This window comes from Bombina bombina, chromosome 3 (assembly GCF_027579735.1).
Source record: "Bombina bombina isolate aBomBom1 chromosome 3, aBomBom1.pri, whole genome shotgun sequence".
Lineage (NCBI taxonomy): Eukaryota > Metazoa > Chordata > Amphibia > Anura > Bombinatoridae > Bombina > Bombina bombina.
In genome coordinates this window covers 602,088,350-602,160,438 of record NC_069501.1, presented here as the reverse complement: position 1 = coordinate 602,160,438, position 72,089 = coordinate 602,088,350, and the positions used below count along the sequence as shown (strand labels likewise).

The following is a 72,089-nucleotide window of genomic DNA, read 5'->3' as shown; positions in this document are numbered from 1 at the left end:
TAGCTGCAATGTTTGATTTCAATCTGTGCTGGCTCTGTTGATTAGTTACAACAATGCTGGGATATGCCCCTTTATTGGTGCCGGGTCACTCCAATGCCCGGATCAAGAAGTGATCGCACATTACATTGTCAAGGGCCGGATGCCTTAGTCTGCCCTGAAGTAACTCAAGGAAGTCACCCTTTATTGGTACCGGGTCCTGGTGATACTAGTCGTGCACTCACCTGGTGGATTGACAGTGCGGGTGGTGATTTATGAGTAACAACGTTCTTCTGGGATCTCCTGAGTCTCGCTGTGTAGTAAACCGAGCCGGTATGACTGTGGCAGTTTCCTCACTCGACTGCCACAGTCATACCAGCTACCAATAGGGTGACTTCCTGAGTTACTTCAGGGCACTGGGCAGACTAAGGCATCTGGCTCTTGACAAAGTAATATGCAATCGCTTTTTGATCCGGACATTGGAGTGACCCGGCCGGAACCAATAAAGGGGCATGTTCCGTGTAAGAACTGCAGCTGCAGGCAGACCCTTGGGAGCGGAGCGGCGGAGGAAATGGCAGTTAGCGCTGGGCATCATTAGCAAATATGCTACGATATTAGGGCTCAGTAGTCAGTGATTTCTTGCTTAGAGTCAGACAGAATTGTTAGCGCTGGGCACCATTAGCAAATATGCAGCTACCGGATATGTAGGGCTTAGCGATTTCTTGATGAGACAGAGTGACTACTGAACGCACTTCCATTTTAGCTCTGTGACGCATATTTGTGATTGCGCAAAAAATAGCATTATCCCTATTTGATGTCTGATGAATCTAAATTCAGATGTATACCATCCTAGGTAACGTCTGTTGTGAAATCTATATATGTTGAAAATATGATTTTATACTCATTGCTTAAATATATAATCAAATATTAAAATATTATATGATGTCTGATCTTTACCTGGTACAGCCTCTGTCCCACTTCCTCCCAGGTCACCAATTGGAGCTGCACTGGCCTCCGGGTCGGGAGTTTCATGGCCAGCAGCTGGGGGCTGGGAGGGGACAAAGGACTGGGGGGTTGCAAATCTCCGGGGGAAAAGGAGATTGAGGAGGGCGCATAAAGCCTCCTCATGAGGTTTGAGGACAAGTTTCCATGTGGGTGGGCCCGGATCCACACCACTCCGACAGGCACAAGTTCACTTCCTCATGAGGCGGACTTTATTCCGTAGCCACAACCTCATATCCCAGAGTCTCCAGAGCATTTGCTCGGGGGTCCTCTGGACGTCTGCCACCCCATTAACAGAGAGGGCAACAGACGCCCAGATGGCTTTTTTTTTTTACCGGCCCAGTCATCGACCTCCTCTCAGCCCCATAAAGCTGCAGATAAAACTCATTGACCGCGTACACCAGTGCAGCACTTTCCTCTCTGGTGAACCTGGGAGTAGACATCCTTGTCGACTAGTGCAGCACTTTCCGCCCATGTGAACCTGAGAGATGTCATGCCTGCTAGTATTTATAATAATAAATATAATATATAAATATATATCCGCCAGGAGGCATTAGAGAACTGACAAAAATGGCAACGTGTAATGGACTTTTATATGGTGAAGTAAACATGATATGCACCATGGGACATGGTATCTGTACATCTGATTGGATAAAATACTGTAATTTTGTTATCATGTCTGTGAGGCCATACTGACTCAAGTCATGTTTGTGTGATGAACTCTGATTGGCCGTTACTTAATGGTTCATGGATTCATATTTTTGGAACTTCCATACACATACCTCCTAGGGGTGCTATTACTACATTTGGCATGTAGACTTTTATTTGGAATTGCTGGAAATGTAATGCGTATGTGACGCATATATAATATACGTAATCCATAAAATATTAATCTATTTTGTTGTCATTTGAACTATATTTTATTTTTTATCACAATAGTAAATATAATCCAGACACATTATTAAATGTTTATGAAACAATTCAAAGTTTAATATTGATCAACAGATGTGTAACATTGTTCAAGTTTTTACAAAATATGTTTATAATATTTTCGAATACAGAATGTTAATATTGTATGTATTCCTTGGTTCTTAATGATTCTCATTGTGAAGTATTGACAGTGCTTCTTTTTTAAATGTATTTACAATCCCAACAATGCACATCGATTGTGTGCTAAGTGACAGTGTGAAATTATATTTGACTTTTCATAAATGCGAATCTCATGTTGAAAGATACGTTTACCACGGTATATTTCAATAATGGTGAAATGCGTTCTTCATATTTATAATGGACGTTACTTTGAGAAAATAAAGGAACATTTTTTTTATATAAAATAAACTTTTGTTCCTTATTTTCAAAGGATAAAATAGAGCATGTATTGGCCTGAAATATTCACATAAAAATAATTGTTTAATTTCATTCTCGTGGTGTATTTATTGTTAAGAAGCAGATATACAATACTGTTAAGTATCTAAAGACATCTGACTAACCATTGCAACCACGCATTGTTGCCCACCCACAAATAAGCAGATATCTCCCAGTAATGCTTTGCTGCTCATAAGCCTATGTATATCTTTTTTTAAACTTAGGATAACAAGAGAATGAACCATATGCAGACATCCCAACTCTCCCTGAAGTTCAGGGAGTCTCCCTGATTGTAATAGCGGCTCCCTGATGTCAGCAAATGGAGTGCAATCTCCCTGAAACTCCAAGTACCATGATCCAATGTGACCCAAATCCAGACAAGTGTTTCTTTAAGGAATGCCTTTAGTTGCTGGGACGTTATAGAACCCTCAAAGCATGTATCAGTAACCAAAAAGCCACCACTGATTTTAATAAAATAAAACACAAATACTACCTTATTTACTGCACGCAATTAAACTTCGTATTCTAAAATATTTAAGCATTCAACAGCGTACGATCACAGGAAAATAAGTTTGTTGTATGTGGTTGTGCAATAAAGCTACTTTTTTTTAATGTGACTTTAGTGAGATGCTACTTTAATGATAAGTCTCTATCTTATGTAGGGTTCAAGGTGTCCAATATATAACTAGGGGGGGGGGGGGGCGCCGCAGTAGCGGGTGAAGCCCCCTCCCTGAAATGAGTTTTTACAGGTTGAGATGTCTGCATATGTGATTATCGAAGTAAAATGTTATTTTCAAATAAAATATGCTCTGTCGGAATCATGGAAGATTAACTTTGGGTTGCATTTCCCTTTCACTACAAAGTAAGCTATTAACAACTAAATAGTTGACATATTTACTTTTACAATATTGCTCTTCTCATTGATGAATGCATGTAATACACACTATTCTAATAGCAAATATGCAATGCTAATGTTTTTAAAAAAAACATTTAGATGCAGTCATGTCTAAATATAATAATAAATTTAAATAGATTAGTGTATACCCCCGTGAAAAGTTATATACATTTAAAGAGACAGTCAACAAAAAATAGATATTTACTTTAATACCCTTTCCACATTTTGGCATACTCGACCCTGTTATATGAATATACCTTTGACCTGTGTGAGGACCTTGTAAGCCAATGTAAACTGGCCACTTTTCTCTGTCCTTTGATGGAGCTTTTTCATGAATCAGTGCAGACTCTTAAAGGGACAGTATACTATTATATTTGGTTCACTTAATGTGTTTACTATTCCTTATTATTTAATTAGCAGCAGAGTATATAATGTCTGAAATTCTATTTTGATGGTTTGTATATGAATACTTATTTAGTGATTTGAAGCCACAACCAAATAAAATGTTTGTAACTTGTCGATATAATCCTATCTCCTAACTATTTTTACATTTTATACATATACATGCTTCTTTATCTTGGTGTGTAAACCAATCAACAAACAACTCAATTAAACATTGTATTACCTTATCTCTTGTATGCCCCACTGGGAGTGTAATTTGTTATGATGACTGTGTTTACACAGTTTGGCCTTAAGGCCAAAAACCTTCAGAATAGTTTGAGATACCACAAGAGAAATAAACTATTTTAAATAAATAAGGGTAACGGTTATACTTGTAAACAATTTTTAACACTCCAGCAGGTGAAGTGTATAATTAACTGTCCCTTCAAATGACTCCACTAGAGTGGAAACTCATCAATATGGCATACAATAACTAGCTCTGTCTAAAAGTGACAATCAACTCAGCTATCATGTTTTATTTTAAAATCATTTAATCTACCTATGTGATCTTGTAACTAATGATACCATAATAACTAAGCTATATTTGTTTTAAGAATATATTAAACTTTACTAAAAACGTGCATGATAGATATTGGAATTGAAATAGAACATTAAGCTAGAATGTCACTTTAATCTAGCAAGTTCACCCTACACATTTATTAAAAGTGACATAACAGAAGTTATTATGTAGTCAACATATATTATACTGCCTAGACTCGTCATTAACCCTTAATTAACATTTTATGATTTGTACATCTCTAAATCACACAAAGAAAAATCATTATATGGCTGTATCTAACTCCACCCTTACTTTGTTAAAATACAAGACTTTAACACTCATCTGCTGGAGCTGATATTTCAAAGTAAATTATATATAATAGCAGGCAAGTGCTTGAAAAATAGATCATTTAACAACCAGTCATGGGACTATTATTTTCTTCCCATGTCCTAATATTAGAAGGATGTGTATATATATATATATATATATATATATATATATATATTTATTTTTTATTTTAAAATATTTTTTTAAAATAAATAAAAGAATATATAGCATGCAAATATATTTATTTTGCTTTAAAAAAATGTTTTGTGAATTCAGCAAACTTGAAAATCTGAAAGAAAAAAGAATAAAAATAATTATAATATAAAAGCAATTATGTTATTTCATAACACATTACAAAATAAAAAATCTGTAAGTATAACAATTCTAAAGTCATCTTCTGTCTATGCTCTAAACTTTAGGGTTTGTTCTGATATTAAAGGTAGGTTCAGACTGGATATCTATATATATACATAGTTTGAAATTAATCACATTAAATTGTGTAATAATTGTAAAGTAACTTACATATTAACATTTAAAATTAGACAAATACCTAATATCCTATTTTTTAAAATATATTACTAAATATTCAATTGTATGAGGGACATAGTTGAATGTAATATTTCATGTCCCTTCAAAAAGTAAAATACCTAAATGTTTTCTATGAAATTATTTCATATTAAATGTAACCCTTTATCTGTGTGATCGGTCACAATCTGAGTCCTCTCTAGCACAAAGTAGTGGGAATGTATATAAAATAAATTATATAAAAATAGGATATTGTGCAGACTAATTGTTAGACAGATTCTATATATTAATCAATAATTGCACCATTATTCCTCCTATGATTCTTAATAGCATGCATTGTGCAAACTAACCTGATGTATGATCTTTAAAAGTTGATTCTATTCCAAGTATTTTATCTGCATTATGTGTCACATTCATCACTTTCAAAATAGAGGATTGTGAAATACCATCTAAAAGAAATGAGAGGAAACATAAGTGTTTCCCATAGGATGTATCCTGCATCCCCCAGTCTTGTTCCAGACAACTGTGTACACTAACCATGTGAAGGTGTCTTTATATGTTGTAGAAGTCAGCACAGTTGAAAGACAATGCCACAGACAAGATCACTTTCAGTCTGTAGATGAAGTCAATCTCCCTAATTGAAAATAAAGTGTAAATCAAATATCTAATAAAATGGTGCATAGTTCTGCATCCCTCCCCTAACACTACCGTTTTCCTAAAATGTTTATAGCAATAGCTTACTAAGCGTATGTAGCCTCTTTTGTGTTATGTTCTAACAATCATGTGTGAAGCTGAGTCACATAAATTGTGCATACTCAACCTCTGATGTATGACTGCCAATTTGATGTGCTTCAGAGTATCCCTTTATCTGCTATCTGTCACATTAATCCATTTCAGAATATCGAAAATCTAATAATGTCTAAACTGAGTAAGACGTGTAAACTAATTGTGTGCCATATGATGGATCAGGGGCCAACCCCCCCCAGTCTGGTTCCATACAATGTGTATACTTACAATGTGAAGGTGTCTTTATATGTTGTAGAAGTCAGCACAGTTGAAAGACAATGCCACAGACATGATCACATTGGTATTCTTCACTTTCAGTCTGTAGATGAAGTCAATCTCACTAATCGAAAATAAAGTGTAAATCAAATATCTAATAAAATGGTACATAGTTCTGCATCCCTCCCCCTAACACTACCTATTTCCTAAAATGTTTATAGCAATAGCTTACTAAGCGTATGTAGCCTCTTTTGTGTTATGTTCTAACAATCAAGTGTGAAGCTGAGTCACATACATTGTGCATACTTAACCTCTGATGTATGACTTTGGCAATACTATGTGCTTCAGAGTATCCTTTTATCTGCTATCTGTGTCATTCATCCCTAGCAGATAAGGCTTAAGTACATCATACAGGCTCAAGAGTTGCTGTCTATTGAGCCTATATTTATCGAAAACCTAGAAGTTGCTCATGTTATCCAAGGTGAGCTTCACCCTGTGAACACGAGGACCCCTAATACTCAGATGTTCCCCACGCCTCTCTTGGAGACGCCGAGCCCATCTGATTCTGTTGTACATAACTTGTCGAACAGCACCTACACAATCTAACTGCTGAAAAAGTATGCATTTATTTAGCACTTCATTCTCCCCATGTGGGCTTATAATTAGAACATCATTAGTCGGATGAAGTAGGTGATTTAGATTAAAATTTAACCTTTATTGGTTTAGTTAAAAAACAGAACACACAACATAAATTGGTTTAAAACACAAAAAGATTGGGGCCCATAGAACGAGTTTATCAAGTTACTCCTTAGAGTTAACCATATTGTTCAATTTTGGAAGTGTGAGAATCTGGTCACTTCTATGTATAAATAATAAGGCGATGGAATTTATTATAATCTCCTGAGAGAGTAGATAGGAGCAGTGAGTGATCTAAATAAGTATCCCAAAACTGGGACAAATAGATATAATGTTATATAATTTTTGTATGAGTATCAATGTTGCTCAACAATTAGTTGGGTACTACCTGTTGTTTCAAGTTAATTGTCTTGAATCTATTGTATCTTTCTCTTAGTTAGAGTAGTACTGTAAATTGTAGTGATTCAACTTCAAAATAATTGTACTCAAATTGGTGAGCAAATATATATGAAAGTAAATGTGGGTAAGGTAACCGCAATTTATATTTTTTGTTGCCTAATGTCTTTTGTCAGAGGCTCATACCTTCTAATATATAATCAAACCTTTGAAAAAGCCGCTATTAGGTCGGCGAAACATGTCAGGGGAGGGTGTTGAACCTCTTTTAACCCCCATAATATTTTAAATTTAGCATCTAGTTTGGGCCACCAAAAATCAGCAACACGGTTGTTAAAATTACAATACAATAGAACGAGCTATTTTCACTCCGTGAAACAGACAGATTATGCTGTACCTAACGCTTAACCTAATTTAACTCAGTGTGAATCTGTGGTATGCATGAGAATCTGTTTTTAGAAAATAACTTAATGGCGATGTGAATTTGAATGATACATGAGTGTGTCTAGTGTAAAAAAGCTTTCGCTTTAATTTTAAAGCGACTTACAAACATATTATCTATCTACCTGACAAACCTACGATGTGAGAGTACTATCTAGAGAGCTTATATCCTTAATACACTTTAATATTGCCACAGTACTCAATGCTCAACCCATGTATGCAGACCATAACATAATATAGTGATTAACAGATACCAGCCTTTACCTGAGTATTACAGAAACAACCAGGCACCATATGTATAGGTACCTATAGATACCAAATATTAAGGGCAATACTCTTATGGAAATATTCAGGCTGTAATTCTTATAATCTTTACAAGAAGGTCTACATATAGCTTGGAATATTGATACATTTCGTTTTTGTAACAATATTAGTTACAATATATTATACATTGAAGCAGTTTGGATAATGCTCCCTAATATAGGGTGTTTTAACTATAACTAAGTATAATAAATCTAGCGCACACTATACAGACAACTAGTTTCATTACCTTCTGAGAGTGACATATTGTTAATAGAACTAACTAACAGACGGAGAATTAGTATGTGTTAACTGTTATGTATTATCAGACAATAATTCCAACACTAGTAAGATTGCAATCATAAGGCAATCCAAGCACACCTTAAATATCACACTTGACAGTAACTATCATTCTCAGGTCATGTATACTCGCATAGGTTTGATGTGAGTGATCCTTTATCCAACTAATGAATATATAGAAAGTAACTAACTTAGGATATCCAAGTCTAATATATTATCAGGGATCAGTTATAATTACCTGTAATGTGGTGTTTTACCTAACCACCTTACATTATTCCAATAAATATTCATTTTATAAGACACTGATCCCCTATCTTTGTCAATATAAACCAAGATTTTTTGGCAAATTGATTATATATTAGAAGGTATGAGCCTCTGACAAAAGACATTAGGCAACAAAAATATAAATTGCGGTTACCTTACCCACATTTACTTTCATATATATTTGCTCACCAATTTGAGTACAATTATTTTGAAGTTGAATCACTACAATTTACAGTACTACTCTAACTAAGAGAAAGATACAATAGATTCAAGACAATTAACTTGAAACAACAGGTAGTACCCAACTAATTTGTTGAGCAACATTGATACTCATACAAAACTTATATAACATTATATCTATTTGTCCCAGTTTTGGGATACTTATTTAGATCACTCACTGCCCCTATCTACTCTCTCAGGAGACTATAATAAATTCCATTGCCTTATTATTTATACATAGAAGTGACCAGATTCTCACACTTCCAAAATTGAACAATATGGTTAACTCTAAGGAGTAACTTGATAAACTCGTTCTATGGGCCCCAATCTTTTTGTGTTTTTAAACCAATTTATGTTGTGTGTTCTGTTTTTTAACTAAACCAATAAAGGTTAAATTTTAATCTAAATCACCTACTTCATCCGACTAATGATGTTCTAATTATAAGCCCACATGGGGAGAATGAAGTGCTAAATAAATGCATACTTTTTCAACCTCTATGTTGATTTTGTCCTTCTAGTTAATCCATGCATAAGCACTCAAGCTAAGGAAATAAATCCATCCTAATAATAGCATCTCCCTAACATTAGTGTAGTGCTGTTGCACTCTTTTGTCTACAATCTAACTGCTGGTTATCCATATTTGCAAAGCCAAGCAGCACAAAGCCAAACAGCAGAGCAAACGCACAAGGATTAACAAGGTATGCAAACACACAAAAGCAATTTGATACAATTTCGATCACAAGGGACGTATTGGATGGTGTTTGGGTGATGTATAGTGCAAAATGTCCAATGGTATAGTGTTCGTAATGATTGCTGATTGTATACACTTGATTGTATCTGAGCGGCGTGAATGCTTTCAAAGTGGGCGTTTTTTTCTTGTGTTTGTTGAAATTTTGTTTTTCCCCAATAAATCGTAATGTTAAAGTGTAAAATCTAACATTTACAGTGCATTTTCGTAATGTTTGTTCATATGCGTAACAAATACTTATTAAACGCGATGTTATATTAAAAACTACACTTCCACGCTAACATAATTCAAAGTGCATACTTGTGTATAATGTGTGCATAGACATGGCATAGAATCCAATTGAGCAATGTTGTTGCAAAACGATAAAGTAACATCTATAATATTATATATATAAGTGATTGTAGAGATTTCAATATTTTACATGTCCCATTGAAATCGCAATAATAATGAAGATCTTCCAAACCTCTCATCTACGCATATGTAATATTGAGTCAGAAACTGATGAAAGGGGCAGTAAAGTCCTAATGCTGTTATCTGTATGGTTGAAGCTTAGAATGATGTCATCATATTAGCTACATGCCTGTCTAGTTTCCAAATCTTCATTCTCTTGTTCTAGTTTGCAACATTCTTATTGTGTGATGATTAAAAAGATAAATGTGTGTTTTGTTGTGTGATGTGTGTTATGTACATATATGTATGTATTGTGATTCTCTCCCACCAGTGTTAATTTCGTCGACTAAAACTAGACTAAAATGACTATAAAACTAAAGAAATTCTGATGACTAAAATACGACTAAAACTAAAATGACATTTTAGTCAAAAGACTATAACTAAAACTAAATCAAAATGACATTTTAGTCAAAAGACTATGACTAAAACTAAATCAAAATTTGCTGACAAAAACATTTTATGCAAGTTGTTATAATCAATCCATATCCAATTACTGCTCTTTTGTAAAATTTACGAAACTTAATTTTATTAAATTTTAAGATAAATAAAGACACCACAACAGTTAAATCTGTTAATCTGTATTGCATGTTCAAACCTTAATACCATAAATAAAAACAGGTTAATAAACCTTTACTCCAGGAGTATATAATGAGTTTGGAAGTTCTAGTGCAGTGCAAATATCGTTGCCAAAACTTTTTCGAATCTGTGAACAATCAATTGATTCTTCCTATAGAAATAAGCGTAACACACGAATATGGGTTTAAGTTATGCTGTGCCTGTGCTAGCTGCAGAAACTTTTTGTTGTGTTGAGTTACTTGATACTTGTTTTAATTATTAACAGAGAACTGTTAAAGTTTTTATATTGGGTAATATGTTCAATACAGCCAATACAGTTTACAGGGTTTTTTTTTATATTTTAAAGTTGCACTTCTGTTTGTTTATGAAACTTGGTTTTATTTAATTTTAAGTTTAATAAAGATGTTACATATCACAACGGCTAAATCTGTGTCTGTATTGCATGTTTAAACCTTAATACCATAAATATTAACAGGTGTTATGTTTACTCCTGGAGTATGTAATCAGTTTGCAAATGATAGAGAAATGCTTAAATAATGCATTACACTTGAACTAAACCCCTTAGATTTTAGTTGACTAAAATCTACTGGAGATTTAGTCGACTAAAATCTACTGGAGATTCAGTCGACTAAAACTAGACTAAAACTAAAACAATTCAGATGACTAAAATACGACTAAAACTAAAATGGCATTTTAGTCAAAAGACTAAAACTAAGACTAAATTGAAATTTGCTGTCAAAATTAACACTGTCTCCCACATATGTTCATTTATATAAAGCAGTATAGCATTGTTGTTCCTTCCAAAAAAAGAGACAACTAGAATTTTTACTAATTATATATTATAATTATACGGAATTCCTAATGTTATATTATATTGAAATCCTGATGTTAAAGGGACACTAAAGCCATAATTTATCTTTCATAATTCAGAGAGAGAATCCATTTTTAAACAACCTTCCAATATACTTCTATGATGTAAATCTGTTCATTGTTTATATATCGTTTGTTGAATAAATAGCAATGCACATGGGTGAGGCAATCACAGAAGGCATCTATGTGCAGCCCCCAATCATCATCTGCTGAGCCTATATAGATATGCTGTTCATCAAAGCATATAAAGAGAATAAATCAAATGATATAATAGACGTAAATGAGACAACTGTTTAAAATTGTCTACTGTTTCTGAATAATGAAATCTAAAAATGTTGTTTTATGTCCATTTAAATTCTTGAAACTGATTTCGTATTTGTGATGATACATTTGATTGTGATTTATAGTTGATGTAATGTAATTTCCTAAATGATTTTGATCTTGTACTGATGTTCACACATGTAAAACACATAACTTCAGTGCCAAATAGTATATTTTGTGATCTATTTGTCAAGAATAAATGAATTAGCGCAACAACTATAACGCTGCCATTACGAGTTTAAAAAGAGAAAATTATCGCATGCGTTACGGAAAGAGGCCAGTCGCATGCACAAGCACGTATCTTCCATAGAAGTCAATGGAGGAGAGAAATTGAAAGAAAAAACTTCCAACACTCCTGTTGAGCGCAAAGTGAGTGACGTAATGTCATTCAGTGAAAAAGTACTTAATATCGTGATTATTTCATATTTTAAAAATGTATATTGTTTGTATGTATCAAATTATGTATGTATGTGATGATATTTGTAGATGTAGCTAAATGAGTGTATGTTCATGTATGTCTATGTAAGTCAATGTAAAATGGGTTTGTGTGCATTTATTTTTCTAACACCAAAGATCTCATATCTTTGATCCATTATATTTTTGTGTTAAAAAAATAAATAAATAATAATTTATTGTACAGTGTTTGTAAGAGTACTATTTATAATATTTTTGAAGTGATTTGTGAAGGTTTTTGGTTGCGATATATCAATAACTACTGGTCTTGGATATGTTTTTTTAAATTTAGACTAATTTTTTATATTACTGTTTGGTTGTTCTACACTTATTTCAAGATCAAGATATAACATAGTTAAATAATATCTCCCAGTTACAGGTTACCTTCAAAATTTTAATGTCCTTGTGTAATTATAAATTCCATCGGTTTATTAGGGTCTAACGCCTTAGTTGTGTGCTCATCTAGAAAATAATCTTAATTTTCCTCTATTATGTATCTCTCCTGGGGACAACTTACTCTCCCTGTGGTCTATGCCTTCTAGTACACGCATTGGTACTTTTGGTTTAATAGCACTGTGTATGTTATAACTTTAATAATGTTAGATATGCCTTATTAGAAATTTGTTATTGTACCACCATATGGCTAAATGTCAGTCCTCTTACAAGTACGAAGCTTCTACATTCACTACTCTCAACGTATAACAATTTGGGGGGTAGTACAACTGCCCCGTCTCCATATTTAATTCACTCCAATTCTTAGCCCATCCCCCATAACATAATACCTTAAGAAGTATACTATCTTACTACGATAGTGTTAGGTGTTTCCCCAGGGGGGGAAGTGTCAGGTCAGGCCGAAGCCTCTGGGCCGCTGTACCACCTGAAGCAGATGTAGATTATCTGATAAGGATCCCTTAGAATGACTCAGACCACGCAGCAATATGATCTAACGCCAATCATCTTTATTGAACAGTGCAAGCCTATCTTATAGACTTCAGTAACAGCATACAGGGTTAAGGGGATGACACGTTAGGACCGCGTCATCTTACACAGTTATATAGAGTAGAGCACAGTGTGATTCTGGAAATTCACTAGCTCATAACAATAATCTCATAGTCATAATAAGCCATGCATCTGCAGATACACCAAGGTTGCTGGACCATCTTATTGACATTATATTCTTCTGGGCGTACAGCCAGGGACATCTACAAGGTTAGCTAGCTTTGCAGAATAAGATGACAAGCATATATTTCTCACTACAGAATGAACCATTATAATAAAGTCTAATCATTACAAAATGGATGTTAATCATCACAAGATGGCTGCGAGGAACAAGATGGCTGCAGTCAGGTTCACATTACCCCTAACAGATAGTTTATTATTCTACCTATCCCATCAGTTTCACACCTCCTTCCCTCCCTCAAATGAGCATAACTCTTTACTTTAATTTATAATTGGCATTGATTTTACATATACTATTATGACCTAGTAGCGTTGTTTACCCGCTGATATTTCTTACATACATAAGAGACAGGCATACTGCTGTAGACCCCCTCTTTCCCTTAGTGCTAAAACTACTTAATATTTAGACAACATTTTCAGTTAGAACACTCTACCCTTTCCCTCCCTTTTTTCCCTTTTATTTTTTTTCTCTCTCCCTTCTCCCTTCCTCCACCTGTATACTTAGAGATTTATTCTAGCTCCTGGAACCATGGATCTCATATTTTCTATCCATAATGTACAGGGATTAAACTCTCCCACAAAGAGAAGTCTTGTAATAAATCATCTCAGATGAACCAAGTGTAATATAGCCTTCCTACAGGAGACTCATTGGACAAAGAGTACAGGCATTCCATACACATTCAAATACTTCCCAAATGTTTTTGAAGCCTCACTTACCTCTAAATCAAGAGGCGTTGCTATTTTAATCAGAGATAACATTGCTGTTGAGACACTTCACCACGTTGAGCAAGACCCTGAGGCGAGACATATCATAGCAATCTGTAAACTGAATAATCATATTTACACACTTGCTAACTTGTATGCACCTAACTCCAAAAAGATTCCATTCCTCAAGTGAGTTTTTGAATTAGTAGAAGAAATTAAACAGGGAGGACTAATTTTGGGCGGTGATTTCAATCTGGTTTGGGATCCTTCCATGGATAAAAAAAGTTGTAAAACCTTATAATCATGACCAGTCCACCAGCTCCCTAGCCAATGCTTTCAGATCCCTGATGTCACAGTATGGCCTTTATGATATATGGAAAGCTATGCATTCAATGGATATGGACTATACCTTTTACTCATGCCCTCATAAGATGTTCTCTAGATTAGACTATCTCTTCACAGATCCTTGGACCCTAAACACTATACAAAGATCTACTATAGCTCTAACAGCTTGGTCTGACCATGACCCACTGATAGTAGCCCTTATCTCCTCCCCCACGCACTCTCGCCCGAAATGGAAATACAAAGATTGACCCCTGAAAGGCCCTATAATCTTTAAAATCATTAAAAACAAGATAAGAGTTTATAGCCTTTAATGATACTGAACAAACACCTATACAAATAGTTTGGGCTTCTCTCAGGGCCTTTGTTATAGGTCTTTGTATTAAACAGACTGCATTCTCGTGGAAGAGGCAGGGTAGGTCCTTAGCTGAACTTACCTGCCTATACAGATCTCTCTCTGATAAGCAGAAACTAAATCCTATCAACCAGGGCGCAGTAGAATTGGAGAAAACATGAGTCGAATTATTAAATATGGAAGTTTCTAGAACCCAAAAAAACGTCAGCAAATTCAGGCAGATATATTACTACCATAGCAATAAAGCTAATGCCATGCTGGCTGCAAAACTTGGACATAGACAAGCACAACAAAAAATGAACTCCATTAAAAATGGAGATTCTATAGCTATATCCCCTAACGACATTGGCGAGGCATTCCGTAAATATTATGCCAATTTAAATGCTTTCCACTTCACATCCCAGACTACGATCCCGGACATACGCTCTTAACTCACTGCATCTACCTACACTATGCGAAGATAAGATACAGTCCCTTAGTTCCCCCTTCACTATGTAAGAACTCCAGATAGTTTCCAGGCAAACTAAACCTAACAAGGCCCCAGGGCCAGATGGGTACACCGGCCAATTTTACAAGACTTTTGCAGACATCATCAACCCCTTACTCCTGAAGACTTTTAACGAGTTCGCTAGCACAGGTAACTGCCTCAAGGAATTTTTTAAAGTGGAAATCATAACTATACTCAAATGAGGCAAAGACCCCCAGCTTTGCCAGAAATACAGACCCATCTCACTCATCAACATGGACATTACAATTTACTCCAAAATTTTAGCCAATAAATTAGCAGGAGTTATATCAAAAGTAATACATAAAGATCAAGTAGGTTTTGTCCCCGGTAGAGAGGGCCCAGACAACACTCGACGGATACTGTCCATATTGTTTGAGGCTCAAAGACAGAAGGTGCCCCTCCTGGCCCTGTAACTTGATGTTGAGAAGGTGTTTGATAGGGTCAGGTGGGACTACCTTTGGGAGGTTCTGGAAATTTTTCATCTTCCTCCCCAATTCATTGTTGCCGTACACTGTCACTGTATTCAAACCCGAAGGCTAGAATCAGAGGAGTGGGCTTTGTTTCAGATTATTTTTTATATAACAAATGGAACTAGACAGGGCTGTCCGTTGCCCCTATTATTGTTTGCTTTATCTATAGAACCCTTAGCCCAGGCAATCAGATTAAACTCAGGTGTCATGGGTATGACTTTTGGTAACTTCCAACATAAAATAGCACTATTCGCTGATGATGTCACACTTCTTCTTTCTTCACCCCTGAAATAAATGCCCATAGTTTTTCATACTATAGAGAAGTATAGCACATTCAGTTCATATAAGCTAAACATTCTAAAAACGGAAGTCTTACACCTCAATATTGTACAGGTGGACCTAGCTAAATTAAAAGGTAGATATCCTTTCCAATGGTCCTCCGATGCAATTAAACACCTAGGTGTCCACTTAAGCCCGGATATAAATACAGTTATAGCAAGAAACAACACAGAGCACCTGCCTGAGTTTGGGAAGCTTCTGAATAGCTGGGAATTTAGGGAATTCTCTTGGACAGGGAGAATTGCAGCGGTTAAGATGGCACTACTCTCTAAGTTCACCTACTTATTCAAATGCATCCCCCTAACAGTCCCTAGATCTATCCTGAATAAATTACAGTCTGATATCCACTTATGTATGGAGAGGTAAGCAACCTCGCACAGCTACCATTACTATTCAACAGCCGATCTGTAGTGGAGGGTTTTCTTACCCCAGTATCCTTCTATATTATGATGCAGCTCATCTCAGCTGACAAACTGGTCTACGCCGGTGCCAGTTTCCGTTGGCAAGAAGTCGAACAATCCTTGTTACCCAGAGGTATCTCTCTATCTGAACTTCCCTGGATCCCCTCCTACCTGAGAAGCAGACTGAAGATAGACCACCCAATTATATTAGATGCCCTCAAGCATTGGGACACAAAGAAATATACCCCGTCTATTACACCACATCCGTCTCCTAGCTATAGGATTCAAACTATCTTGATCTCTTTACCTGAGACACATCTCTCTAAATGACCTACCTATCACAGCTTTATATAACGGAAGCAAAATACAAAATTTTGCAGCAGCCAGGGAGAAATTTTCCCTTCCCCAAACACTTAACTTTGAGTACATTTGCTTGGTGAGCCTCCTAAATTCTTGGGGTCTGGCGGGCCACATCCCTAGGGAGAAGAGATGGGCATTAGGTAAACCTCTTAAAGGTTCTCTATCATTCCACTATCATAATTTAGTTACTACACCGGAACCTACCAAATACAATCAGTACATATGAGAAGGAAAGGTGAATAAGGTAGTACTAGTTTATTTTTGCCTTGAAGTGCTTAATATTGTATTCAAATCAGATCAAAAGCACCTGTGGGGGGGGGGGGGTAACATTGCACTAAGAAGATTTACAAGTAGATGAGTTACAGGGTGTGTAAAAAAAGAAGAAAGTCCTTACCCCTCAATTATATAGAGATTCAAAATAGAAACAAAAGTTAATAATACAGGAAGTTTACTAAATATATATTCATACCTTATCTTTATTGGATCACTATACAATCATACTAGTTTAAAAACACTTAAACTCTCCAGAGTGAAAATAACATTTAAATTGTGTGTTGATGTGGGGCAATTCCTCTATAGATAGGAGGACTTATATAGGGTTATATTTCATATACAATGTATTCAGCAGAGAAAAACGTATGGAATTGGTAATAAAGTAGCCGGCTATTATCATGCTCAAAATTGAGTAGCAGCGGAAGAACTTTTAAATCTTTTAGATACAAAATTAAGGGATTGTAGCTTCTATTTCTCCTATATGTTAAGTTCCCTGCTAAGACTGCTCACACATTCACAACCATATTTTAGTGTAACAGAAATTCTCTATTCCTAAGCCCCTTCTATAGTGGGGGCTGAATTAATGTTTATCTTGCTTCTATCACGGGATATGCATATCCGTTACATGACACTTTACCACATCATCATTCACGCAATTTTAAGCATAAGTTTTCTGGGAGAGTAAGCAATTAAAAAAAAACAAAGAGACACGCTCTCTACAGCCAGACCCCTGACATGTGTTTTGCTCACGCTTCATCAGAGGGGTTATGCACCGGCTGAGAAGTTTTACTGGTTCGCATGTCCCACCTCCAAAATAGAATAGGATGTCATGAGGGACTAGGTTCATCTTGATTGGTAGTATTGCACCGCCATTATTTCTCTTTATCCAATAGGAGAATGCTTCCTTGTTGTTACACACTCTGTAACTCATCTACTTGTGAGTCTTCTTAGTACGGTGTTACCCCCCCTACAGGTGCTTTTGATCAGATTTGAATTATAATATTAAGCACTTCTAGGCAAAAGTAAACTAGTACTACCTTATTCACCTTTCTTTCTCACATTATACTCAACACCTAGGTTTCTAGGTATTCTTATAAGGCAGTACAGCAATATAGCGCATCGCCTTGGAAATGGCATACAAGCAGCTAAGTCACAATATAAAGCTTTAATCAAGTTTTCACAGTTCTAACATACGCAGTTGGAAAGAAAACACATTTTTAAAATGTTTGCGTTTTTCAATATGGCTGCCACACCATATGACTAATACTTTCAACACGAACAGATGTAACTCTAGTTCACAACATATGGTTATACAGCAAATTTCACAGCTTTAACATAAGCAGTTGCAAAGAAAACACATGTTCAAAATGTTTGCGTTTTTCAAGATGGCTGCCACACCATATGACCAATACTTTCAACATGAACAGATGTAACTCTATGTCGCAATATTTGATTATGCAGCAAATGTCACAGTTGCAAAGAAAACACATTTTTTAAATTTTCACGTAAACCAATATGGCTGCCACAGCTTGTGACCAATTCCTTCAACATGAACAACTGTGACTTTAGTTCACAATATAAGGCTATACAGCAAGTTTCACAGTTCCAACATAAGCGGTTGCAGAGAAAATAGATTTTCGAAATTTTCTTGTAAAACAAGATGGCTGCCAGATCATATGATACAGCCTCCATATTAAAGGGATATGAAACCCAAATGTTTTCTTTCATGATTCAGATAGAGCATGGACTTTTAAGTAACTTTCTAATTTACTCCTATTAACAATTTTTCTTCATTCTCTTGGTATGCTTTGTTGAATGAGCAGCAATGCACTTCTGGTTGCTGACTGAACACATGCGTGAGCCAATGATAATCAATATATATATGCATCTACCAATCAGCAACTAGAACCTAGGTTCTTTGCTGCTTCTGAGCTTTTATAGCTAAACCTTTCAGCAAAGCATAACAAGAGAAGGAAGCAAATTAAATAATAGAAGTAAATTGGAAAATTGTTTAAAATTGTATTCTCTATCAGAATCATGAAAGAGAAATTTTGGGTTTTATGTCCCTTTAAGCACAATAGTCCTCACCATAGATGTCAATAAATATGGCAAAAATAAAGAATTTTTGTAAAACAGTTTTTGTTTTATTATTAATTAAAAAATATTCTCCTAGATTACGAGTTTTCAGCGCTATAGGGAAAGTAAAAAATGCAACAAAAGTTGCGTTATTTAACCCCTATAGCGCTGCCATTACAAGTTTTGAAAAACACTGCTTGTGTGTGTGCGATATGGAGATTTTAAGCTCCATACCACCCACAAACAAGTGCTGTGTTTGACTGCTCGTGCACGCTTTCCCCATAGACATCAATAGGGAGAGCCGGCAAAAACAAAGTCTAACACCTGCGATCGCGGAAACAAAAGCTCCGTATCGCAGCTCCATTGATGTCTATGGGGAAAATAAATTACTGTTTAAACCTAACACCCTAACATAAAAACAAACCAATGTGTAAAAACACACAAGAGGGCGCTAGTATGTCTGGTGACACCGTGAGAAAACAAAAAAATATAATATACCTAGGTGTGGATGAATACTACAAACTGAATACAATCAAAAATTATTATATATAAATTGCTAATAATAATGATGATAATGGAAAGTAACACCTCATTAAATTTGTATAGTGAAATAGTCCAAATTTTTTCATAAATAGTCTAATAGATCACCAGAAGTCCACAACAAATTCCAACAAGTGGATTCGGTTTCCAAATGGCTGTGGAAATGATCCTCTCCTCCGATGTGGAATCAGTGATCTGTATAAATTACAAATAGAAAAGGACGACCATTGTGTGTATCGACAGTTCAAAAGACCCCACACATGCAGCCCACTCTAATCCAGGGTACTCACACTTTGGCTGAGCACACCAGTGTGCTTGTGGATACGATCTGGTTATCTGAGCCAACCAGCTTGCTCTTTCACAGGCAGCGTTCTCCTCGCAGCAGCTGTACACCAGCTGTACACCAGCAGACTTTTTGTAACTTCACGGCAGTATGGTAATGAGCACCTTGCTTGGTAAGGAATAGCGGACAATGATTTAAAAACACAAAACTTCTTTAATCATTGGTATTATGAAATTCCTTCAAATACAAGCAGGTGGAAAGTGTACACAGATTCAAAATTGCTACGCGTTTCTCAGCACTATCGGCTGTTTTTTTTGTAGAAAGCTTATTTTATTTTTTGTTATATACATTTGTTACATTTGGCTAGAGAGCTGCAGAATGGTGAATATCAAATTATAAACAAAGTTAAATCAAATAATTGTGTTGTTATTAAAATTTTGGTTATGTAAAAGTATAGACTGGATTCTAGCAGCTTTTCACAAATTATTTGTGCCACATCTGATTTACTTAAAGGGACAGTCTACCATATAATTGTTATTGTTTTGAGGATGGATAGTCCCTTTATTACCCATTCCCCAGTGTTGCATGGCCAACACAGTTGTATTGGTATGCTTTTTGCCTCTGTAGTTGCCTTGTGTCTAGGGGCATTCTTCCAGCTCCCTGGTCACATGACTGTGACTGTTTATGGTCTATTGTCTTAAATTTAGCATTGTTTTGTGCTGGATCTTGGATGACCCCCTGTGCCTGAACACAGTGTTATCTATATGGCCCACGTGTATTTTGTCTCTCTGTGTTGGAAAGAGATTTAAAAAGCCTGTGATAAGAGGCAGCCCTCAAAGGCTTAGAAATTAGCATATGAGCCTACCTATGTTTAGTTTAAACTAAGAATACCAAGAAAAAATTTGATGATAAAAGTAAATTGGAAAGTTGATTAAAATTAAAAGTCCTATCTGAATAATGAAAGTTTAATTTATACTAAAATGTCCCTTTAACAGTGGATTTGCATGGTGCATGTGAGCAGGAGCTATATAGAACAGTGGCTGTATCATTATTATCTAATTATTCCCAAAATTGGATACTTAGGTGTTTGTGTGTTCTTTTGTAAATTTATGGTTAGGGATTTTATGTGTAAATATGCAACTGGAGTTTATTGAGCATCTGCGGTGATTGCATTATTAGTGTGATCTCATAGAATTGTACATGGTAGAATTTGCAGAACCACGGTATAGATGGTTGTTTTAGGATTTTAATTATTTTGTAGTGTTTTGCGAGTGCTGCGTTTCAGGGAATGGCAGAATTGGTTTTGAATTTCAGGTTAATTTTGGTTGTTAAAAGTTTGTGTCAGCTGTTCATGTTTTGTTTTGTAAAATGGACGATTGGTTTAAGTGTTTTCTAAGAGAATGTTGTGTTTTTATTTTTCGTGAATGCGTGTGGTAAGGTGCTGTATGAATGGAATATTGCATGTGGAGGTGTATTTGATTTTGCTTGCTATTGAGAATTGTATTCTGCATGCATGAGTGGAGTGCATAATTTGTCTTTTTGTTATGTTGTGTTTGCATGCCACATGGGATGTTTCACGCAAACAAGGGGGAAGTATTGATGAGTATTGATGAGTATCTTTATGTGATAGGGGTGATTGTTTTTAGGTACTGTCTTCAGAGATTAAAAGACACTAACTGAATTATTTTTGAGTTTTCATATTTAGGTGAAATCTGTACAGGCAAAATTCCATAAGTGCACTCTTCAAAAGATTAAAGATTGAAAGCAAGTAAACCTTTAAAGAAAGAAAAGAAGAAAATGAAAGACCTTTTGTCAAGCTTGTTTTAACCACCATACTGCAGTAAAAAGAGTTACTGAACTATCTTTGGATCCATTCTTTGCTTTGCATGCTGGTACCAGCCCCAGAACTGGACTCTGGGTAATCCATGACTGTCTCCTCTGATGTGTGTCTTCAGGACATAAAGACTATCCTTCTCTGGACTGTGCCTTATCGCTCGATATGGAGGTCCTGTTATGATGTTACAGGGTCAACCAATTAAATTAGGGGAGTATTGTTTTAACTCGATTACTTATATTGCTTGTTTTGTATTCTCTTGTATTTTATTGATCATATTGGGTATACAACATCATATGCTTCATTGGTATTAGTGCACATTGTAGTTTATGTGCTTAACATAGTAATTTTTAGATAAATGTAACTGTGAACTGTGCAGTATTGTACCCTATTGAATGGCCCACTGAGTATAAAAATATGTTTCAGGAAAATGCTGCAATATATCATAATATCTTAGACCCTTCACCCTTTAGAACATAAGGAGGACACGTCTAAGCTAGAAGTTTATAGTAAATATACAGAGAAATGTTTGTTTCAGGGAATAGCCTAATTATAGTTTATGAAAGCAAATGTATTTTTCCCTTTTATTAATTAGTATGGTATCTGCAAAGTGAATTTGGTCATTCCTGATGTTTGTCAAAGAGAGTAATTCTTACCATAAAGATGTGTTTACCTTTAAAAGAACTTGTAGTTTTAAATGATGTTCTGTTTGTATGCTTTCCTCATACAGGAGTGTGAGAGAATTTAGGTTGGAGAATTATAAACATTATAGATAGCAGCCATCCAGAATAAATCAACACGAGGTTCTTTTATTTTTAGAAGTTCAAAGTGACAGTGTAAAGAAATTCATTTATTTTTATTGACTGTTTTCTTTTTTTTCATTTTTGCTACAGGGCAGGCCTTAGAGTCTAACAGGTTTTCACTTGCGTAGTATTCATGAAGTGTCATTTAAAAGTGTATAGAGAAGTTGTAAATTATTCTCTGAGAAATGTCAATGTATTTAGTTTGTATTATATATCAACAATGTTTTGTTTGATTTTAAATGACATAGGAGGAAAGTGACGTTTTATTTGGACATAATTGTGATTGTATTGCGGTGTGTACTCATCCTGTACTGTTTCTGTTTGCTTCCTAGACTCCCTGTGACTCGAGTGTTTGCTTGCCATGGGTATCCACTGGTTGCCTTGTCTACCCCATGAACAAACCATCAGATTTCCAGTATCTCCCTGCGGAAGAACCGTGGATAAGTACCCCTACTGCAAATGAACTGTTGGAGAACTGTATTATAGCAAAGTGTCAAGGTGCAGCGCTCTCAAATGGACAAAGACTGTTCTTAAAGTGATCAGAGGCCACCTAGAGACAGTTGTGCTGTTGCTATGTCATGCTTTAAAAGGAACTGTTGGACATATTGGGGGGTGCTAGCAATGCAGGTGGAGAGATAGAAGATGCAGAGTTGTTTGGGGGTAGATGGGGGGCTGGTTGGGTCTCTGTGCCGGTGGACCGGTAGTTTTGGGAAGGCTGGAAGATAGATGGAAGGTATTGGAGGGACTGTACCGATATGCAGTGATAATTAGCCTATAAAAGTATATCACGACATGCAAATATTTTTCTCTTTAGTATTCTCACAGAGTTCTGTTACCATAATATAAGACTTTACTACTTTTCTATGCCAGTCTATTTTTATGTTATTCTGTTAGAATAAAAGGATGGTATGTTAGGGGTAATATGAACCTGACGGCAGCCATCTTGTTCCCTGCATCCATTTTGTAATGTATCTTTTCTGTATCCCTTTAATATTCAATTGTAGCTAGACGCATAGTGACCTTTATACACACATTTTACATGTACTTTTAAACCCTTGAGCTATGTGTGAGAAAACACTGCTGATGTAAGGAATTTTAGTTAGGTCAAAGGTGGCTATACATCAGATTGGAATATTTTGAGATCCTACATTACTCCTTTTTCCTGTCAGTCATAAATTTACTTAATATCTTCAAGGATATCTGACAAATGTGATGTACAACTTACAGGATGCCAGATGTTTTCCTTATCTTAGAAATGAGCTAATGACTACAGATTTCAATGTATTCTGAAATGTATATAAACTCGCTATCCTGACCAATAAAGTTAGAGTTGTTCTGCAGACATATCCTTGTGTGTATTTTGTGGAACAACCCTCCAAGTACTTGTAACAACTTTGCAGTGCAGATACCAGAGTCCTGAAGCAGAGGAGAACAAGAGGGTCGTGGTCCTAGAGGAGTCCTCTAACAGTTGACTAGTTAGTAAATAGTTATTAACTATTTACTAACTACCTAGTTAAAATAAATACAAACTTACCTGTGAAATAAAACCTAAGCTACCTTACACTAAAACCTAACATTACAAAAAATAAAAAAACACTAAAATAACAAAAAATAAAAAAACCTACCATTACAAAAAATAAAAAAAAACTACCATTACAAAAAAAACAACGAAATTATCCAAAAAAATAAAGATTATTCCTATTGTAATACCCTTTAAAAAAAAAAAAAACAAGAAAAACACCCTAAAATAAAAAAGACTAATCTAGAATAAACTACCAAGGGCCCTTAAAAGGGCCTTTTGTAGGGCATTTCCCTGAGATAAACAGCTCTTTTGCTCCCAAAAAAAATACAAACCCCCCCTAACACTATACAAACCCCCACCCCCCAAACTACCAAGGGCCTTTAAAGGGCCTTTTGTAGGGCATTGCCCTAAGTTAAACAGCTCCTTTGCAAAAAAAAAAACACCCCCTAAAAATATACATTACACAAAATAACAAATTATCAAAAATAAAAAAAGTTTTCCTATTCTAATACCCATAAAAAAATACCCCAAAATAAAAAAAAACTAACACTATACAAACCCCCACCCCCCAAACTATGAAGGGTTAAACAGCTCTTTTGCTATAAAAAAAAAACACCCCCTAAAAATATACATTACACAAAATAACAAACAAATTATCAAAAATAAAAAAATATTCCTATTCTTATACCCATAAAAAAAACTAATCTAGAATAAAATACCAATGGCCCTTAAAAGGGCCTTTTGTATGGCATTGCCCTAAATATATCAGCTCTTTTATTGAAAAAAAAATTACAAACCCCCACTAACATTACAAACCCCCACCCCCCCAAACCCACAATATAAAAAAAAAACTATCTAAAAAACCTAAGCTACCCATTGCCCTGAAAAGGGCATTTGTATGGGCATTGCCCTTAAAAGGGCATTTAGCTCTTTTACTGCCCAGACCCTAAACTAAAAAATAAAACCCACCCAATAAACCCTTAAAAAGCCTAACACTAACCCACTGATGATCCACTTACAGTTTTTGAAGTCCCGCTTGAACGATCTTCATCCTGGCGAAGTCTTCATCCAGACGGCCTCTTCAATCTTCATCCTGGCGGCGGCGTCCTGATCCAAGCGGCGAGAAGTCTTCATCCAGGCGGCCTCTTCAATCTTCATCCAGGCGGCATCTTCTATCTTGATCTCTGAGGTGCAGAGCAGGTCCATCCTGAAGACATACGTTGCAGAGCATCCTCTTCATACGGTCGCCGTCGTATACTAAATCTTCAACGCAAAGGACGCGATTCAAAATGGCGCCCCTTGCATTCCTATTGGCTGAAAAATTTGAATCAGCCAATAGAATGAAAGCTGCTAAAATCCTATTGGCTGTTCAAATCAGCCAATAGGATTTAATCAGCTCTCATTCTATTGGATGATTCATCAGTCAATAAAATGAGAGCTGCTTAAATCCTATTGGTTGATTTGAACAGCCAATAGGATTTAAGCAGCTCTCATTCTATTGGCTGATGAATCATCCAATAGAATGAGAGCTGATTAAATCCTTTTGGCTGATTTGAACAGCAAATAGGATTTTAGCAGCTCTCATTCTATTGGCTGATTCAAATTTTTCAGCCAATAGGAATGCAAGGGAAGCCATCTTGAATCTCGTCCCTTGCATTGAAGATCCAGTGTACGGCGGCGATCGTATAAAGAGGATGCTCCGTGCAGGATGTCTTCAGGATGGACCCGCTCCGCGCCTCCGGGATCAAGATAGAAGATGCCGCCTGGATGAAGATTGAAGAGGCCACCTAGATGAAGACTTCTCGCCGCTTGGATCAGGACGTTGCCGCCGGGATGAAGATTGAAGAGGCCGTCTGGATAAAGACTTCGACGGGATGAAGATCGTTCAAGCGGGACTTCAAAAACTGTAAGTGGATCATCAGGGGGTTAGTGTTAGGCTTTTTTAAGGATTTATTGGGTGGGTTTTATTTTTTAGTTTAGGGTCTGGGCAGTAAAAGAGCTAAATGCCCTTTTAAGGGCAATGCCCATACAAATGCCCTTTTCAGGGCAATGGGTAACTTATTTTATTTTTATTTTGGGGGGTGCTTTTTACTGTTGGGGGGTCTTTGTGTTTTTTTTACAGGTAGAAGAGCTGATATCTTTGGGGCAATGCCCCACAAATGGCCCTTTTAAGGGCTATTGGTAGTTTATTGTAGGCTAGGGTTTTTTTATTTTGGGTGGGCTTTTTATTTTGATATGGCTATTAGATTAGGTGTAATTCTTTATTATTTTTGATAATTTGGTTTTTATTTTTTGTAATTTAGTATTTGTTATTTTTTGTAACTTAGTATTTTTTTTGTAATTAGATAGTTTGTAATTTTTAGAGTAGTGTTAGGATTTTTTTAATGTGTAGTTTAGTTTAATTTAATTGGTAGTTAGTTTAATATTAGTTTTATATTAGTTTAATTGTTAGTTTAAACTTATTTTTTTAATTTGACAGGTAAATTTTAATTTAAGCTAGGGAAATTGTAATGTTAATATAAAGTTAGGGTGGCGTTAGGTTTAGGGGTTACTAGTTTAAATTAGCTTATTGCGATGTGGGGGGCTTTCGGTTTAGGGGTTAATAGTTTTATTTAGTATTTTTCGCTGTGGGGGCTTTCGGTTTAGGGGTTATTAGGTTTATAATAGTGGCTTGTGGTTTAGGGCTTAATAACTTTAGTATAGCAGGGGCGATGTGGGCGGACAGCAGATTGGGGTTAATAATATTTAAATAGTGTTTGCGATGCGGGAGGGCGGCGGTCTAGAGGTTAATAACTTTAGTATAGTGGTGACGATGTCGGGGAGCGGCAAAATAGGGATTAATAAATTTTTTTAGTGGCGGCAATATAGGGAGCGGCAGATTAGGGGTTAATAAATGTATTATAGTGTTTGTAATGCAGGAGGGCCTCGGTTTAGGGGTTAATAGGTAGTTTATGGGTGTTAGTGTACTTTTTTTTTTAAATAATTTTTATTGAGGTAATAAGACATACAGAAACAAACTTTTGCAAACATCATGGCAACACGCCTATTTGACTTACATTAGCATTTATGCATCTAATATAAAAGGCATGTCTTAGAGACAGTAAACAATATTAGATCTAAAACCACAAGGAAATATGTCTAGCCATGGGTAATACCTCTTTTTACATACGTGCATTTTCGGATAGACATTTGGCATACAAAATAACATGCGACAATCATTGAGCCTAGTTTCGGTAGTGATGTCTAAACAGGGATGAGTAGGCCTATAATTGTCCATAATATATACAACAGAATATATAACTCAACAATGTGACACAGGAAAAAAATTCAAATATACTAGTTGTCACCTGGACTATGCTTCCTCCTCAAACTTTGATAGGCCTGAGGGGTTGTGTTACATATATATTGCGATATTGTCCAGGTGAGTAGGTAATATTTCTGATTATTGAGAAAAGTTATATGCCCCGAGGCGACAGGGCAGAGGGGGAAAAGAAAAAAAAAAGGGGGGGGGGGGGGAGTTGGAGGTCAGGGGAATTTTTCAGTAGAGGCAAAAGACTTTTCATATTAGGGCTGTCAGCACCTTCTTGTAATTGTCATTATACCCTAATTATTTTTTTTGCTCTCGCCCAATTTTCTCAAATTACCCAAACCTGTCCATGCAGGCCCTGTTTACACATGCATCTCAAAGAGAACTCTTCCATTGAGCGAATATATTCAATGATATCTCTGACCATACTGAATGAAACCTGTGAGGTTCACAACCAACACCTTGCTATTGCTAGTTTTGTGGCCAGGAGTATGACAACACATATTATTCTCTCTGATTGGGTCAATCTCACCAGTCCTAAATGAAAAAGGGCAGTGTCTGGTGTTAAATTATGAAGTAAGCCTAGTTGGTCAAGTATTGTCGCCACTCGTTCCCACACCCCCTGTACTTTATTGCAACTCCACCAAATATGAAGGTGAGATCCCCTCTGGCAACACCCCCTCCAGCATCTGTCTGATTTATGGGGAAACATTTTATGCAATTGGTCTGGGACTCTATGCCAGCGCAGCACTAATTTTATAAATAGCTTGTATAATGTAACACAGTGTATTGCCGCTCTTGTGCATTGTATGGCTTTTCGCCACTCCAAATCTGTATGCTCCCGTCTCATTTCTCTTTCCCATTTCAGAACACGGAACGTCTTCACAAATCTATCTGAGTCCAATAGGAGTTGGTAGTGAATTGTCATGGCTTTCCGGAGTGGTTTACCTGTAAGTCACCTTTTTTCCCAATGGGTCATCTCTCTAGGGTTACATTTTTGAAATTTGCAGGCTAACATCATGGAGATGAATCTGAAGTATTCAAAATGGTACTTCTTGGGAACATCTATGCTTGGTAGATCCGACGCTTGTATTGCTAGACCACGTGGTGAATAAAGGTCTCGAGTATGCTTTATGCCCCAGGCAGACCACATCTGCGGGTGTCACTACGGTAGGCAAAGCAACCGCACTCTTATTGAATGTGCAGGTGACGGATGTGGTGCAACTTGTGTCAATTAACAGAGTTCCCTCCATATTTTAATGCAGGCTCGGATAATAGGGTTATCTACTCCCATGAGTACATCTGTGTGCTGAGGAACCCATATAAGGTCCTCAAGGAACAGTCCCGAAGGGAGCACAGCCTGTTCCAGTTGTCCCCACCTGGTATCATCAGGCGGAGCCCCCCATGCTGTCACATGAGAGAGCATAGCCGCTTTGTAATATTTACAAACGTTGGGAGCTGCTAAGCCTCCATTCATGATAGGCTTTTGCAATTGCTGCATCGCAATCCTCGGGGGCTTACCCTGCCAGATAAATCTATTTATCACTGATTGAAAGCCATTTAGAATATAGTTTGGAATTATTAGAGGGATACACCGAAAGAGGTATGTGACCTTAGATAATAATGTCATTTTAAGTTAGTATACTTTTTAACACTTTAGTTATGAGTTTTATGTTACAGCTTTGTAGTGTAAAACTAATAACTACTGACTTTAGATGGCGATACAGATCTTGTCGCTTTTTAGCCTCACCGCAAAACTCGTAATACAGGCGCTATGGGAATCCCACTAAAAAACGTCATTTTGTGGGGGACTGACATTGCGGTACAGGCTAAAAGGCTTGCGGTACACCTATACTGACAAGACTTGTAATGGATTCATTAGGGAAAAAGATGCATTATGGGCCACAACGCTGCTATTTGACTCATAATGCAAAACTCGTAATCTAGGTGATTGTTAAGCATTTTTCAACAATTCAAAATGGCTGCCAAACCACATGACCTATCAACTTCCCTTGAACAAATCTGAATGTTAGTCATAAGATAACTTTATAAACAAAATTTAAAGTCTGTCCCATAAGCGGTTTCGGAGAAGATTTTTGTAGTTTTTGAAAACAGTGCATACGAAACAAAATGGCTGCCAAGCTATGCAATGTATGGCTTTCAAATTGCACATACTAATGCTCATTATAGACCTCTACAATTTGCAGAAGTTTCATGAAAATTTGCAAATGTTTTATTTCATGAAGGCGACTGCGCAGTGCAAATTTTGACTGCAATATTGCCTTTAGGGGTCATTAATATGTGTAAGCATGTGTCTACTACACTGTAATATAGTTAAATAGTGTAAACATAATGCATAAAGTGCAAATGTACGCAATTAAACAACGATAAAAAGGCGAATGGTTCATAACGGCCATGTTGATTATGGAAAATTCGCAGTTTGAACAATCTTGGTAGATGACCTTGCAATGAGCACATGTGGTTTCAGAGAAGAAGATGTTTGAATATTTTCTCAGATTTTAAAATGGCAGCTAGATCATGTGACTAAATCACTTCTCTTGAATAAACTTTATTCTAGGTCAGTACAGCAGTACACATAGCAAGTTTTACAACTCTAACATAAGCGGTTCTGGAGAAGAAGATTTTCAAGCGTTTGTCAAAATTTGTTGCAAAAAGCAATATGGCTGCTAGATCACGTGACCTATGAGATTTATGTTGCATAGGATTATGCACAGCAGAACTATTGACCTGATGGGGAGGTGCTACGAGTGGGCTGACTGTAGCTGTGCTCTGTGAGGGAGAGAGCAACTGATAGCTCCAGTGCTCCAAGCAATTCCTTGGTGTTCCCTGGAATAACTACTCTAGACAATAGAGAGGTTTGGAAAGCGAAATCATTCTACCACATTCCCGGTTGTCAATTCGCACATACCAAGGCCCATGGTCCGTGCTCGAAGCTGAGACCACGTGACTGGTTGCCGGCTCCTGATCTCGGAGGGATACAGCGGCGTTCAAGTCAATGGCGTGGATTGCCAGACCAGATCTGCTATTGGCTATCCCCAGTGCCTACGCTTTGTTGGTTGGGCAATTTTCGATCGTGTGCTGGGGCAGTAAGGGACTCCGCTGGATGGCACTACTATCGCACTGAAACCAATAGGCAGTGACCAGAAATCAGAAGCAGGTTCTATCCTCTGAAAGCAATTGCTATAATCTGTGTCAAATTTCAATAGCGACCGTTGGGTGCTGTTGTAAATGTCTACCAGTTTTCTATGCTTGGCAGAAGCATTCTCTCAATGATGTGTCTGAGATAAGTCATGGCACCAACGTCTCTGTCTGATACAAGGCACTGTGGGCTTCATGTTTTCTGATCCTCTACATTCACTTAGAAGGAAAGATTGTACTAATTAAGGTGCACAAGTGCTTTCCTTGCATGTACTGTTAACCTGCATTTGGATATAAATAAAACAGGGCTGATTCTATGTCGAATTTCGGATTCCACAGGTTAGTGTATACAAGAAAATTACACTTTTGCCCTTTCAGTGTGTTGGTTATGTGAAACAATCTTGCCCAATAAATGCACGCCATATAGTGCTAAATTTACAGAGAAAGTCTGACTTTCTATCATAACTTGGGACTTGGACTGAGTGCTTTTTCCAGCTTGGGATAACTGGTATATGGTGGTTCCCTAAGAGTCCTTTCTCTTTTCCTTCTTGCAATATAATATCTGTAGGCAGATTGATAAAGGGATAAAGGGGAAAGAAATAAGAGGTTTATCTGAAAGTAATATTTTTGTCTTCTTACCTTTAACATTCTAGACATGCTGGTATTTGTACAGGGTCTTTATATGAATATTGAATAAGCAGGGGCCTCCTGTTGTATTTTGTATCAAATATTATACTGAACGAGTGTACCTTGGTTGATACTTCCTTGCTAAAGTAATAACAAAAGGGGGTATATTTATAAGGAAAACTATTTACATACAACAGAAGTTTTTTCTTTTTCTTTTTTTTTTTTGTGCAGTGCATTACTATTAGCAATATAAACAACTATTTATCCGGTAATTATGGTCTTTTTTGACGCCTAAAATTTTACACTTACTAATAAAAAAAAGGATTATGCACAGCATAGATCTCTAACATTGTGCCAAGTTTCATGAGTTTTTGAGTTGTGCTGTGGTTATTATAAGCATTTGAAAAAAACAGCAGAAAAATAATAATAAAAATAATAATAATTACAATAATAATAATCTTAACAAAAACAATAGGGGTCCAGCACTATTTACTTGGCCACCTAACAAGTAAAAATAATTATGAACATTCAGGAAGACATATCCTTAAGACAACAAAAAAGGTTACAAGAGTTGGATCAACTATTCAATCCAACTAAAATTACTGGTAAAATTAAATAATCTGTTATGCAAATTGCATCAAACTGTTTAAACATACAAATAAGTGGTGGAACTGGCACTGCTTTGAGAAATATGCTGAAAAAAGTATTATACAGTAACAGAGGGGTCTAAGAATAAAAATGTTGCCTGCGTTTACATTATACAATGACAAATTAGTAAAACAATAGGAAAACATTTTAAGGGAATGCTCTTTGAAACGTATTCAGATTTTGATCAAACATGATACATTGGAACTTAACAAACTAGATGTATAAATAAAAGAATATAATGAACAACTCAAACAATTTGACTTCAATACAAAATACAAATTGTATCAACAAGAATTAGGCAAATTGGAACAAGAACTAATCCAAACCAAGAGACAACATTTTCAAGGGGATTTACATGATGGTTGTGAATGTGTGAGTGGTCTCAGCAGGGAACTTTATAATTCCATATAGGGGAAATAGAAGCATATACTGTAGCTACAATCGCTTAATTTTGTATCTAATAGATACAGATCAATTTTGAGCACGATAATAGCCGGCTACTTTATTACCAATTCCATACGTTTTTTTCTGCTGTATACATTGTATCTGAAATATAACCCTATATCAGTCCTCCTATCTATAGAGGAATTGTCCCACATCAACACTCTGGAGAGTTTAAGTTTTTTTAAACTAGTATGATTGTATAGTGATCCAATAAAGATAAAGTATGAATGTATATTTAGCAAACTTCATGTACTATGAACTTTTGTTTCTATTTTGAATCTCTATATAATTGAGGGGTAAGCACTTTCCTCTGTTGTTACACACCCTGTAATTCATCTACTTGACAATCAGTACATAGCCTGGGAGAGAGAACTGCATACAACATGTGAGGCCTCGGGGTGGTACAGGGAGCTGGTGGTAGCCAAGAAAATTCTGCATTGTGCAACTTTGTGGGAACTCTATTACAAAATATCAGTACGCTGGCACTTAGTACCCACCGCACCACATACATTTTATAAATCGTCGCCTTTGTGTTGGAGAGAGTGTGGTAACTTAGGCGCAACTATTCATATTTGGTGGGAATGCCCTAAAATAAAAGGTCTATGGAGGACAGTATTTGATACACTACAAAACTTACACATCCCTGTACCCATGGACCCTGCCTTAGGTCTACTACATCATGGCACTTCTAATCTCTGGGATTCTGACAGATTCCTCATGATATATCTTCTGATGACCACAAAACTTGCAATTGCTAGAGACTGGAAACAGTTACCCCCCCCCCTTCATTCCCTAAAATTGTTTCCATTATGGAGTATATCAAATCTATGGAGCTGTACGCCTTCAGAATGACAAATAAACTTGACCTACACCATAGTATATGGTATGCCTGGGATTCCCTAATTTGCCCCTGAGACTCTCCGGGATTTAATACGAAAAATTCTCATGTCCTAATTCTTATGCGACATTCCCAGTTCCCTTTTTTTTCTCTCTTCTTCTCCTTTCCCTTATCCGCTTTTCTCTTTCACCTCCCTCCCTCCTTCCCCTATTCGCAGTATGCCTGCGAACTAAAACCATACCATCTATTAGTATTGTACAACTAAATAACCTGAGACATTAAAATTACATATAGATCTATTAAGGTCCCCCAAGCAGTTACCATAATCTAAGTACCTTTCCTGTATCAGTTGGCTACTAAGATGCCAAACCATTAACCACTCACATTTGCTAGTATTTAGCTATAAAAGTGAGGTTCTCAGTCACCTGTTAACATCATGATGTATAAACCTTCTGTATTTTTCATGCAAGTTTTCTGTGTCATGAGTAGGACACGCAACTGATGATTATACATGTATTTGAAATGTTATTTTTCATTTTTCTGTTGTTTCTCATACTGAACCTCAATAAAAGAATATTTTTTTAAAAAAAAGGATAAAATATCTAAACTAAATCAACACGAATATACAGAACATAAATAAAAACAATGCATGAAAAAAACAAAATATTATAGAAATATACAGCAACTGAATATTTCAAACTTAACTGATGCTGATCAGCAAAAGAAAGAGGAATCTTACCTGTGTATTGGTCAGTTTTTATTCATCTCCTTTGTTCTGATTGGTCAGTTATTTCTATGTTGTTATAAGAAACCACACTGACTTCATTGTTTTTTTCTTTTACTCGTTTTCTTCAAATACTTAGCTTTTAATCTTCACAGCCGCTCCAGCGATTGCCCCAGCCGTTGGAAGCCTCTTCATACATCAGAAATGACGAATCTGGCTTCCCCCCCCCCCCCCCGGGGGAATCTTGGCCTGAGGCAACTCCGTGATTGGAGGAAGCCAGATTCGTCATTTTGGACCTGTGAAGAGGGCTTGCGACGGGCGGAGGAAGCTCTGCAGCGGCTGTCAGGAATTAAAGGTAAGTATTTGAAGAAAATTAGTGAAATGTAAATTTTGATGAATTAAAGTGCCCTTGTTTTTAATAGGATTATTAAAAACCGGGCACCAATTCATCTAAATTGACATTCACTTTAAGGACCAGGGCTATTTTTACATTTCTGCAGTGTTTGTGTTTAGCTGTAATTTTCCCCTTACTTATTTACTGTACCCACACATATTATATACTGTTTTTTCTCGCCATTAAATGAACTTTCTAAATATACCATTATTTTTATCATATCTTATAGTTTACTATAAAATATGATGAAGAAATGGAAAAAAACACACTTTTTCTAACTTTGACCCCCGAAATCTGTTACACATCTACAATCACCAAAAAAACACCCATGCTAAATAGTTTCTAAATTTTGTCCTGAGTTGAGAAATACCCAATGGTTACATGTTGTTTGCTTTTTTTACAAGTTATAGGGCAATAAGCACAAGTAGCACTTTGCTATTTCCAAACCATTTTTTTTCTTCAAAATTAGCGATAGTTACATTGTAACACTGATATCTGTCAGGAATCCCTGAATAATGCTTCACATGTATATATTTTATTTTAATATACAACCCAAAGTATTGATCTAGGCCCATTTTGGTATATTTCATGTTACTATTTCACCTCCAAATGCGATCAAATAAAAAAAATTGTTAACTTTTTCACAAACTTTAGGTTTCTCACTGAAATTATTTACAAACAGCTTGTGCAATTATGGCACAAATGGTTGTAAATTCTTCTCTGGGATCCCCTTTGTTCAGAAATAGCAGACATATATGGCTTTGGCATTGCTTTTTGGTAATTAGAAGGCCGCTGTGCACCACACTTGTAACAGCAGTTAAGGGGTTAATTAGTTAATTTTAGCTTTAGTGTAGAGATCAGCCTCCCACCTGACACATCCCACCCCCTGATCCCTCCCTGACCCCTCTCAAGCAGCTCTCTTCCCTCCTCCACATCACAAATGTCACCGCCATCTTATGTACTGGCAGAAAGTCTGCCAGTAGGGTTGCCACCTTTCTTGGAAGAAAATACCGGCCATGCTAATTAACATAAATTTGCATAAATAATTAAACAGCATAACTCAAAAACTAAAGTAGATAGGACTGATTTTAAATGCTCATTTGTTTATAACTAGTATTTATCACACTCAGAAAAAGTTTCACTTTGACAGGGGCGTTCTTTCAATATTTATTCTTTATTTTCTACATTGTCATGAACCTTAAAAATACCGGTCGTGTTGGCAAAATACCGGCTGGGTGGAAACCCTATCTGCCAGTACTAAAATAAAAGGCATTTTTTTTAATTTTGTTTTATATTTATTCTGCAGTGTTGGATCCCCCCTTAGCCCCCAACCTCCCTGACCCCCACCCAAACAGCTCTCTAACCCTCCCCCCTCTTTCTATTTGCCGCCATCTTGGGTACTGGCAGCTGTCTCCGGAACTGCCTCCAGCAAAGGGCCGCCCACCCGCCTCCCTCTATGGCTCCCACCCACCAACAATCGGAACCATCGCTGGGCGATGCAGAGAGGGCCACAGAGCGGCTCTCGCTGTATCGGTGGCTAAAAAAGGGTATTGCAGGATGCCTCAATATAGAGGTATCACTGCAATACTCTGAAAGTGACTGGAAGTGATCACGATCGCTTCCAGCGCTTGAAACCCCTGAGGACGTGCCAGGCACATCCTTGGTCATTAAGAATAGTTTTTTGTAAGACGTGCCTGGCACGTCCTTGGTCATTAAGGGGTTAAGCAAAATAATATGAGTCTCTGGTCTTGTAATAAAATCGCCCTTTCACTTCCACCCCTCCCCCTGAGAATGCTGGTTGGCTAGAAAACATCACAGACATCCACTTACAGGCTGAGATAAACTGTTAATCTATTCTGTTGCTCCTTCCTGATTTGCAATGATTGGATAATGCCTGCTTGCTTCATAAAACAGCATAGACCAACTGAAAAACGAAAATGTTAAAAGAAAATAAATTGTTTTTATTTTCTTTTTTTGTTTTCTTACCCCCGTCTGTTTAGTTTTCAGTAAAGCAACAGAAATAACGAAAATGCAATTTGAATTATTTTATTCTTCTGAAAACAAATGCAAGTCTAGTGGCTATTATATGCAGTTATATGAAAATTGGTGTATACTGTCCCTTTAAAAACACTGATGCCATAGACAGCTATAGACACATGCATACTGCTTCAAAAAAGAATACCAAGAGAACAAAGAAAACTTTATAATAGGTATAAATCGGAAAGCTGTTTACTGTACTGCATTGTCTATCTAAATCATGAAAGTTTAATTTTGACTTTTGTCTACATTATATATATTTATATATTATAATAATAATAATTATCTATTCCTTCTCTTTTTTTCTCTCTTTTTCGCCCACCTGACATTTTTTCATAATAATATATGCAAATTAGTGTGCACAATTAAACATTTTCCAAAGTTGGCAGGTCTGTCAGGTAGTCAAAATGGTAAAGCACATGCAGTGTATATATATATATATATATATATATATATATATATATATATATATATATATATATATATATATATAAATATATAATCTTTATTCAATTTCAAAGAAAGAAATACAAGGTATCAATCATAACAAAACAAATACAGCAATAGCAAGCAAAGAAAACAAAATGTTACATGTATGGCTTGAGTGAGCATAACCAGACAAGTCATAGACCAATAATCTTTTGTAGGCAACAAAGGCTGGTAAAATCCAGAACCAATTCCATTAAAAAGCATTATAATCTTATGAGAATTAATATTGCAGAGCATATAGATTATAATAACCCCCCCAGGCGGATGAAAAAAAAATAGTGGTGTTGGGTGAATTTTGGCTTCCATGTGTCCACTCTGGGCGTGTTATTGTGAGATTTAGGGACTACTCTGCATGTAACAGCCAATCAGCGCTTGTAAAATATCCTGCCGAGCGGACATATAGGAAATTGGGTGGTGTTCACTACAATAACCAGCATGCATTGAGCGTACGAAAAATTAGCGAATAGTAGCGCGGAATATTGTGACCTGAATTGGTATAAAAGGGGATGCCGCGGAATTGTACATTCTCTTTCCTGCTGCAATCATGGCTTCTGCTCTGTATTTGGTGAATGCAATCGTTTGCCATCTGGGAAGCGGCTGTGTATTTGTTCCCCCTGGCTAATCGGGCTCGTCTCTTGTATTCATTACTTACTTGAATGGTAACTATTTCTTTACATTAACCAGTTTTACAGTTGTGTATTATTGTACCAATGCTGGTTATGTCGATGCAGGCCCTGATCGAAGCCGGGTTAGTGGTGTGAGTAACTAATGCGGTCAAGCAGAGGCCGAGAGCAAGGCTTTTCTCTGACGGTCGCGGCTCTGGTTGTTTTTGTGCCAGAGATCAGCAACATATAAGAGAAATACAGTCTTACTAGTCCGGCTGCCATATTAGTGCGGTGTAAATATTTAACCTACATCATTATTCTGTATGTACACAATTTAGCAGTATGTTTTCGTATTACTCATGGTATATATATTTTTTTTTTCGTTTTAAAGGTCTGTAATTTGAAATGACCGCATACGGTAAGTGTTCTTGAGATATACATTGTCTTGTCAGTTTGTGAATAATCACACAGACGACCTATTGACTGCCCAAGCTCTGCATCGCATTTTATAGTATTTGTAAGACAAATGTAATTAAAGGGACAGTCTAGTCAAAACTTAAACTCATGGTTCAGATAGGGAATGCAATTAACAACTCTCTAGTTCACTTATCAAATTTGCTTTATTCTCTTGACATTCTTTGTTAAAAGCTAAACATAGGTAGTCTCATATGCTAATTTCTAAAACCTTGAAGGCTGCCCCTTATTTCAATGCATTTGGCAGTTTTTCACAGCTAGAGGGCGTAATGTCATGTGTGCCATACAAATAACACTGACCATGCCTGTGGATTTACAAGTGAGGGCACTGATTGGCTAAATGCAAGTCTGTCAAAAGAACTGAAATAAGGGAGCAGTCTGCAAAGGCTTAGATACAAAGTAATCAGGTAAAAAGTGTTTATATAACTGTTGGTTATGCAAAACATGAATGGGTAATCCAGGTATTATTTTATCTTAACAATAACTATTATTGAGTAGACTGTCCCTGTTAGCTGTGTTATGAATGTAAAAGCAGCAGTTTTTATGGTCTGGGGTGGCTCTCATCCAACAACTCATGGTAGCCATGTATTAGCTGCTGTGAGCAATAATGAGCCAAGACAAAGATTTCATTGACGGTCGCTGCTCAGCTTAATTGGTAACTGACTAGCAACATTTCAGGAAATTACAAGAAGGTTGTTAGGTTTTTTGTTTTTTTTAAGCTACAATTTAATTATGTTTTTGCTTCATGGTCATTGAATGTGCAGCAGTACACTACTGTGAGCTAGCTGAACACATGAGGAATGTGGCCACCAATTAGCAGCTAGCTCCTGGCCCTCCCTGTGGGGGGAATTTACTAAGCAAACAAGTAAATTGGTGTTGGTTACATGCAGATTGAATAATTAACTTTAGCTTTCATATTCCTTTGAGTTTTTTTTATTTATGGGTAACTGCTAGAAGTTGTTGTCGTCCAATAGCATGAAATAAACTTGCAGGCGCTAGAAGCATTGTATTTTGTTCATTCAGTTTCTAACTAAAGTTTCCAGTATGGCAGTATTTTGAGGCATTTGGTAAAAACTTATGTTTGTTTATAGGTTCTTGTGGCTGAGAAGATGTAAATGCCTATGGAGACAGTCCAGGTATGTATACTAAAGAACACCCCCTCCACCCATGCTGTGTTGGATCATCATTCAGTACTTGTTGCTGAGCCAATTGGCAGTGGTAGTTGAATGACTTAAAGGGCTATTGATGTAAAAATTACATGATCTAATAAAATAAAGAATATCAGCAGTGCTTTGCAAATATAGATTGGATATCTGCTTTCTGATGTTTTGGATACCTCAATGCTCTTGTTCCGTTTTGGAGCTGGATTTATTAAAGTGAATGTCAGCTTTCAAGAATGAGTGCCCGGTTTTTAAAAATACTATTAAAAACATGGGCACATTCATGAAAGTTTACATTTCACCCGTTTTTTGTTAATTTATTCTTCGAAAAGAGATTTTCCCCCTCCTGCTGCTCGTCACTTCATACGTCAGCAATGACGAATCCGGCTTCCTCCAATCATGTAATTGCCTCAGGCAATGATTCCCCTGTGGGCGGAGCCATGATTGGAGGATGCTGTATTCGTCATTTCTGACGAAAGACTAGCAGAAGGAGGGGGAATCTCTCTTCCCTGGCTCCAAGAAGAAAAGGTAAGTATTAAAGGGACACTGAACTCAATGTTTTTCTCCTTCGTCATTCAGAGCATGCAGCTTTCTAATTTACTCCTATTCATTTTTTTTCTTCGTTCACTTGCTATCTTTATTTGAAGAAGGCATTAAGCTTCTTTTTGGTTCAGACCTCTGGAGAGCACTTTTTTTATTGGTGGATTAATTTATCCACCAATCGGCAAGAATAACCCAGGTTATTCACCAAAAATGGGCCGGCATCTAAACTTACATTCTTGCACTTCAAATAAAGATACCAAGAGAATGAAGAAAATTTGATGGGAGTAAATTAGAAAGTTGCTTAAAATTGCATGCTCTGTCTGAATATCAAAAGAGAATTTTGGGTTTAGTGTCCCTTTAACAAAACTGGTTAAATGTAATCTTATGAATGAAAGTGCCCCTGTTAACAGTAAAGTTAAAAACCGGCCACTCATTCTTGAAAGTTGACATTCACTTTAAACAAACGCTAGGATCTGTGAAAATCCAGGTCATATTGTTGCAGTTAACTACAATAAAACTGGCTCTGAAAATGGCCAGACATGAGTGACTGCTGCATTCAGAGGTATCAAACATAAAAATACATAGTTAATAACTGTTAGTGAAATACATGACAGCATAGTATTCTCTCTGGAGGCAGTGAGGGAAGCAAGTTAATGTCAACCTAAATACATGAGTATTATATTGCCCCTGTAGGCTTTTAATGTTTAAAATGAAACCAATGTTTACAGTAGTTCGACATGGTAGATCTGTTCGGCTTTGTTAATCAACAAGTCTGCATGTCATCTGAGGGCTGCAGCTTGCTCCATAGCTACAGCGTCTCCAACAGCATGCTAAAAAAACCTGAGGGGCTTTGACAGCTTGGGTCACTGATTTCCCATGCAGTCACTCTACCCTCCTACAACACTAGTCCTCGGGTTAATGTCAACTCTTTTTGTAGTTGCTGTCAAGAACATGTGGCCGCACCTACATGCTCAGATGACCTCCAGAATAACATTTAAATGCTTTATATTAGTGGTTGGGTAAACTATCCCCTTTTAAAAAAAATTATGTATGTATATGTGTGGAGAGAGAGATGCGGAATGTTAGTGATATATTAGATGGCGTTTCATTCATCAGTGAATATGCACTAACTTTGAAATTCATAGCTATATTACAAACACTCCGCTGACTAATTCAAGTCAATTTTATCTGAGCCAAAGGTTTTAAATTGTTCAATCAGTGCTCCCCATGTTTTGTTGTAGCTAGAGCACTGAATGGACAACAATTCAAACATTTAGCTCAAAGATAAAATTGACTTTTGAAGTGGGTGGCAGAGCACAGGGAACTTAAATTTCATATCTATTATAGTTATATTACAACTGAACTAAATCATATTCTGGATCTGATTTTAAAAAGGGTTGTTTACCATCACTTAAAGTGTCCCTTTTTTTTTTTTTTTTTTTACCCCCATTAAATTGGAAGTTGGTGTAAAATTCCAAACCACCCAGGGTTAATTTCTCAGATCTAAAGTTTATATAATTGGTTAATCCCATGTCAATGTTCAAACTGCTTAATTTGTTATAGCATGGTCCTGAGCAGAAACTGCCACTGAGCCAATACAATCATGTATGTTAGTGTGCCATTTTGACAGCTATGGCCCTTTATTGTATTACAAGACATGATAACCTTACTTCGGGGTATCTATGAGTAATTTTTGTTGCGTTACTATTCACTCTAATATGACAATCTAAACTAGGTAGTAACAGATTTGTGTCTTGGATGCACTACCTTGCATCTCTCATCACTTATCTCATCTTATTAAAACTAGTTTCTCTGAAAGCCTTTGCCAGGCAACAAGTTAAGATTTGTAGTGCACAACTTTCTAAGTGTGAATTTGCCATATTCAAAAAAAAAATTTCTTTTTATATTTGCAGGGGGCAAACTAGGCTGACTTCAGCTCTTCATGGTAAGATCTGTTACAAAAAGTTAATATATTGGAGGATGTAAATGATGACACTAAAACAATATAGCTGGAATTACCGGCAGAACTCTTATGTTGAGAATTGTTTTTCTGAATATCCTCCCAAAGGAACACTTAAATTTTATAAAGCTGCATGTAATGTTTCTTTTTTTATTCATAGGGTTAACCATCTTTAATTGACATAGAAATTATGATCGCCACCCAATCTAACAAATATTCTACATGTAGCTGATTTGCCTTAAAGGCAAAGTCGTTAGAGGCAGGAAACCCAAAAATTTTTTCACTTGGCATAGTTTTAACCCCTTAAAGGGACACTAAACACCTGTGTTCTAATAATCCCTAAAACCTAGTTTTTTTTTTTTTTTCTAAATAAAATAATCACTGCTGACTATTATATATGCTCCTCTTACCCCAAACAGTTGAAAGATATTTTAAAATACAGCACTGATCCACTGCTGGATTCTCCTATGTAAGCTGCCATATTGTAACACACACTACAGGCAGGGGCACAGAAGTCGCATGCTCATGATGCAGTCAAGGACACACAGCTATATTAAATAGTGTACTTAGAGGATCACATCTGTGTGAGCTGCTGTGACTTAAATTTATTAGAGTATAAAGGTATTAGATTTAGCCATGTATGTATAATACACATAATATGCATCTTAACTTTAATAAAATGATCATTATGTACTGTTTGTGTTTCTAAACCCCCCCCCCCCCCCCAGTTAAAACTTCAAACTGCCCACAAGTTTTAGGCTTTAAGAAAAGCCATTTTCGCCAGGTACTATCAGTGTAATTTGTGTTGTAACCTCCATGGGGGGAGGGGGAGGCCATGATGCTGCATATACTTTCGGTGCAGAAGATTTCTGCTTTTCAAGAGTTCTCGGTTTATATAAATCACTAAGGGCTGACAGTTGTACAAGTTTAGGGATCGTTTAGCAATGATAGTCTTTCAATGCAGACTATCATTGCTAAACGATCCCTAAGCTTGTACAACTGTCAGCCCTTAGTGATTTATATAAACCAAGAACTCTTGAAAAGCAGAAATCTTCTGCACAGAGTATATGCAGCATGCATGCCTGCTATGTTATGACTGCATGCAAGTGTTTTCAATATACCAAAATAAGCCTAGAATACATTGGATTGTCTACTAAATATAATTTAAATAAAGGGGTTCTATTTCTGTTTAAATTGTTTAGCAAACTCTAAATTCTCATGTTTTCTTATACCCTGTCATGAAGCTGTTAATACAGCATGTGATTATTCCTGACTGACAATGTCTAATAAAATTTCCTAGGTGGCATTTATGATCATCTGAAGAAGCTGGGAACATGTAATACAGCATGTGAAAGTAGTTTTTGGTGAGTAGATATCATGAGACAGGCTTTATAAGGAAATGCATTCAGTAGTATATAGCAATATATAGGACTTTGTAAGTTTTTGAAATATATATTTCAAAATTTACAAAGGGACACTGAATCATGAAAGAAAAAAAAATTGGGTTCAGAGTAAATTAGAAAGTTGCATGTTCTAATTCATTTTTTTTGTTTTCTTGCCATCTTTATTTGAAAAAGAAGGCATCTAAGCTTTTTTTGTTCACTCTGGACAGCACTTTTTTATTGGTGGATGAATGTATCCACAATCGGCAAGAACAACCCAGGTTTACCAAAAATAGGCCGGCATCTAAACTTACATTCTTGCATTTCAAATAAAGATACCAAGAGAATGAAGAAATTGATAATGGGAGTAAACTAGAAAGTTGCTTAAAATGTCATGCTCTATCTGAATCACAAAAGTGAAACTTGTGTTCAGTGTCCCTATAAAATACCCCTTCCAGAATGTACGTTGTATTAAAACAAGCACTGACACAAATTTGACTTTTGTGCAGTATAATTCTGCTAGGTGATCTGCAATGTTACTTTGATATTGTCTCTTAGAGAGGAGTTTAATGTCATAATACCTTAGCACATACACCATTATTCCATTAGAGTAAAAACTATTGACCCTGGACTTTGTAACTTTCAACTACGTAGTAGAAATACCATGCTGCTGGACCTAAGTAGAAAGCACTAGGTGATTCAGTCAGTAGCGCTAGTTACCCAACTCCATTGTGAGACTAGCGATTGGATAAAATAAGTCCCAAGCAGTATCTGCTAACTTTTTTTTTTTGTGGCCTAAACAATAGGCTAGGGCTGATGCAATAAAAATTGCTTGCATGTTAAGCTTACACAAATTCTTACATTTATAAAGATTAAATATATTGGACTTATTTTCCTGAGCAAACTTTGTCTTAATTTGGTTTTAACTTAATTACCCGACTTGTCTAACTGGACAATGATGAACCTTTTTTATCTGGAGACTGTTGAATGAATCTTGCGGATATGGGACTGAGTCCAGACTTAAGAGTTGTAATAGATGCTGGTTCAAACTCCTTTCAGGTTCCCATCAAGAGATTCCTAACCTTATGTAAAAAAAACACTAGTTAAATGCCCCCTCATTTAAAGAACATTAATACACTTTTAATTAAAGAGCATTTTCATACGGTTTGCCAGAGTGTTTAGTATAGTCTGAAGTGACATTTTAGCTGGACGTTGCTATTAAACTGACATTGCTGTCAGAACTGAGCCAATACTTTACTAGACGTGATAACCTTACTTCAGGTTACCTATGAGCATTTTTGTTGCTGTAATAGCTCGATATATGCTGACAATCTAAACTGGGTATTAAAACGAGATTGGTGTTTTTAGATGCACTATCTTGCATCTCACATCACTTATCTCCACTTGAAACTAGGGTCAGGCAACAAGTTAAGATTTAGCGCACAACTTGCTAAGTGAATCTGCAATATTCTAACTTTTTTTTTTTATATATGCAGGTGGCAGATAAGGCTGACTTCAGCTCTTCATGGTAAGATCTGTTACAAAAAGTTAATATATTGGAGGATGTAAATGATGACACTAAAACAATATAGCTGGAATTACCGGCAGAACTCTTATGTTGAGAATTGTTTTTCTGAATATCCTCCCAAAGGAACACTTAAATTTTATAAGGCTGCATGTAATATTTCGTTTAAACTGGGTATTAACAGATTGGTCTTAGATGCACTACCTTGCATCTCACATCACTTATTAAAACTAGTTTCTATGAAAGCCTTTGCCAGGCAACAAGTCAAGATTTGTAGTTCACGACTTTCTAAGTGTGTGAATTTGCCATATTCTAACTTATTTTTTTTTATATGCAGGTGGCAGACTAGGCTGACTTCAGCTCTTCGTGGTAAGATCTGTTACAAAAAGTTAATATATTGGAGGATGTAAATGATGACACTAAAACAATATAGCTGGAATTACCGGCAGAACTCTTATGTTGAGAATTTGTTTTTCTGAATATCCTACCAAAGGAACACTTAAATTTATAAAGCTGCATGTAAAGTTTAAATTATTTCAATGTTAAAAAATCCACCAATTTACCTTTGTCCAACTTTGTACCTAATACTTTGACAGCTAAGACTGCAGCCAGAGGCAAAAGGTATTTGCCTTCATATGGTAAAGGAAGATTAGTTCTTCCTTAGAATATAAAGGTAGATAGCCGATGCAGTGACACTGAGGGTGGTTGCCTACACTAAAAAATTCATAAACATTGCTCAACTACACACTGCCTGCTAGTACCTAATATGGTGACCAGTAAAGAGGGAGAGAATCGCTGCGTGGGCATGTTTCGTAAGGCTTTGACACACTGCAAGCAGAGCAACGTGCAGCATGTAGATGCGGCTGTACGCGCTGAGTGTCCTGCCTTTTGATCTCTGAGCACTCTGCTGCATCAGGTCACGTAGCTGAGCGCTCAGATCTGAAATAATTGATTTTCAGAAGCGATGAGAAGCAGCTGCCTCGTTTGCAGTGTCACAGGCTTTAACTTTACAAGCTAACCCCTTCACTGCCCAGAATATTGTTGTGCGCAAATGCAATTTAGTGGCCTAATTATCAAAAAGAAATGGTAACAGCCATGCCTGCCTGTTATGACTGCATGTGAAACAACTTCTGAAAGTTAGTGCATTTTTATTACATGTTAGCATGAAATATACTAAAATTGCCCTAGAATACCTTGGGTTGTCAAATATATATTGAGAGAGGGCTGCAACTATTTTCATAATCTATTAATAGTTTTTATATTTTTTTATCAACTAAAAAATAATCAATTATTCCCTATATTTTAAAAAGAATCCGCATACTGAGTTACAAATATAAACTTCAGACTAAATCTTTACATTAACACAGCGGTTTGTCCAAATTAAATATCTTGAATATCTATATGCAATGGTAAATAACCAGCTAAAAGGTTAGAGGAAAATATTTAGTCTGCTCTAAAAAGAATCAGTTACATAATCACAATTGATTAATAACCAACACATCAAAAGCGCTAATGACTATCAATAACAGGACAAAGCCTTCCACATTTTTACAGTACAGGTGGCCCTCTGTTTACGCTGGATCAATTTGCGCCGTTTCAGAATAAACTTTTTTTCTAGTCATGTGACTGCTATTGGAAAGCAAAGTGCACTAATTTAAATAGCCAGTAGGTGGAGGTGTCTGCTTGTTTTGCAGCTAAGTTATGCAACTTATGCAGAAATTAGCAATCAAGCAGCCACTTCCCTATTTTCCTGTCGAGCAGCTTGAGATGAGGGTGCCTAACTGATTATTAATCACTGCAGATTGAAATGCATAGAATAGGTGCAGACCCAATATTTAACATGCTAACAATGCAGAGAACTGATTGCAGAAAAATGCAAGTAAAAACATTTTTCTTCATTAAACTTAGTTTGATGCAGTCTGTGTGATTTAATTAGGTGCTGTTACCAAATGTGTGTTAAACTTGGTTTGATACAGTCTATATGGTTTATAATGCTGTTTAGCATTTAAAGTCTTCATTTCAAAGCTTTAAAAATAATGTATTAGGTATTATATCAATTTTGAGAGGGGCCTGGAACCTAACTCCCTCACTTCCCAGTGACTTAAATTACAAACTGGTTTCAACTTACAACCATTCCTCCTGGAACCAACCCGGGCATAAACTGAGGGCTACCTGTAAATATAATCGGCAATTGCAAGCAATCTGATAATGGTGCACATCAATTTAAATAACTCCCATCACTCTAGGGGCTTGGTGTAAATAACAAGCTCAGCACTATATCATGCAAAGCATAGTTCCAAATCACCTGATTTAATATAAATAACCTAAATGATTACTGGGTTGCACATAAGCAACCAGGGGTAGTTGTAAACTTTCACTGTCCAGCAAAGTGAAACCTACATCTGTAGATGTGTTTTATGGTTGTCCTTAGCCTAAAGAACAATACCATGTGCAGGAGCTCAGTGGAGTGAAGCAGCTGGTGTTGTGTGCAGACAAACTAATCAGTTATGAGATTCATTGACTATCTTCATAATCGGTTGTTGCAGCTCTATAGTTAAAGGGATTCTATTTCTGTTTACATGGTGGCTTAGCAAAAACTCAATTCTCCTTTACATTAGGAAAGTTTCGTCTAATTCACTGTCCTAAAGCTTAATACAGCATGTGATTATTCCTGACACAAAGTCTTTTGTAGGTGGCATTTATGATCTGAAGAAGCTGGATTCTGGAAACGTGACTCTGCATGTGAAAGTATCTTTTTGGTGAGTAGATATCCAGAGACAGGCTTTAAGGAAATTTTGTAGTAATTCATGCTTAGACTTAATTTCCAAAGGTTAAAATATCCCTTCCAGAATGTGCTTTACTTCTATAAAATCAAGCACTTAACAAATTTGAATTTTGTGCAGTCTCATTCTACAAGGTGATCTGCATTATTACTTTGAAGGCCCTTTTGTTTAAAGGGCCTTTATAGTAAAAACTATTGACCCTGGACTACCGTGTAACTTGTCAACTGCACAGTAGAAATAGCACTTTGCTCTTGCAAAGCACTGCTGATCCAGTCAGCATTGTAGTTGCAAAACTCAGTAGTTCTAGCGCTACTGATTGGCTAAAGCAGCATTTTCTGCTTGGGACCAGCTGTGCTGAGTCCCAAGCGGTATATCTGCTTAAAAAATCTTTGGGTTAAACACAGTAGCCTAGTGCTGATACAATAAAAGTTTTGCATACAATAAAGACTAATTGGTTTAATCTTAATTGTGTAATGTGTCTTATATTACATTTATGTGTAAGCTTATTTGTGGCTTTATTTTCCTGTGCAAATGTTTTGACTGTCTTAACTTGCTTGTAACTTACCTATCTTTTCTGATTTGACAATGATGAGCCTTTTTATCTGGAGACTGTTGAATGAATCTTGCGGATATGGGACTGAGTCTTGACTTTAGACTTAACAATTTTTAATATTAGATGCTGGTTCAAACTCGCCTATCTCTCTATTTCAGGTTCCCATCAAGATTCTTAACCTAATCAAGGTAAAAACTAGTTAAATGCTTTCTCCCCCCTCATTTAAAGAACATACCATTTTCTTAGAACATTTTAATACTTGTTTGCCAGAAAGCATTTAGTATGGTCTGAAGTGACATTTTAGCTGGATGTTAATGATGAAATTTAAACTGACATTGCTGGAATTACCGTCAGAACTCTGTTGTTGAAAAGGGGTTTTCTGAACACATTCTGCTAAAGCAATTTTATATGCAAGACCATATTCAAGTGACTTCTAAACTTACTAGACATTTGCCTCAGTATTTCAGTTTTCTAGTTCTGTTTGCAAATGTACTTGACATAGTGAGGTCTTTTTGCCATTAAAAGGATAGTATATCAAATTTCTTTATTTAGAACATGCAGTTTTCCAGTTCACTTCTATTTGCTTCTCTTTCCTCTTGGTACCCTTTGAGCTTATCTAGGTATCTTCAACAATCTGCTACTGGAAATTAGCTGTCGATTGGTTGCTGCGCATATTCTTCTCATTGGCTCAGTAATGCATTGCTGCTCAAAGGATACCAAGAAAATGATTCAAATTAGCTAAAACATAATTTATTATTTTTTTTAAAACTAGTATCCTTAAACTTATAATCTCTTTGCAGGTTAATATTGAGCTTGATGTCTTTAAGGTAAGTGTTGCCAAACTATAACCTTACTAACTTAGAAGATATGATGATACTTGGAATAGGAAGTGCCATCAGATGCGATAACTGGCGATAATGTTCCAAACTGATTTTCAGTTGGTTTCTTGGCAAGATTATGAAATGGCATTATTTTTGTCTTACATCTCTTTCTTTTCGTTAAGGGCGAAGGAACATCAGGTGGCATTCATGGTCAGAATAAAATGGTGAGTATACTCTATTGGGACTTTTCCCTTCTGTAATGTGATGAGACTCTGGAATAGGAAGTGCCGTCTGATGCGATAACTGGCGATAATGTTCCACTCTGATTACAGTCACTTATAATAAAAAAAATATATATACCTACTGCACTACAGCTTACACTGAATGGCTGGCATAATGAATAGAATGATAGATGTAATTCCTGGGTTTTTTCTTCTCTTGCAGCACTTTATTTCAAAAACCTGGAAGATGTCAAATCTGCATTATCTACAACAGTTTTTACTTGTGGCAAACTTTTTTTATTTAAAGGATATTTGAAAATAGAAAATAGACACATTTTTAATAAATCTTTATTAAAAAGGCTGCTTTGTCTAGTCTCAGTGTTTTTGTTTTTACACTTATATGGTGGGTTAGACTATTGTAGTCCCAGATCTGTGTCATGAAATGTTAATTATGAGTAGACACATCAAGCACATATCTAAGATGGAACACATCGCACTAAATGGTTGGAGCAAGTTAACTGCTTAAAGGGACAGTATACTATAAAATTGGAGTTTCTCAATTTGTGCAACTGTTTTGTACCAGCTGCTGAGTATATCAAATGTGAGATTTGTGTTATCTATTTTTTTTTTTTTTTGTAGCCACAATCAACTGGCTGATTTTGTGTTTGAGCCCACAACCTAATAAAATGAGTAGAGCTTAAGTTTGTTTTTTGGATAGTTTTGCTTTTTTTTTTAAAATAACAGTGCTCTGATTTTCAGACTCTTAACCAAGTCCCAAAGTTCTAGGAGAATACAGACTTATACCTACTCCAGCTTGCTTCTATGTAAAGGGTCTTTTCATATGCAGTAACATTTTAAACAGAGCTAACCTGGAAGCTTGTAAGATTTTTTTTTTTTTTATATATAACTTTTATACTGGAGTTTTATCAGTATCTGTGAATATTCTTTATTGTAAGTGTCTATTACATGAAGTTATATGAAATTGGTGTATAATGTCCCTTTAAAGCTTATCAGACTATAATCCATTGTAACACTTGTTAACTTGAGTTTATCAAAGTTTCATTTAAAAAAAGAACAGGTTGAGCTTGTAGGTATCAGATCTCATTACTTAAAGGGACAGTTCACCCAAAAATTTTCTCCCCTTTAAATTCCCAATGTTCATTTTAACCTGCTAGAGTATTAAATTGGTTACAAGTAGCTCCTTTACTCCTATTTCAGCATTTGAAATAGCTAATTTAGTCTGTGGTATCACTACCTATACTGAACAAATTAATACTGGAGAATAGGCTATTGAATAGCCTAAGTATAAACGGCCAGCAGAAGAGATTACACTCAGTTGGATGCAGGATAGTTAAAGGGACATTAAACCCAATTTTCTTTCATGATTCAGATAGAGAATACCATTTTAAACAACTTTCTAATTTACTTCTATTATGTAATTGCTTCATTCTCGATATTCTTTCCTGAAAAGCATATCTAGATAGGCTCAGTAGCTTCTGATTGGTGCTACACAAATTGAACAATGGCACTACTCAGGCTTTTTCTATACCATAAATATAATAGTTAATAGTAAATCCCAATGTACAAAAAGGAAATGGTGCTCATGCATAAATAACAAGACACAACCACATAGGAAAATGGTTATAAGAAAACAACCATATTCCAAAAGTATGCATGAAGAGCACTCTATGCCCTGACTAAATAGTGGGGTTAGCACTAACAGGGTTAATAAAATATAACTTATTAAATTTAAAAAACCAAAATTGTTTGGTTAAGTGATTTACAAAATAAAAACTGCACCGGTGGACTTATGAAATGTACTGGATAAATTAGATCACATAATAACATTCGGCCTCAATATCGCCATATTACTAGTGATAGAAATGTGAATTCTCATAGGTTACCTAATTCTTGTAACTAAATCACACGGGGTTAATAAAGGGAAATATTTCCCCAACAAAGTGATATCTCAACAAATCTTTCATTTTGGCACTCTATAAAAGGTGACACAAATTTTCAGGGTTCTGGTCTATGGTATTCGGTCCACAGGGTTAAATAGTAGATAACTGAAGTATATCTATCAGGTATATTCAGCTACCAGGGTATCAGTCTCATAAATGCGGGTAAAGAGTTCAGATGCTGATAAATAAAGGGCTAGTAGCCCTAATATGTGATATTGCTATCTAGCTGATAGTTAGTCCATCTAGCTCGATAAGAAAGTATTCTAGGACATCAAAGTCGATGTGACTAAAATAAATGTTCCTCTGGTCTCACTTCACTATGGTCGAAGTATTGTAAACGGCACTAAATACGTGAAAGTGATTTACAAATCAGGGATTATGTAATAATACTGTACCACATAGTGACCTATCAACATACCCATGTTATAGCTATTATTGAGCTTGAACCTATATTTAGACGTGATACGTCTTTAAATACTCAGCAGTAGTATGTTTCAAGCCGGAATGTACGTTAACGCCAATCGGCATCAACCTGTGAAGTATAGTCACTTATTTGTATTGTAGCTAGCTTATATGAATAGCTGGGTAAAGTTAGGTCTAGTACCACCCAGAATGTAAGTCAATAGACTTCTACTATAAAACAGGATAGTGTATTCGTTCAGATATATCTAATAGTAACAATGTAACGTATTAGGGACTGGCTCACGTCAGAGTCACTAATCCTGTATGCAGAGTGTCCTAAATCAGGCTTATTTGCAAAATAATCGTGTATTTTCAACATATCTTTCAATAAATTTGTAAGCTGAGGGGCTAAGAGTGCCGTGAAAGTTAAATGCGAATAAGTTGTTCTACGTCCTCTCAGGATGAAGGGTTAATTAGCCCACATATAGGTCACTGAAATCTTGTTGTAAATACTTTATTTGCATATGTCAATTTCAACAACAAACCTCTCTACTGACTATACGGTCTGTGTGGCTTGAGTATAAAGCTCTATAGAAGCACTCCTCCGCGGTCGGAGGTATAGTAGCTTCCGCTGTGAGTTAAATTAATTATACCGATGTGAGCTAAATAGTATCAAAGGTGAGTGATATCAGTTAGCGTCTTCGATTCTGCTGTAGTATTTAAATCTGGATAATGGTGAAGTGACATTTATTCAGCTTGAGTCTAGGTACCGACAAGTGTATCTTATAATTTTAAGTGAACAGGTCCATGCTTAAATCATTTACTACTGCCTTTCGATATTCACATCTAAACTGCAGTCACACATACACTGTATGTACCGCTGTATTGAGTCTGGCACAACCCAGACTGTGGTTACATTAACCTTAGGCAATAAGTTAAATAGCGCTTCAACTTCTAGTATTCAGAGATAATACTGTAGCATATTAGTGATTCTATCATAAGTACAATACTGTGTACATTATTTCCGATTCAACACTATGCTGTTAAGCTGAAGTCATTGTTCTTTTACACGCTGTTAACATGTTGGCTGTAGCCCTATATTATAGCAGGTTAGACATGTGGAACCACTGTGGTATTACCCAATTCAGTCACCGATTGAATAATAAGAGCATGTATATCAGCTATGCTAGGTCTGGCACAACCCTGACCATAAACAAATTATCGCCCCAATATATTCCAATTCTGATAATTAAAAATTGCTGAGAATACATAGAAACTTAATAACCTGATTTGCATTACATTTAAGTCATATGTGGTCCACAAGTAGAATGTGGGAGTGTATTTTGCAGACTTCATACTTATACATTTTATCCAGTATGATTTGCATTGTGACCCACAACTCTTTATGGAATGCAAAATATAACCTACTTAGCTCGATGCCCCGGCCGCTGGCCACCAAGCTAGTTTATACTATGACAAGCTGTGGGTATATTCAGTGCTATCCTGGAGTGCGGTTTTATTACTTAATATGTTCCCCCAGGGACCCCCCACGTATCCCCGACAGAAACAGACCAACAGACAAGGTGTTAGGACATCAATCTGAAATCAACCACACAGTGACACAAATAGTAATCCAATGCACTGAAATCTCATTACGATCTTGTGGAACCATGTGGTGCGTCGAAGTTGCTAAATAAAACATGCGGTAAACACAAACCTTTAGATAATAAACAGATGGCTTAAATACAAATAACATTATGATTAAATTGGGTATTGTCATTTTACCAACTGGAGTTCTGTTATAATTTGCCTCAAGATTTTATTCACCCATTTGGGATTGTTCCAGCAAGGTTATGTGAGGCTCTAAACAGGACACCAGGAGAGTGGCTCCGCAAAAGCAGAGAAGTACTATATGCGGTCTCCGGATCATATAGTAAATGGATAATGTCCATCCTTGTTTGAGCTGTCTCCGGGGGTAACCGGTGTGGATCAATGGTGCCCAATATGGCTGCCAACATGGACAGTGATTTCGGCTCAGCCGCGGTCTCCTGGGGGTCCCCCCGGAACCTCCTCCATCCACCGCGAGAAGATTAAGCGCCTTCTTCCACTGGAGCCAAGCAGACCTACCGGGTGGGTTCAGAGTCTCATATCTAGTTGGGCTCTTCTGTTCCGGAGCTGCTGCGTGTGAGCCGTATGCCATCTTAGCTGCCGACATGGTCTGCTGTGACTCGCGGGGTAAGATATTTACTGAGGACTCCTCTTGTTTGTTATTCATGTCGAGAGAAACTGCTTCAGCATTATCAGCAGTTGCAGGGGGAAAGTGCTTCAGTAGATTATCATACAGAGCCTTATCAATTAAATGCTGGAACAGTAGTTCTAACTTGCGCCATCGTGCTTGAAAGCTGTCGTGTGCTTCTGCCTCTCCTGAGGTGGCCATCTTGTCCAAGCAGTAGCAAGTGCCGTATGCCTTTTTAACTTAGAATTCTAAAGAAGGGGTTGCACAAGTCCAAAAATGAATAGCTTCTTGTAACTCAATGCGTTACTGCAAAAATAAAGTCAGTAGGGCAGATACCTGCTGCCTGCACTGTTTACCCGGAGGAGCTGGTGGAGGTCGTTACCTAGTAATAGGCCGCCGCCTTAGGTCTTGATCGCCCAAACTACAGCTCCAATATCATGCAAACAACCAACAAGTGATATAGTATAATCACCGCAGCTTCAGTGACTCTTATATAGTAAAATATATTAATGTTTTAGTTGTTAAATGCTCTTACATCGGCGGTTTGTAAAGAGTTCCTTTAGAGCTAATAGTAGATGTGTCCTGTTAGGTACGCTGCTCGGACACGCCCCCTTCCCCTTCTTTTATAAAGCTTCCCCTCCTTTTTTTTTTTTTCTTTTTTTTTTTTTTTTTTTATACATCTTGTTTTATACCTCCTTCCCTCTACTCCTACGTCTTGTCCCCCCCTAAGATGACATACACCTGTATTTCCCAAAATGTGAGAGGGCTTAACTCTCCCACAAAACATAGTATATCTCTATGATTCCTTCACAAGAATAAGGCCCAAATAGTTTTTTTTTTACAAGAAACCCATTGGCTAAACGAGACAAATATCCCTCTCTACTCTAAATTGTTCCCAGTGGTTGAAACTGCATGCTTCTCACAGAAATCGAGAGGAGTTGCTATTCTTATACACAAGTATATCTCCTATGAAAACATACACGTATAAACTGATACCCAAGGCAGATATATCATTCTCATTTGCAAAATTGACAGCATTATTAGCTTCATACTATGGGTCCATCCGCCAGGGCCAGCTCCTCATAGCTGGGGACTTCAATATTGTCTGGGATCCTTTTTTTAGATAAAGAAAATCTGAAACCAAACAAACCGACAATTAAACTTGCACAGAAATTTCGAAATTGAATGTCCCTTTTTTTTGATATTTGGCACACACACAACTCTTCTTCACATGAATACACATATTTCTCAACTGTCCATCGCTCCTATTTGTGAATAGACTTCTTTTTCTGTGACCCAAGACTCTTAGATAGTATCTCTAGATCCTGGATCCCTCAATGCCCTTGGTCAGATCATGATCCGGTCCACATCACTCTAAAATCTCCAATGGAATTACAAAACCCTCCGTCCTGGCGCCTCTCACCTACCTTATTCTCCTCTTCGGAGATCACCACATAAATCACTAAAGACCTTACGGCATTCCTCAGGATTAATGATAACGGCCAAGTTGACGACTTTACTCTATGGGCCTCATTGAAGGCATACATAAGGGAATCATTGATAAAAATAGCCACAGACATAAAAAATGTAAGGGAGAGACCCTAGCACAGTTGCAAATACAACTCTGTAAAATCACTGCAGACCATAAAATTACCCTTACTCCTCAACTTTCCAAACAACTAACAGACCTTAAGCATCGAATAGTTCAATTAGAAACTGAGAGAACATCTGACAGACTTATTTGCTTAAAAAAAATATATAACATTATAAGGAAAATAAAGCCGATAGGCTTTTAGCCAACAAATTAAGACAGAGGACAGCCGCAGCGTGTATACAATCATTGAAAGTCAAAGGGCAAACTATTACAAAACCAAAAGAAATAGGTATGGCTTTTGTGGACTACTATTCCTCTCTCTATAATTTGACACAAGATGGCACCCATCTCCCCCTCGACTTCTGATACCATCCATGACTTTCTCTCCACTTTAAACCTCCCTACCATCTCACAAGAACAGATTTTTTTACAGAAAACTTTTTACAGAACCCAATCACTAAATCGGATATTAAAACTGCTATCAAATCTCTTAAAGCTTTCAAATCCCCTGGGCCAGACAGTTTTTCAGATATCTTTTATAAAAAAAAATACAGAGACAGTTAATACCCCCTTCTCCTACGGTTCTTCACAAAGGCGAGTTCTCAAGGATCTTTCCCCAAAGAATTCTTACAAGCAATTATTATTACAATCCCTAAGACAGGAAAGGATGGCACCGAATGTGCAAGTTACAGACCAATATCATTGCTAAATCTGGATGTTAAATTATATGCCAAAATAATAGCTTCACGCCTCAATTCTATATTACCATCCTTAATTGACACTGACTAGGTAGGTCCAGATAATACCAGAAGACTCTTAAACATATATTTTGAAACCCAGAGACTAAATTTGCCCTGAGTTACCCTGTCGTTGGACGCAGAAAAAGCCTTTGACAGGGTAAACTGGAGGTATATGTTCAAAGTTCTCCAAAAATTTGATTTCCCAACCCCATTTATCACGACTATGGCAGCTTTGTACTCCAACCCCTCAGCAATGGTTAGAGGACTGGAATTTTGCTCTGAATCCTTTCTCATAACCAATGGAACTAGGCAGGGATGTCCCCTGTCGCCTCTCATATTTGCGCTTATAATGGAACCGTTAGCCACAGCCATTTGTTCTTGTCCACAGATACTAGGAGTAGACCTATATAACACAATTCAGAAAACTGCCCTATTCGCAGATGATTTAACGGTATTCACTTCTGACCCTGTCACATCTCTAATGCCTCTGTTTTCACTACTTGAGAAATGTGCACAAGTCAGCTACTATAAACTTAGCCTAGCCAAAACTGAAGCCTATGCTATCAACATACCGGATGAGACTCTTTCTGTACTTAAAAATACATATAAATCCCATTGGTCTACTTCGTACATCATTCACTAATTGTCAGTTAAAGAAACTGAACAGAAAAGGTGATACTATATAAGCACTCGCATAAGACCCTAGAATTTGGTTGAGACTGGGATAATTAACATCATAGAAAATTAAAACATAAAACTTTATTAGAACATTATTAAAACAATGGGTAAAATCAAACGAATATGCTAGCAGAAATAGATTTTGGTTATGTATACTGATTATGTTAGGGAAGTCGCAGAGTGACTAATAATAACGTCAGGTAGTAAGTATGGGAAGCTAGGCTTAAATGTGTGAGCAGAACCCCAATACTCAGTGGTTAGATGTCAAATATGTAATGAATAAATATTGTTCAGGATTCATATCCAATAGTGTAGTAATAAATCCAAAGAAATAACTAAATTGTAATGCCTCACAAATTAGTTACTGAATAAGGCTGCTAACACTTATTCTCAGTAGTGTGACTGAATATTAAAGAAGCTGGTTTATATTGGTGTGACTTACACAAATGCCAACAATCTTTAATAAATATTGCATAATCACTATATAATCAGCCAGCTTTGAATTAAATCTTAATAAGTTAATGTGAGGTTTCTATGGAAATTAATCCAAATGATCTATTAGTAGATTAGGCGATACAAAAGTACTATAAACTTTCCATTGGTAATATACATTATATTCCACTTAGGTATTAGTTAGGTTGTACCACCATACATCAACCTATTGTAGAGAAATATAATAGTATTCGTCCATATAATATATAGCGTTGCGGAATCTGTTGGCGCTCTACAAATAACCGATAATAATAATATAATACTTATTGTTACCGCTAAACTCAGATCAATATTTCTGTGATTGGGAAGTCACTAGTACCCACTTGCCCTATCAGTGTAACTTTAGTAAATAAATCCTCTTAGTATATATCAAAATAATTACTGATAAGCAGGCTGTAAATAGTATATATTATTCACTGTGAATCCTCATAGAGTAATTGTATCCTTACGCTGATATCAGTTAATACCGGTTTGTAAATAGACATTAAATAATATAAGTATTTGCTCAGTGTTAAGAAACACTGTTGCCAACAATGGCCATATTTAATTACAACTGAATAGTCAGCATGTTTATTATAAATCTAAGCAGATTACTCTAATATTATTGAGGCTGTGAGTATAGGTGATGGTTGACAACAGTATAAATAAAAAGGTTCTGTATGCCGCCCTGCTAGTAACACTTTCCCCGTATCATTGTCAGTATCTATGCGGCTAATGTGCCATCTAGTAACATTATCTGAAGCGGTAAGTATTATAAACTAAATGCAGGGTTTAATGCCAAGCTGCTTGCTTTTCATGCTGTGTAATGACCGTTAGTTAAACTGCGGTTTAATTAGTACCCATAAATTGCTGCTGCAAGATTTAAAATAGCAAACTAGAGAACTCCCATCAGCTCACTCCCCTCCCTTGATATGTTTCGCCGCCTTTCTCAAAAGACGAGGCACTGCGGTGGCTTTTATGACATTGGGTCCGCCTCTAAATTAGCATATGGCCAATCGAATCCTTGGGATATCTGTCCCATCCTGAGACTAACAAATTCCTTTATGTTGACATATATTGTGGCTGAATATATAAAGAGGTAATACATCTCTATTTGCAGGTTTACAACTAAACAGATTGGATTATATATATAATAATACATATGATTATTTAGTTGATTTAGGATAACTGAATGTTGAGTTATTTGTAAGTTAATGAATGATTACTGTGATCAGAACACCCTTAAAATTGAGAGAATCTTACAGATCCATGAATAAAAGTATATCATGAATCTAATGTGCAAAATACATTTAAGTGCAAAATGGTGCATATATACTAAATTATAAGCATTTTTTTTAAACATTATGCTTATTATAATAAAATGTTAATGTTAATTAATCAAGTGAAGCTATACACAAATATGTGCATATATTTAGTGCAAAAATATATGATGCAATTGCATAATTTTTAAGGTGTCATAAGGAATGTGCAATTTCATATTTAATATATACAGTGTATGAGTGATGAATCTTATAATGATTGCGTTCATTATGAATTAAAAATAAAATAAATTAAATAATTCAGTGAATATGATTCATATGTGATGTGATACATGAAAATCATAATATAATTTCATAAATAAATAATTTATTTGGTGAAAGTAAAGTGTTTAAACAATCCAACTGAATAAAAGTGAGCTTAAAAGTGATGTGTAGTCCTATTTATATTGGTGTTTTGTAATACTGACCATCATTGGTTGTATAATAACCATTCAATGAATTATAAATATGTGAAAAAAATATTGTTCTCATTTAATCCATTGGGTTGAATTGAATTTAAAAGGTTTATCCAGCGACTTTCTTCTTTCAAAATTAACTGATTAATGTCTCCTCTTATTCCTAGTCTCACTGTATGAATACCAAAACAGCGAAATTCAGAGATGTTGGCTTGATGTTTTTTATGAAAATGAGATGCAACAGTGGTAATGATTTTCTTTTCTTTTAGGTCTTTGCTAGCGTTTCTGATGTTGTTCTAACATGCAGATTCTTAGTTTCCGTAAGGGTCATGCCGACATAGATCACCTTACAGTTACATGGGATCCCATAGATTACTGCCTCCGTATTACAATTAATATGAGATTTAATTGTGTGTATCTTGCCAAATCTATCAGAGACGGATTTGAGTGGTAGAAGATGTTTACATATTGAGCAATTTCTACATTTGAAATTGCGAGTGCAAGAGGATTCAATTTTTTTTTTCTTTCATCAAAATGACTTGGTTTTTAGATATTCTGTACCCAACTTGTATTTTATCTCCTAGTAAAAAACCTAAAGGATATGATATAAGTCCAAGACATGTTGAGAAAAGAATGAAAAAATTGAATCCTCTTGCACTCTGCAATTTCAAATGTAGAAATTGCTCAATATGTAAACATCTTCAACCATTCAAATCCGTCTCTGATAGATTTGGCAAGATACACACAATTAAATCTCATATTAATTGTAATACGGAGACAGTAATCTATGGAATCACACATCACTGTAAGGTGATCTATGTCGGCATGACCTCACAGAAACTAAGAATCTGCATGTTAGAACATCTAAGTAATATCAGAAACGCTAGCAAAGACCTAAACGCAAAGAAAATCATTACCACTGTTGCATCTCATTTTCATAAAAAACATCAAGCCAACACCTCTGAATTTCGCTGTTTTGGTATTCATACAGTGAGACTAGGAATAAGAGGAGGAGACATTAATCAGTTACTTTTGAAAGAAGAAAGTCGCTGGATAAACCTTTTAAATTCAATTCAACCCAATGGATTAAATGAGAACAATATTTTTTTCACATATTTATAATTAATTGAATGGTTATTATACAACCAATGATGGTCAGTATTACAAAACACTAATATAAATTGGACTACACATCACTTTTAAGCTCACTTTTATTCAGTCGGATTGTTTACACACTTTACTTTCACCAAATAAATTATTATTATTTATGAAATTATGTTATGATTTTCATGTATCACATCACATATGAATCATATTCACTGAATTATTTAGTTTTATTTGAGTTTGAATTCATAATGAATGCAATCATTATAAGATTCATCACTCATACACTGTATATATTAAATATGAAATTGCACATTCCTTATGACACCTTATAAATTATGCAATTGCATCATATATTTTTGCCCTAAATATATGCACATATTAGTGTATAGCTTCACTTGATTAATTAACATTAACATTTTATTATAATAAGCATAATGTTAAAAAAAAATGCTTATAATTTAGTATATATGCACCATTTTGCACTTAAATGTATTTTGCACATTAGATTCATGATATACTTTTATTCATGGATCTGTAAGATTCTCTCAATTTTAGGGTGTTCTGACCACAGTAATCATTCAATAACTCAACATTCAGTTATCCTAAATCAACTAAATAATCATGTATTATTATATATATAATCCAATCCGTTTAGTTGTGAACCTGCAAATAGATGTATTACCTCTTTATATATCCAGCCACAATATATGTCAACATAAAGGAATTTGTTAGTCTCCGGATGGGACCGATATCCCAAGGATTCGATTGGCCATATGCAAATTTAGAGGTGGACCATCACCTATACTCACAGCCTCAATAATCTTAGAGTAATCTGCTTAGATTTATAATAAACATGCTGACTATTCAGTTGTAATTAAATATGGCCATTGTTGGCAACAGTGTTTCTTAACACTGAGCAAATACTTATATTATTTAATGCTTATTTACAAACCGGTATTAACTGATATCAGCATAAGGATACAATTACTCTATGAGGATTCACAGTGAATAATATCTACTATTTACAGCCTGTTTATCAGTAATTATTTCGATATATATAAGAGTATTTATTTACTAAAGTTACACTGATAGGGCAGTGGGTACTAGTGACTTCCCGATCACATAAATATTGATCTGAGTTTAGTGGTAACAACAACTATTATATGGACGAATACTATAATATTTCTCTACAATAGGTTGATGTATGGTGGTACAACCTAATACCTAAGTGGAATATAATGTATATTACCAATGGAAAGTTTATAGTACTTTTGTATCGCCTAATCTACTAATAGATCATTTGGATTAATTTCCATAGAAACCTAACATTAACTTATTAAGACTTAATTCAAAGCTGGCTGATTATATAGAGATTATGCAATACAGTATTTATTAAAGATTGTTGGCATTTGTGTAAGTCACACCAATATAAACCAGCTTCTTTAATATTCAGTCACACTACTGAGAATAAGTGTTAGCAGCCTTATTCAGTAACTAATTTGTGAGGCATTACAATTTAGTTATTTCTTTGGATTTATTACTACACTATTGGATATGAATCCTGAACAATATTTATTCATTACATATTTGACATCTAACCACTGATTATTGGGGTTCTGCTTAAACATTTAAGCCTAGCTTCCCATACTTACTAGCTGACTTTATTATTAGTCACTCTGCGACTTCCCTAACATAACCGGAATCTATTGCTGCTAGCATTTTAGTTTTGTTTTATCCATTGTTTTAATAATGTTCTAATAAAGTTTTATGTTTTAATTTTCTATGATGTTAATTATCCCAGTCTCAAGCAAATTCTAGGGTTTTATCTGAGTGCTTATATAGTATCACCTTTTCTGTCCAGTTTCTTTAACTGACAATTAGTGAATGTTGCTTCATTAAAACTTAGAACCTACACCACAGTACTTATTATATTACTAGGCCAGATATAATCTTATCTGAATGGTAATAGACCTCTATATTATAATCTAGTGGTGCCATCAATTTATAATATTTTTTCACTTCGTACATCAAACATCTAGGTGTTTATCTGTCCCATAATATTTCAACTATGATCTCTATGAACTTTTCCCCCCTTCTGTCCACCATAGCAACTTCTATAGAAACATGGAATGTCCCCTAGTTATCATGGCTAGGAAGAATAGCAGCTTTTTAAATTAATCTTCTCCCCAAACTAACCTACTTATTTAGATCTCTTCCCCGCCCAATCCCAAGATCATTGATTAACACATTTCAGCAACAATCCAATAGATTTATATGGCAATATAAGATCCAGAGAATTGCTATGAAAACCCTGCAACAACCCATTTTGTCAGTAGGAGCAGCAGCTCCTAACATACACCTAAATTAAGAGTTTTGTGTTCAGGTTTTAACTCTGAAAAAATGGCCATTTCAGTGTAAAAACCAGAACGCAGCCATTATGAGTCTTGTTGGTATAGCTGTAAAGCAAGAATTTTAGCCTGTAACGCAACGTCAATCCCGCACTCAAAAAAATTACATTTTTGCATGGGATTTCCATAGCGCCGGTATTACAGGTTGTGCGGTGAGGCTAAAATTCTTGCGTTACAGCCTATACCGACACGATCCGTTCTGCCATCTGAGAGCAGTAGTTATAAGTTTTGCACAACAAAACTGTTACACAAAACTCATAACTAAAGTGTTACAATATGCACTAAACACCCATAAACTACCTATTAACCCCTATTCCGCCGCTTTCCCACATCGCAAACACTAAATAAAACGTATTAACCCCTAATCTGCCGCTCACAAAATCGATGCCACTAATAAAATTTATTAACCCCTATTCCGCCACTCCCCGACATCGCCGCCACTATAATAAGTTATTAACCCCTATTCCCCCACTTCCCGGCATCGCTGCCACTAAATAAAGTTATTAACCCCTAAACCTCTGGCCGCCCACATCACCACCTCTAAATAAACCTATTAACCCCTAAACCGCCAGCCCCCCACATTGCAAAAAATTAAATTAAAGTATTAACCCATAAACCTAACAACCCTGTAACTTAAAATGACAATTACAAGATCCCTATCTTAAAATAAAAAAAACCTGTGAAATAAAAAAAAAACTAAGTTTAAACTATAAATTAACCTAACATAACTATTAGACTAAAATTAATATAGCTACAAATTAAATAAACTAAATTACACATTAAAAAACCTAACACTACTAAAAAAAAATGTAATCTAAAATTACAAAAAAGAAAAAATACTAAATTACAAAAAAATAACAAACACTAAATTACGAAAAATAACAAACAAAATTATCCAAAATAAAAACAATTATACCTAATCTAATAGCCCTATAAAAATAAAAAAGCCCCCCAAAAATAAAAAACCCTAGCCTACAATAAACTACCAATAGCCCTTAAAAGGGCCTTTTGTAGAGCATTGTCCTAAAGAAATCAGTATTGGGGCTCGGAGAACAACCTCAGCTCTCCGAACTGGGCAGAGGCTACGTAACTCTGCCAAACAAACAGAGACAGGAAAAGGGAAAAATAACATGGAGCTATACAGAAGGGAAGCTATGCCTCCCCTTATACACAATAAACTGGGTCTCCACAGTTATGTTCACTAGGGACTTTTGAGCAGTTTTGGAGGTTCACAGGTCATTATATACATTCAAGTATTCCCCACTCATTTGGGTGAGCTAATATACAAATATAAATGCCTGTAATCTACTAGGATATGAATTGCAGCACATAGAGATGAATCATTTAACATAGATCGAGCAGATGATTAATGAATGAGTTGCCATATATGAATCCTACAAGGCAATAAGCAGACATACAATGAGATATGTTAGGACTTATCAACAAGGGGACAATAATAGCTGGTCAAATATCACAAGTTTACAACATAAAAAAGTTTACATCTTTAGTGCAGATAAAGAGAAAAAGAAAAAAATTATACCATCAGACTATAGAGTCGTCATATATAAAATGAAAGATTAGAAATTCACATAATAGGGAAAAAGAGCAAAATACAGCATGGTTACTGGCTATCAATGCAATATATCTATCTAAAAATAAGTCTGAAGAAAAACAAGGGTACACAAAGGATTAATCTATTTCGTAGTACATGGGAGGAGCCAAGACCACTTAATAATGTATCCCACAGGTCTCCACGAGTGTCACATACCTAGCCCACTCCAGTTTTTACAATGTCTGTGGTGTATTTAATATGTAGTCCTTTGTCTGTAAGTGGGGCTTTTTTGCAGCTTTGTGTACTAGGGCAATCAATGAGGAGCAACCAGTGTACCATATTCCGCTGCCTTTAAAGTAAAGGTGTATGCAGTCTTTGGGATCCTCTCATTTTCGTGAGTCCCTGAGGTTTCCCTTGATCTAAGCAGTTTGCGATCCTGTGCTGGTCTGACTGCTTAACGAACCCTGTCGCAGCTGAAGCTCCGGATAACTTACATGGTAGGGAGATCGCCAGAGTACGGAGTTGTCCGCTTTGCACTTCAGTATTCTCAAACTGCTGCTCCACTGCGTCTGCGTTCTGAGGCATGGCGTTCTCTGTAAAATGGGAGATAGCTTCTCCAGAACTGCAGCTCTCAGCGTGTGCTTCTTCCAAGAAGCAGTGGCCTCTAACAATAGACTCTATGCGTCTCTCCAGTCTGCCATAATGATCACTCAGTAGTTTCTCCAAAATACCCCATGACATGCCAGATATATGAGCCATGATTGTTGGTTGGGGTTAGTCGGAGATCTGCAGTAGCGTATTATAGGAGCATATGATGAAATCTTTCCTTTAAACTCTGTATGTGGCCACTTAACCCAGATAGCCGGGGGGGGGGGGAAGTGCCACGCTCATACGGGTAGGCCGCAGCCTCCCAGATTTAAATGTTAAAATATTTAGTAGGACTAAGATTAGATTTCTTCAGTTCTTCTTGAGCTCATGTAGCTTTTAGCAAGAGTCTATAATATAAATTATGTCATCAGACAGTAATATTAGATTATTCATTGAGGATTCCTGACGAGCTGTGAAAAATGCGTCCTATCATGAATCCTGCTTGGACCCCCCCCGATATTAACTATTTTATAGATGATTAACTGGGCTTAGCTTGTTTAGGTAGCCTAGCTATCTTTTCCTTATTCATTCCATTAATATACAGTATTGTGAGTACTTACATTACACTTTTCCTTACTCTGCCAGTAACTATAAAATAATGTATTATAATATGTTAAGTTCCTTTTGTTGATTGTTATTTCTGATATAAGGCATTATTAACTATTCTTTTAATTTCCTGTTAGTAGTGACTGTATTTGTAATCCTAATATATCTTGTACATTAATTAATTAAATTCCATCTTTTACTCATTGATCCTTGTGTTGTTTTTTTTATTCTTTATTGTTTTTACTTGTTTTTGTTTGTATCACGAGTAAGGGGTTAATTAATTTCCCTATAAAAGGGTATCCCATCTTACATACTGCAGCCTTTGATTAAGCGCAACTAGAGGATGCGAAACGCGCCCGGCCGTCTCTTTTCACACTCCGGTGTCTGTTTGTCTTGCTATGGATGTATTTTATTTTTACCCTCTGAGTAGTGCCTGCACTTCTTTTTTCGATTATTTTGGCATTGGCGGTTTGATCAGCCGTGGCTACCGCACTCTGCTCAGACAGTGTTGATTGGATGACCTTTGGTTTCGATGCAGCTGTACAACGTGGGGCTTGTTGTTTAAATCAGCTCTTTTCCTTGAAAAAAAATACAAAGACCCCCGAACCATAAAACCCACCATCCAACCTAGCCCCCAAAATAAAAAAACCTAACTCTAACAAAAACCTAAGCTACCCATTGCCCTGAAAAGGGCATTTGTATGGGTATTGCCCTTAAAAGGGCATTTAGCTCTTTTGCATTGCCCTGAAAAGGGCATAGGATGTCTTGAAAGATGGATCCGCTCCGTGCCTCCAGGATGAAGATAGAAGATGCCGCCTGGATGAAGATAGAAGAAGCCATTTGGATGGATGAAGACCTGGCTGCCTGGATGAAGATTTCTCGCTGCCTGGATGTCCAGACTTCAAAAACTGTAAGTGGATCGTCGGGGTTAGTGCTAGGTTTTTTTTAAACTTTTTTGGGGTGTTTTTTTTTTAGATTAGGGTTTGGGCTTTCTTAAAAGAGCTAAATGCCCTTTTCAGGGCAATGCAAAAGAGCTAAATGCCATTTTAAGGGCAATGCCCATACAAATGTCTTTTTCAGGTCAATGGGTAGCTTAGGTTTTTGTTAGAGTTAGGTTTTTTATTTTGGGGGGTTGGTTGAGTGGTGGGTTTTACTGTTGGGGGGTCTTTGTATTTTTTTTTTTTACAGGGAAAAGAGCTGATTTATTTAGGGCAATGCCCTACAAAAGGCCCTTTTAAGGATATTGGTAGTTTATTGTAGGCTATGTTTTTTTTTTATTTTATTTTGGGGGGGGGGGGGCTTTTTTATTTTTAAAGGGCTAATAGATTAGGTGTAATTGTTTTTATTTTGGATAATTTCGTTTGTTATTTTTCGTAATTTAGTGTTTGTTATTTTTTGTAATCTAGTATTTTATGCATTGTTTTAGTAGTGTTAGGTTTTTATAATGTGTAATTTAGTTTATTTAATTTGTAGTTATTTAAATTTTAGTCTAATAGTTATGTTAGGTTAATTTATAGTTTAAACTAAGTTTTTTTTTTAATTTCACAGGTAAGTTTTTATTTATTTTAAGATAGAGATATTGTAATTTTAATATAAAGTTAGGGGGTTTTTAGGGGTTAATAGTTTAATTTAGTTTTAACGATGTGGGGGGATGGCGGTTTAGGGGTTAATAGGTTTATTTAGTGGCGGTGATGTGGGAGGCCAGAGGTTTAGGGGTTAATAACTTTATTTAGTGGCGGCAATGTCAGGGAGTGGCGGAATAGAGGTTAATATCTTTATTATAGTGTCAACGATGTTGAGATGCTAGGGAATAGGGGTTAACTTTATTATAGTGGCGCCGATTTTGGGAGCGGCAGATTAGGGGTTAATAGGTTTATTTAGGTGTCAGCGATGTCGGGGGCAGCAGATTAGGGGTGTTTAGACTTTGGGTTTATGTCAGGATGTTAGGTTTAAACGTAACTTTTTCTTTCCCCCCATAGACATCGATGGGGTTGCGTTACGGCGATCGGCATTCTGCGCTTCAGGTGTTTGTTTTTTTTCTAACACGCTCCCCCAATTGATGTCTATGGGGAAAGCGTGCACGAGCACGTCAAAGCAGCCCTTGTATTTTGTGCAGTATGGAGCTCAAAAACTTGTAATGGCAGCGCTATGGAGGGTGAAATAACGCAACTTTCGTTGCGTTCGTTTTGCACCCTCTATAGCGCAAAACTTGTAATCTAGGTTATATTTAGCTATCATGAAGCTGCGAGATTATCCCAGATAACGCAATGGTGTTCAACCTCACAAAGTAAATGACAGAGTAAATGGATAGAATTAGAACAAGTATCCCTAACACCCGGATTTTCTCGTAGAGATTTGATTTGGATCCCTAAGCACACTAGGCCGAAATCCTTATTCTCTAACTACATCATAGCTTCCAATCTAAAATATTGGGACAAAATACATAATTTACCCACTATAGCCCCCCACCCATCCCCCTCCCATACAATCAAAGGTCTACTAATGACACTACCTGATACGCATCCTGCACTTTGGTCTGAAATAGAAATTGCCAAAATAACAGATCTATGCGAGGGAGACAATATCACCTCATATCAAAACTTCCTCCACAAACACGATCCACCTATACCCTTACACTTCTAATTTTAGAGACTGCATAGCTTTCTGAGGTCCTGGGGATTTGACAAGGGCCCCTTGAAGACTAAAACTAAGTGAGAAGGGGGATGCTTCCGGCCGGCGGCCATGATGGCTGCATATTTCAGGGGCTGAAGAGCTGGATTGATATATCCATTGCATATCATCTGACTACGGCATCATCTACAGTCGAAAGTGTTATATATCTAAACCATAGATCCTACTGATCAGTTTGACCTAAAAAGTGGAGCTAATTTCTTCCCTGTTATACTGGAACGGTGAGGTACGGAGTGCCGGCCCAGAACAAGGCCCGACCGTCACCTAACCCCCCCGGTGATCCGGGTACAACAGCTTTCTAAGCTGTCCTTCTATAAACACTGCGCTATGGCACTCAATACTTGCCTATCAGAAGCTGCAATTCACTCCTTACTGGAAGAACATTTTCAGAAACTGGCCTCTCTAATATCCAGTGGGCTCAGTACTCGACCCCAGTCTGCCCCGCAAGAAGATGAGGACCGACTTTCTTTAGCACCTACGGATGTCTTGCTAAGAGCTGAGATATCCCTACTGCCCTCTCACACCGTAACTAACTTACCTGCCCCTCCGGCTAAAGTTGCGATCAGAACATTGTCACTGAGGTCGTGGCCTAAAGGGGGCCGTATACCTCGGAGGACCGGGCGTGGGAGAAGATGGCGGCGAAAATCAAACCAGGTCTCCCTAACACTCCTCTCACCGAACAGCCGATATAAAGGGCTTGATCAGCTAGGTGGAGATATGTCTCGGCGGGCTTTCCTTGCTTCCAGAGACCCGTACACTGTGAGTACGATCAGATTAGCTGCAGTAAAGGGCCTGAGCGCTGGAAGTGCTTCATTGAGCTTCATTGGGCCACGAAACCCCACTGTCTATCAGGCCATATGGAATCCAACCCCACTGGCTGGTTGTGTGCACTTTCTGGGACGCACTGGTATAGGCTAACTCTGTGGAGAAATTTCCCATCACCGTTAACCGGTGGGGTTTACATCTGAACATGAGCGGTGCTGGGGATGTACTGTCACTTTGGATAATGCTGGTGGATTAAATGCTCAGACTGCCAGAGGTTCTTGATTATGTCCCCCTCCGCCATATTATCCGGCTACGTAACTTTATTAGATATAAAGGGATTATACACCTATCACAGGTATCAGGATAATGTACATTTAACAGGAGTTCCTGTCTGGAGTCTTTTGTAATGATGAAGTCCCTTCTGATTATCTAAGAGACTCCTAGGAATAATGACCTTTGTTTATTTGTTAATGTAACTCTCCAACGCTGTTTTTCCCAGCTTCTAACATAAGAGATGTTGCCCTTCTTAAAGCTTTAATGTTTGGTTTAATCTGGCTGCTTAGATAGAATGGGTATAATCAAAGTCCAAACCAGAGATTAGTCATTACACTGAACAGTATTGTCGCATGTTTGGATTTCTCACATGAATATCGATGTACATTTTAACATTCAGCTCATACCACAAAGCTAAGCTGTTTCCATCTAGTTTAATATATTCCCATATGGAGTATTGGGTAGGGGTAACATTGAATATAATTTTCATGTCATTACCAGCTATTTATTTTATATGACAGCCAAAAAATTTCCTGCCAGCATACTTCAATTTACTATGTAGGCTTAGTTGGTGATATGCCTCTTTTTACATCTTTAGAAATAACCACATGAGGTATAAAGCTGCACAGTGCTTATTATTACTATCATATGTTTAATCTACTAATGACTCATTAGCCTAGCATATTTAGTTGCTATTTTTATTTTTATTGCATGCATCTGTTTGCAGATGATAGATTTATAGAGGTATGCCTTACTTACCCTACCTGTGTAAAATGGGCCAGTATAATCATAATATATATAGTTATTTTTAACATAATTTCTTACTTATAAGACAGTGTTGCTGTGAATATAGGACATGTGATAAGGTGGGTCCTTAATGAAGAGCCATATGTGTTAGTAATCGAGTATATCTCCTAAGGTACTAGAAAGGCCATCAGGGTCCACCTATTCTCCCAATGTAACCCACATTAGTAAAGTGGGATATTATGATGAAATTCCATCTAGTAATACCAATTTGGTTCTGCAGCAATTAATGTAATTTAGTTGTGCCTAGCCTCTTATATTGCTTATACATCAGGGTCCAAGAATGGCCTGACATAATTCATTTTATAGATAAGCATGTGTCATAGCATTAAGGCCCAAGAGTGGCCTTTTGAATATCACTAGTTTCCCCCTCCTAAGGTAAAAGAGATCACAAAGGTCCAAGAGTGGTCTTCTTTTGTTTGGGGAATTTCTAATTAATAAAAATGAGGTTGATTATGTCACAGGCCATTTAGTATGTAAACTGTTAGTATGTAAACTGTACCTTGTATTTTAGAATAGGTGATGCTGTTTGGTCTTGTGTATTATTTGTCCGCATGTCTCACCTGCAATTGCCTGTAAAAATTTGCTTCTGTTCTGCTTCTTTGAAACCTCAATAAAAAAAAATTTAAAACAAAAAAAAAACTTAAGTGAGAAACAAGATGGGATTCTGGATTATTTCTAAAAAAAATTACTTTCGCTCTCATATCAAGACATCCTAAATACTCTACTTTTTTTATAAGTCTGCCCCAATTAGACACTGGGAATCTTCTATCGAAACTATACATTACCTACCCTCCTGGAGGATGACTATTTGACTGATGAAAAAAGCTATCCATTGTATCACCTTATATAAACTATATCTCAAAGTTTTGCTACAATGGCACCTAACACCTATCCGACTCCAACTCACCCAAGTGTTGGAGAGGTTGCGACGCTTTAGGAACCCCTCTGCATATATGGTGGACTTGCCCATAGAGCACCTCTATGTGGCAACAGGCATTTCATTACTGCGCTACAAACAAAATTCCAATAACAATCTCCCCAAGTATAGGTCTGTTCCACATACAGTCTTTGATAGTGACCCAGAAATTGTATCTATCTATTTTTGGCTGTGAAGTTGGCTCTAGCCCGGATGTGGTTAAAACAAACCTCACCATTATGGGAACAAATTGTAAACATCCTACAATACATTAAACCGATTGAATCGTACATTTTCCACATACATGGCACTGAAGACCTCCAATTTTTGGTTTGGGAACATAGCCCCATCTAAAGTTGTATATGCCACCACAAAACACCTCCCCTCACCCTTCCCTACCCCCTACCCCACCCCTCTCCTTAATTTTTTTTTTGTCTTCTCTTTCTTCTTATCTTTCCCCTTCCTCTTCTTCACTTAGCGAGAGAATAGTCTAATTAGAGAATTATTTTATTTACCCCCCCCCCCCCCTAGTCAAACAATGAATAATTGCTTTTACTATTGAGGTTACTTTATATATTTTTCTATGTAACTTGTTTCGCAAAACAAATGACTGTTCAATCTTCCATTTATTACATTGTTACTATTGTCTTTGTTTATATACACTGTTAGAAATTTAAATGAGGCTCTCTTTTGGATATTCACCGACACCTTTCGGTGTGAAGGACTTAAAACAGACATGGACTGCTAACCTCAACAAATGGACCTTCCTTTACTGGAAATGTTTGTCATATACAAAGTTTGGTTTAGCTAACATTATCATGATTGTACCTTCTTGTTTTTCTATTGCCTCAATAAAAATATTACTTTAAAAATATATATATTTCATGGCAGTGAGAGTCCATGAGTCCCTGCCCAATTATTTTCTATTGTTATTGTTTTTTTCTGGCGGCAGTTTGAGTTTGTACCTCTTTTCCATGTTCCTTTTTATTGCTCTTATGTTCTCTTCCTACCTTCTTTTTTCTAGCTTGGCTTTACGTCAGACTAGTTTCCAGTAACGTGAGAGGGGTTTTGGCATATTTGCCTCCTCCTTGTAGCAATGAGTATAATTCCCAGGAGTAATGGTTTGTGGACTCCCACCACCGTTAAAGAAATTAATGTACCAGGTAAGCATAAATTATATTATTTAAAAATAAAAATAACATTTTCTTCTAAGTGAAGAACATGCACTTACAGCTTTAGTACAGTTGGTCTAGCTCAATGTCGGGTTAGCACTCAAATGATAAAAGGCTTTCTTTATCGCATCTAACAAATTAGAGTATGTCATTTTTGTACTACTATGTCCCTTTAAAGAACTAGGGGCGAGATTACATAAGCGACGTCGCCCGCAAAAGCCAGCGCCGCCGTTTTTTACGCGATTTTGGTATTACATATATGGCGTAGCATGTAAGTTACGCGCGTATATTTCACCCGTCGGCCGCATCTTTTACTCTGAAAGGAAGAAGAAAAAGGGAAGCATAATGTTGCACACTAGAGGGGAGAGAGTCCACGGGGTAATGAGGTGTGTGGAATGTAATGTTTAAAACGTAGCTTTTATTATGTTTCACTGTGTTAAAAAAAGGGGTGGATTAGACCACCACTAAAATTAGATACTTTAAAAAGGTGTAAAACCCAATTGATTACACCAGCTCCACTCACAACAACTAAAAGTGGTACAGTGATCAATTTGTACCGGTTTAGGTACAACACTAGCTGTGGATAATTAGGCTGCTCTCATTACCCAGTGGACTCTCTCCCCTCTAGTGTGCCACATTATGCTTCCCTTTTTCTTCTTCCTTTCAATGTTTAACACATTAGCATAAGGCACTGACCACG

At 36.4% G+C, this 72,089-nt stretch overlaps 1 long non-coding RNA gene and 10 other non-coding genes across 12 annotated transcripts; all 11 read left to right on the top strand.

The window, feature by feature from the left end:
• Nucleotides 1-37,192: 37,192 nt before the first annotated feature.
• Nucleotides 37,193-49,048, top strand: LOC128653739 (uncharacterized). Of its 2 annotated transcripts, none has more exons than XR_008401388.1 (12): nucleotides 37,193-37,319; nucleotides 37,657-37,683; nucleotides 38,831-38,875; nucleotides 41,356-41,387; nucleotides 42,703-42,766; nucleotides 44,281-44,312; nucleotides 44,647-44,678; nucleotides 47,002-47,068; nucleotides 47,804-47,833; nucleotides 48,446-48,472; nucleotides 48,649-48,690; nucleotides 48,911-49,048. It is a non-coding gene; the product is annotated as an uncharacterized LOC128653739 (long non-coding RNA). The 2 variants fall into 2 exon arrangements; XR_008401389.1 differs by having other exon boundaries at nucleotides 46,992-47,068.
• On the top strand, nucleotides 37,388-37,528 carry LOC128654761 (small nucleolar RNA SNORA16B/SNORA16A family). Its single transcript, XR_008401490.1, has one exon. It is a non-coding gene; the product is annotated as a small nucleolar RNA SNORA16B/SNORA16A family (small nucleolar RNA).
• LOC128654760 (small nucleolar RNA SNORA16B/SNORA16A family) lies at nucleotides 38,292-38,429 on the top strand. The gene has a single exon (XR_008401489.1). It is a non-coding gene; the product is annotated as a small nucleolar RNA SNORA16B/SNORA16A family (small nucleolar RNA).
• On the top strand, nucleotides 40,215-40,345 carry LOC128654775 (small nucleolar RNA SNORA44). The gene has a single exon (XR_008401502.1). It is a non-coding gene; the product is annotated as a small nucleolar RNA SNORA44 (small nucleolar RNA).
• LOC128654796 (small nucleolar RNA SNORD65) lies at nucleotides 41,427-41,498 on the top strand. Its single transcript, XR_008401520.1, has one exon. It is a non-coding gene; the product is annotated as a small nucleolar RNA SNORD65 (small nucleolar RNA).
• On the top strand, nucleotides 43,732-43,804 carry LOC128654798 (small nucleolar RNA SNORD99). The gene has a single exon (XR_008401522.1). It is a non-coding gene; the product is annotated as a small nucleolar RNA SNORD99 (small nucleolar RNA).
• On the top strand, nucleotides 44,352-44,423 carry LOC128654795 (small nucleolar RNA SNORD65). The gene has a single exon (XR_008401519.1). It is a non-coding gene; the product is annotated as a small nucleolar RNA SNORD65 (small nucleolar RNA).
• On the top strand, nucleotides 44,718-44,790 carry LOC128654794 (small nucleolar RNA SNORD65). Its single transcript, XR_008401518.1, has one exon. It is a non-coding gene; the product is annotated as a small nucleolar RNA SNORD65 (small nucleolar RNA).
• Nucleotides 47,958-48,030, top strand: LOC128654797 (small nucleolar RNA SNORD65). The gene has a single exon (XR_008401521.1). It is a non-coding gene; the product is annotated as a small nucleolar RNA SNORD65 (small nucleolar RNA).
• Nucleotides 48,509-48,578, top strand: LOC128654765 (small nucleolar RNA SNORD49). The gene has a single exon (XR_008401493.1). It is a non-coding gene; the product is annotated as a small nucleolar RNA SNORD49 (small nucleolar RNA).
• Nucleotides 48,724-48,794, top strand: LOC128654766 (small nucleolar RNA SNORD49). Its single transcript, XR_008401494.1, has one exon. It is a non-coding gene; the product is annotated as a small nucleolar RNA SNORD49 (small nucleolar RNA).
• Nucleotides 49,049-72,089: the final 23,041 nt, after the last annotated feature.